General features: G+C 40.5%; 1 long non-coding RNA gene across 1 annotated transcript; it reads right to left on the minus strand.

The window, feature by feature from the left end:
* Nucleotides 1–6,286: 6,286 nt before the first annotated feature.
* Nucleotides 6,287–32,567, minus strand: LOC116784538. The gene is made up of 3 exons (XR_004356117.1): nt 32,493–32,567; nt 30,877–30,944; nt 6,287–6,421 (listed from the first exon to the last, which is right to left on the minus strand). It is a non-coding gene; the product is annotated as an uncharacterized LOC116784538 (long non-coding RNA).
* Between the last annotated feature and the right edge of the window lie 39,522 nt (nt 32,568–72,089).

Below are 72,089 nucleotides of genomic sequence, written 5' to 3' on the forward strand. Positions count from 1 at the left end.
GAAATTATCTTGTGAGGAATCCTCTTTAGAGGCATAAAATTAAACTGGGTTACTGTGAACCATGTGTAGGCTTAATTCTCCCTCATTACGGTTTCTGCCCCAGAAGGTACTCTAGAATGAGCAACATAAGCAGTGCTTCATGCCAGCCCCTTACCACAGTACCTTCATTTCTGAAAATGAAACTCTGGTGACAAAGACTTGCTTGCCTCTTTCTTCTCTAAATGTTGCTACTTAAATTGTTTAGTCACAGTCACAGAAGACAAGAGAGGTTGCCTTCTTCTGTAATCCCAAGTACAGAACAGATCCATGTCTACACTCAGAAAATTGAATCCCATCACATACACTTGTTCTTTGTGTGGTTTTGGTGCTTATCTGTAGCACAACCAAGGCTACACAGCATTCCTCAAGGGAAAAGTCTGTCTGGATGGTCAATGTGGACTAGGGGAGAAAACCATGTGTTTGCACAGGTAATAACTGAGTAATAGCAATTCAGTCTTGCAAGAGACCAACTATCAAATTGATGTGGTTTGCCCCTTTGTTTTCTTATCCTGACTATATTTTAATGAGTTTTCTCCCATCAACGTCTAACTCACCTTGTTTTTCACAATGAAAAGTCCTGGTTTTTGAAAGTCCCTAATTGTGAATCGTGGACATCTTTATGTGGTAGACTCTAAAAATAAAATGCCAGTCCGGCAGTCAACAGTTGATTCTTCACACACCATCTATATTAAGCTCTGAGAAAAAACTGTCAGCTGTCAAAGAAGTTGTTTATAAATCAATACATCTTTGAACAAAAAAGGAACAAGTATATTATTTTTTAGCAGACTGTGAAGGTAAATAGTCATAAAACACAAAAAATGCGTGATAATCATCCAGAAAATAAATGTCGAGGTAGAAAAATGAATTATTAAGTGCCATCAACTGATGTCCAATGCACATGGAAAAGAATGTTCAAGGCATGTATCAGTAACCTTCTTCCATCAGGTCAGCTGCAGGTTTTTTAGGTATTTTTCTTTCTATAACATTTTTCATGCGGTGAAGTTTGTCTGAGGTCTGAGAAATGTTTCCTGGTCTATGATCAAAGTCATTCAAGCTTTACCACAGTTGAATGTTAGAATAATACAGTAAACTGTAGCTCACAATTTTGCCTGTGGAAAATATGAAAGAGAATTCTCATAGGGAACAATGAATGAAATGTAGCCAAATACACCTGGCTGGAATTTACAGAGCATGGTGCTGTATTTTCAAAGTCAAATCTCATATATTAGATTTTTCAGTGACAGGCTATATCCTTCAGGATTAAACAAACATATTAAACAAAAGGCAAATGTTCATAGCAAGTAACATGCTTCCTTACAAGCCTCTTCACTAACTGTACAAATCCTGCCCTTTACTACTGCCAGTGAGTAAAACCCAGCCTATGGGACAGGTTTACCGAGCCCAGACCTGACCCAGTAGAGACACAAGCCTGCAGTCAGGAAGCAAATAATTAGTCCCGGCCCTAGTCACCCCAGCCAGATGGCATGACTCTACTGTTCTAGGCCACAGCTTCATTCCTAATTGTCACTTGGGTAGTGGTGCTTCTTCAACAAAAGAAAAGAAGAACAAAAACATCCATGAAATCCAATAGTTTGAGTTTTATCATCTGAAATTGTGATTCTACTGATTTCCTCTTTTTGACACAGGTCCAAACACTAGAAGATGAACCTGCTTCTGCCATGCTAGTCTGCAGCTGTACCTTTGGGAAAATGAGGTTTTGCCTGTTTTGTACGCTACTCCACAGTTCTTGATGCTGAGTACTGAAATATTAACCCATCTTCTGTGAGTTACAGGTACAGAGGGTTTCTAGGTTGTGTAGTATTCTCAGTGTTGATTAATTTTTAAATGATTCAATAAAAAAAAGACTCAGTCTTAGGATTTGGGGGGGGGTCAGTTGGGTAGAGAGTTTTTCTTATGAAAGATTCTAGACTGACAGCCCTAAATTTTTTTTTTCTCTCTTGTGAGTGTGGGACCTGTGTGGATTCAAATGAGCTGTGGGCTTGCAAGACACTTGCTAGTACAATGCAGCCTTGTTCTGTGAGAACTAATCCTAGAGACAGAGGGTAGGCTGTGGCAGACCAGCTGGAGAGTTCACAAGGATTACAGTTGCTGTCAGGCCATTTCATACCCTTTGGTATTGCAGCAGTTATGAGATGGGCAGTAGCCACAGACCTGTACTACCATCCCCTACATATGTTACAAGAGAGGTGGCTGCGGACGATCTAGCTAGTTGGCCAGGTATCCCTTCGGGAATGAGGCAGAGCAGAAAGCTGGTCTGATGTCCCCTTAGCAAAGTGGTTTCACCTGGATCCTTCCTCTTTTTCCAGAGTCTATGGTTGGAGGTTCTTGCGATGTTTTACAAATACCAACCCTCTCTGGCTCACCCCTGTGAGTCTGCTGCTGGGTCTGAAACCAGTTTCCAAGATAATGGAAATAAAAATAATCTTCAGGCAGATTATTTTGATCCTGTTCTTCCCTTATTCTGCACGTATGCAATAGAGATAATGTTGGCTCACAGGCTGCACTGTGAGGCAAAAATGACTGAAGTTAGTGATGTGTTTGGAGAAAGTACTCACGCAGGATAGAAAGCAGACACTCGGATCAGCTCAGGGATAAAGGGAGGAAGTGTAAACTAAGCAAGATAATGGTAGAATTGAAAGCCCTCTAAATTGGCAAACTTCCTTAAATCTCAAGTACTCTTTGAATGTGTATGGTACATAGCTACATAACAAGGCAAATCAGGTGTAAAAGAATGATAAAGCTGTTAATTGAGTTGCATACCTACAGGCCAGCTAAGCCCTTGGCCCAAGGTAGGTGTGCTGGAAACCCTCACTTCCAGTTCATCATCACTCTAGTTCATCATCTCAGTTTTAATTCCTTATTTCTGAACAGTTTTTATTTCCCATAATATTCCAAGTGAGAAATTAGTTGTCCAGGGCTACAAAGGCACTGAACTTTCTTACTACTTAATTTTAACTATTTCTAATACTTCAAACACTAGTTCTTTGAAAAGAACCTTACTGTAAACTGTCTTTTGCCGTTCTCTGAGCATCAGACACTAAATTAACTTTCTGAAAAATCCACATAAACCTTAGCAATAATATAGCATCTGACTTGCTGATTTTGTTTACGTAATTCACCAAAAATTACTCAGGTTTGTTTCTCCGTTGTTACTCACCTACTGGCTTTAAGTTAGGCTGACTACTCTTTCCACAAAATGCTGACTCTTTCTCCAGGGCACAGCAGTGAGCAGAGGGGTGGTCTGGTCTCCCTCAGGAGCTTCAAGTCACCCTTGGAACAAGAATGAGTTTTCAGCTTAGAAAAGGCTCCTATGGACATGAGACTGGGTTAGAAGCACTACAGATGTGAAGCATCCATTTACACCTGGCTACCATCATACAAAAAAACCAGAGAGTATGGAAAAGGGTGTGTTGAGATTGTCTGAGGCATAGCCACAGCTATTAAGGAAAAAAAGTCTGTTTCCAAACATCTGTTCTGCTCCCGTCTATGTTACAATCAGACTTTTGTTCTGATTAAGTGGCAGTTAGAGTTGATTATAAAAAATTAAGTGTTAGACAATAGAGGATGCATTGCATCCTGGAAGTGCAGCAGCAGCTAAGAAGTTCATGACAGCAGCATGAGCCCATTATTCCTCCCACCAAAGGAAGATGAAGTGGAGAAAATCAGAGGTTACTGGTGGCACAGATTCCCAGCACTGGCTCTGCTTTCATGGGACACAGCATTACCTTATCTGCACCCTCTCCTGCTGCCTTCATGCTGCTAACAGACTACTCTGTTTTTCATCCAAACTGGACTAAAGGCTTCTCCTGGGGTACAGGTATTGCCGTCCCCTGTCCTCAGCCAGCAAACACAATCCCCAGCCCCATGCTAGTGCCTGAATAGCCTGGTCTGTAAAAGTAACTTAAAACAAAAAAAATAATACCTTATAATATAGTCGATTTTTTTTCAAGCATGTGTGCCATCTTTTTCAATTTTTTCTTCTACTTTTCATTTCAGTAGTGAGGATACCATCTAAATTTGGACACAGTGAAAAGACAGTTCCTATTGTACCGCCGCACCTTGTTTTCAGAGGCAGAATTTCACTGAAACACCTCAAAAATAAACCGTTTCTCTAAAATTACATTCTGTCTTTTCGATTTTTTTGTTCACAGCAGGGGTGCTGTGACCAACATGTGTGGACTGTTTCTCAGCCTTCTCTAAATAAGAAATAACTGCGAGCCCTGTTCTTGAAAATATGATCTACTCTCTCTGAAGACCTTAACAGTCCTCGAAGTATTGCATGACTATATTGATTTCATTGAACCAGATGACTCGGTGTTTCTTCCCACGTCATTTATATTATAAACAGTGACATCGCAGCCATGACTGTCTAAAGATGCGGTTCAGTTGAAGTCTGAAGCTTGAGGCAAATACTTTAGCCTAGATGTGTCCTTGCCCTGCAAATTTACTTCGCTTTAGATTATCTACTACTCTGTTCGAGACATCTGCGAACTTTTGTCACCGCTTCCCGGCAGAAGCTGTGACAACCGTGGGTTCCCGTCACCATCAGTGCTGCGGGTCTGAGATGTGTACTGTGGCGTTAGCCCAAAACACAGCCTAGAGTTTGCTGAGTGTTTGAAGCTTTGCTTTTTTGTAGATTTAAAAACTACTCTCAAATCCTCTGGCTAATTGTCCATTAGTACGGTCTTTTAAACATTAAACAAACCCCTTTATTTACCTTTCCTGCTGCCTGATAGTCCTCGGGAGGCAAAGCTGCTTTTGCCTTAGCGACTTGAACCTATGTGACCTGAATAGTTATTTGAGATGTTAATTCACTGAAGAATGAAGCTGAATAACGATTGATCGAAGAATTTCCCTCACCCAGAAGAAAACATGCTTACATAAGCTTTGTGTATTGATCAGCTAAATTCAGTTTCATTCTCTCCAGAACCTCGGTGCTAGCTAGTTTCTAACACAAAAGGAAATTATATTCTCTCGTATTTTAGGAAAGAACTCTAATTCTCTGTGAAGGTAGTCTGGTTGAGAGTCTTTTCCTTGCTGCCAAAAGAGTAAGACCCGTGTGCTTGGTCACGTTAACTCAGAAAAATGATTTATCATTTGTGTCACAAAATGCTACTGATATTTCCCACTGTGACTTTTCTGTCCCCATGGTGAGGTCAAATTGAAGCAAACTTCAAATTTAAATTTTTCTGCTACCTACAGGTTTCTACAAACACCTCGAATATAACATCAAAGGAACAACTTGCCCTTAGGAAGGAGAGAACAGCACATTGAAATCAATTCTGTGCTGTTTTGCTGCTTTGAAGTCTTGATGGTGGGATCCCATTGACCTCAATGGCAAAATTCATGTTGTTATTACTGAATCACAGCCCTGCCTTTCAACTTCAGCTAATTACAGGTAGGTGATATAAATTGTCCTAACTATTTGGAAATATGCAGAACTATCCTAATTTATCGCAGTTCAAAATATGAACCTATCTCCTATAATGGTCATTAAAACCTTAAAACCTCAGACTGGGACATGAATCCTGCTCCTCCTCACACCACATTCCCTAGTAATGGTTCTGTCGGTGACATCTGAACCTGGCTGGCTCTCTTGCATCTCAATACTTGTGATGAGGAATGAGCAGATCTGAAAAACATAATGAGTCTGCAGGTGAGTATTACTAGATGATTATATTGTTCTGTGCCATTTGGTATCTTCAAGGGCCTTATGGACTTTTAAAGTTCAGTAGTAGTAATTTAAAGAAAAACCTTTTGTTTTTAGAAGCCTGCTTATAAATAAGCATAAAGCTGGCTTCAACTGAATGGAGTCTGATGGCTTCTCAGCAGACAAATCAAAACTACAGTAGGAGGGCACTCAGAGCTGTATTTTTACATTCCTCCCCAAAAGCAGATCTCGGTTCTCTCTGAAGTGCGCAAGGCAGCCCAGGGGAGTTAGGGTTTGTGAAGGGAAGCATCTCACATCCTCTCCCCTCCCCTGCACCGGTGTCGAGGACACGGCCTCTGATGCAGCCTCTCCAGGCCCTGGTACACCTCTGGGAGGACTGTGCAGGTTGAGCAACTTCAGAGCAATCTTTGTGCAAAATGAAAGATTCAGTGAGGTCTCCAGTGGAAAACTCAGAGACAGGGAGAGAAAAAGGACAAGTGTGCACCCAGCACAACCTCTCAAAACCACATTTCACTTAGGATTTCTGTAGTCTGCTATCCATTTAGACTTCAGAAAGCAGGAGGATAACCCTAACTAATGGAAAACAAGTGTCTTGTGCCTATTTGGGGTTCTCTTGAATTGCAGTCAGAGGGTGTTGCTGTCCCCTTGCTTTCCAAGCATAGGCAAGTTCCTCAGCGTGGGGAAGGTGTTCTGCGGAGAAGAGAAAGAAGAGAGGTGAGATGTGCCCTGACCTACCCTAGGAAGGGAGGGATATTGGCCATGTGTAATTGCCTGCACCTCGGCACTAGGAACAGTTCCTTATTTGCCAGGTTATTTAGTCAGAGGTCTTTACCTTAGTGTAGGAAATGCTTCTCTCCCTGGCTTCATTACTGTACATTCAGAGCAGAGTACTTAATAGGCACTTCAGTTTGTAAATCCCCCTGATTCAGTTTATAAATGCCCACTCCAGTTTATAAATATCTTGAAATTGTACTGATATGGCATTGCATTAATTAAACACCATGACAAAAAACATAAAGCAATATAATCTTCATACAGTGAGCTCAGCAAGCTCTAACCATGCTTTTACTGGCATACGGGGGCTTCTTCTTCCTCTGCTCCAAATGTTGAAGGATGGGGAGAACAACACAACTCTGTCTCAGAAACATGAGCCCAGGATTCATTCCTTACCCCTCTCTCCCACTCAAATCCAGGTAACTCTCCAGGCATGCAACAGCTGAGCCTGACCTAAGGCATCCAGTGTCTGGTTTGCATCCTTGGCTTCCACAGGCTGTACCACCTTGGATAAGTAACCTTGCTGTCAGGTCTCTGCCTGCAAAATAGAAATTACAGTGCCTATCTCCACATGGAGCCACTACATCCATAAAGGAGAGTGGATGGTGATAGGGTGTAACAAAGAACATCTGATTCTTCTTCTGCAGAAGCATTACATGACCTTCCAATGCACCAGATGCAGCACAAGATGCCTCCTGCTACATTTGGTGGGAGGCAGGGTTGTCTGGAACAGTTGGGAAGAGAAATCACTGAGAAATAGGTGTCTGTTTTTCAATAATTTGGAGTCAGAAGAAGAAGGCAGAAAGCAGAGCTTACTGGATTGTCAATGGAATTGTGATAATACACTAATACAAGGCATTTCTTAATTTCCAAATGTCTCATTTTCATCCTCTTGACCTTTATATCAATTTTGTGTCTTCGGAACACTTACACTCCTGTATTTAATTTTGGAGCTTCTTTCTATTTCTTTTCCTTAGCACTTAATTCTAAGTTACTGATGCTAATAACTGTAAAATTAATGTTTCCATATTAGGCACCATCCAGTCTTTCCAAAATTACCTCTGCCAAGAAAGCAGATGGCAGCTTAAGTGCCATTCATATGGCATATTTAGGGCAAATCTTTTGAACACTGAAGAGCGTCAATTACTGTTTAGAATTTTTTCTGAAATAATTAAATAAAAATATAGATATCCAAGGCTAGAAGGTACCATAGGCCTCTGAGTCTTTCATTGGAGGAAAATAAAAGCTCAATAAAGGTCTATGACAAAATGTGTCCCCCACTACAGCCATAACTATTATTGTACAAGGATATAAAAAAGATCTACAGTGGAAATAATTTTTCTAACCCTATACAAGGGAAGCTCATATCTCAGAGTCAGCATTGTTGTAAAGATGCAGTTCTTTCCCAATTTTTATCCATTGAGTATTATACTGAATTTTGATGACACGCTTATTTTTCAGTTTGACAGTCTTCATGAACTATTTGCTTTAACATTTCCTGCAGCAAGTTCTGCAAGTTCATTACATACTGTGCATGAATATCTATTTTTCTATTTCAAAACTGTTAGACTTCACCAGTTTCTGCTCTTTCTTGTATTAAAACTGTTTTAAAAATGATGAGCATTCCTTTCTTTCTCATGAGCCTCTCAGCTTCTGTTCCGTCTTATTAATGTCTTCATTGATCTTTCTCAGTCTCTGGAAATATTTCCTTGTTGGAGGTCATATCTGTTGCTCTTTACGTGGAACTGATTTCCTTCACTGGCTACAGTTTGATCAGGACTGGCAGACTACAAATGCAAACAGTATTAGAAGTCAGGGGGTGATAAGGACTGAGATACAACAGCCATATAGAATTCTGCTCTGTTCTTGTTGTCACTTTCTTAATCAACCCCTTTTCTTTCATTGGTATTAAGCAGAGGGTTCTTCTGGACCATCTGTAATAACTTGCAAATCTTGCACTGAAAATGTGTTCATTTCATTTAGAATACAGTCTGGTGTTGCAAGGAACTCAACAGTTTCTTTTAATGTTTATGACTTTGCTTTTGATTTAAAAAAAAAAAAAAAAGAAAAGAATCAACAGCCCCAGAACAAGCATCAAACTCATAATACACTGCCTGATGGCTTCATTTTGTCATATCTGCATATCTCAATCCCTGACTGATCTAAATCACCTATCATCATCTGCAGATTTTACTACTATGCCCTGCTGTCAGATTATTAATAAACAGCCTCAGTTACAGCAGATGCATTGCAAAGACTTCACTATTAACCTCACTTCTAGATGAAAGCTGGCTCTTTATCCTTTGTATTTCACTGTTTCCCAGCCCATTTCCACTGCACAGAAGAATATTATCTTTTACCCTCTAGGTGCCTGGTTTTCTTTAATAATATCATTGAGGGATTTTAAAAAATCTGAATAATTATATCTGCCAGTGCTTCTTTACCCACTAATTTGTTGACACTTTAACAGATCCTTATAGTTGGAAGCAAGGTTTTCCTTTGGCATAAACCGGTACCATTTCTGTAATGATCTAATTTTCATCTAGATTGTTTTATAAGAGCTACTTAAAATAGCATGCCTCCCACTGAAAACTCATTAGTCTATAATAGCTCCAACTACCCCACAAATTTCAATTTCAAGTTCATTGCTCTCTAGGCCTGCAGTTTAGCAATTGATTTTAATATTCCTTTTTTTTAGAAGCTTGACAACTTCTTTTACAACATCCTCTGCATTCCTAGATGGTGATATTTCTAGTCACATTAGTTTCAGCTTGTCAGTATAAGAATTAAACTCCTATCCTTCATGATGCCCTTTTTTCATGTATATATTGATGCATGGAAATTCCCACACAATCCTATGCATTCAATGCTATGTCCATAAACAGTTGAAAAATTATTCTGAATAATCTGTTGAACACCTTCTACCTTAACTGCAGGCTTTTTCTGTAACTGACAGTTATATCTAGTGGTTTTTTGTCTAATTCAACTTAACACCCCCCCACGCCTCCCAGCATAGCTCAGCTGATTTCATATTATAGCTCAGCTGATTTCATATTGTACATAGCAATGAAGTTACCGAACCAGCCTAAAAACTCATTTGATGCACTTGTAAATGGGGTTATATTTCATGACTGACTATATAGAAAGGGGATGGGAAGTGATGAGCTAAGATATTTCTTCCAGTCCAATATTTAAAGTTTCTGCAACCCTAAGGGATATGGTAACATCCTGTTTGTTGCTTACAATAGCACACTCGCTCCATAACCCACAGGTTTCAGTTGGCTTTGGGTCAGGCCCTGAATCATGACATTCTTCCCTGGGTCTTGGACAGGTTCAGTTTTAACATCCTTTGACTTCTTCGGTTTAAGATTCTGCAGATTTTATTCAAAACAGCAAGCTTCCACAATTTCTCTTTGCCCTTTCCCTACCCTCTACCTTGCAATGACCAGTCAGGCAGCAAAGCCAACTGGCTAGACAGATGTTCCCCAGAGTTTTTCACCTCAAAACTCTTCTGCAGGGACACGTAGCAGCCAACAATTGCTTTTCAACACACATCCCTGCTGCACACCCCTGAGCAGACAGTCTGCCTGAAGACCATCTCTTTTCCTGTTCTTGTTTTTCTGTCAGAGAAGATTTCTCTGTCCTCAGTCACCTTCATTGCTGACTGCACACACACACCCACCATGGGCTTTGTGGTGTCAGCACATGATGTAAATTCAGGAGATTTTAGTTCTTACTTCTCTCATGGGTACTTGTGTATCCCAACTGGATTCTCTTTGCACGTCCCATAGGCTGAGAAAATTACAACCTCAAATCCATTATCACATTCCGTTTTACTCTTACCTATCCTTATGGCCTTCATCTGGACATTTTCCAAAACCAAGGACTTTGGATGCTGGGGTAAGACAGTATCCAAGACAGCATACTTATCCTTTAATGAGGGCCAAGGGGCTTCATGCATTATAAATGAGTCTTTCTTTCTTTAGTTCTAGTAAGCCTTCCTCATCTGATCTCTGCTACTGTTTCTTTGCCTGCTCTTCTTTTTTAATGTGAGATTGGCATTGATTCTCCCAGGGTTGAAAATGGCCCCATTTACTGCTTACACAACACCCTTCAGAAGAAAATTTAATCAGTGACCGGAGATGCCACAAAATTTTAACTTGTCTATGAAGAATATCACATTTTTAATATATCTTCTAATTCATTTCACTTGCCTAAACACTCCTTCTTAAAGGGCTACTGCATATTATTCATAGGTATTTTATACTGTAACAGAGTATGTATGAACCTGTGGATAATTTTCTGATTTTATCTCCTGATGACATTTTCTGGCCACTTCATGTGCAAACATTGATCTCTTTCTGCCAGATAACATTGCTAAAATCTGGCTCATTGAAACTATACTTCTTTCAAATGCTATCAAGTAGTCTTAGAGACATGGTATTCCTCAGAGAAGACACTTTGAACACAAATGCTTCATTACTTTTTAAACTTGTTGAATTCACTCAGGAAAGAGATGCTTTGAACTGAAGTACGCATCTTATGAAATGAGATGAGCTATGTTCCTTTGCTTCATGCCAGTAAATTTCAGCCAAAAAGCTGATTTTTTATTCACCAATGGGCATATGAAAAGAAATGGGTTTAAAAATGTTTCACATCTTCCTAGCTTATAGAAAAGAACAAATCAATGTAAGAAAAAGGATATGCTGAGAGTCTTATAAAACTTTGTTTTCTTAATAGTGGTAAGGAAACCTGGAAAATCAATGAATTCACCCTCCTGACAAGATTAAAATCCTCCCTTATACAGGACTGTGATATTGGATGTTATTGAACTTAACATGATTACTTGCATTCTGTAACAATAGCAATCATCTGTAATGTAAATGTATTCAATATTGCATTACACAAATAGAAATAATCTTAGTTGGCATTCTCTGAATCTCTCCAGCTGTATATACTCTCAGAGCAGCATGTGTTCAGGATAAGATTTAAAATTCTGACATTTTTGGCTCTGTTTAGTTTGAGTCTTGACTTGAATATTATTTGGGTTTGTTCTTCTGCTTTTTTTTTCTTTTAACTCAGTTATAGGCTGTTCAAGGAACTTTATTCGATGGCATTTTTAGTTTCTTCATACATATATTCATATCCATAAGTGTATATATATATCTATATCTAACTAGCACTTGGTGTAGACATTATGTGCGTACACAAAACCCAGAGCAAAATACGATATTATCAATTAAACTAAATTTAAACAATACCTGTGATAATAAATGAAGACAGGAAAATAATTGCTAAGGAAGAGTTAAGGAGAATATGCCTCTTTACCAGGTTCCCTGGTTTCCTGGTTCCTGTGAGTTTGTGGCATGAACAGCTTGGCAGGGTGCTGGGAATCAAACTTGGTAAGTTCCTGAGATGACAACAGCTGGAGACAGAAGGATAGTTGGGGGAAAACTGCAGATGCCTGTTATCTGCTTACCTGTGTTCATGGCTCTCATTGGCCATATAGGAGACTCAGACATCTGATCTGGCCCAATACTGATTTTTGTATGATTTTATAGTACCATCCCTATAGCACACCTCAGACTACTTATTCCCTTTGAGTGTCTGCTGAACTGTTCTGACCATTCCTTTCGAGATCACACTTCTTTCCCTGCTGTCCATTCCTTGTCTGCTGTCACTTTTGACTGCACTTTGTAAAGCCATGTATGGGAGCTTAGGACTAAAATGATCTTATATTCTGCAGCTGTCTGATGACTGCTGGGATGTATTCTTCACTTCAGCTTTTTAATTCCAGATTTCCTAATGAAAACAACTTTGGAAGCTCAGGAGCTTAATCATATGACTAGTAATGTGGTAGCTCCCCACTTTGTTACCAATCATGCAGCATGCTTTTTTCAACTAGAAATTAGGCACAAAATTCAATTTTTGTGATGTCAGCGGCTGACAACAGTTTTCTCTAAGTGTTACCATGTAATATTGATATTGTTGGACAGGTAGCAGTTATAAAATAACAGTTGATTCATTCATCTAGAGAGAAAAGCAAGAGCAATGTCACTTCCCGTGCAGCTGTTCACTAGTCAAAAGTGCAGTTGCAACCTTTTCTTCAGCAGCATGGAGGAAAATAAAGTTACTCATAAAACTCTTGAGTTGATTTTGTCAGTCCCCTGTAACCATATCCCTTTTAAAATCACCAGCCCAAATACTCATTAATTTGGGTCATCCTATTGAACTAATGGGTAAATTATGATTGGAGATCAGAAGACACATGTAGATATTCTACTAGAAATGTTTTCAGCTTTTAAATGTCCTTTTTCAGGGTCCTATATGACATTATCTTCTGGACAAACAAGACTCCACTGCTTCCCAGGTACAACTAACAACTACAGCAGCACAGTCACATCTCCTTTACAGGTAAAACAGACATTATAAGGACAAATTTTCTAGAGACAATTTTAAATTAGACCAACTTACCTCACTGGGTGAAACATGGTTGTGGATCATCTTTCCTTGCTACTCTCAAATATTTTTGGAGCAGTTGGAGAATATGGCAGAATATAAAGTTTCTACCAGATTGACTGGGAGATACCCAGGCCAGCAACAGAGCCACTCTAAAGGCTACAGAGGCTTTACTCATGGTTAAGCTGACCAGGGGCCTGCACAATAAATACAGGAGGCATCAGAACAAGTAAAGAGATATGTGAGCAATAAAATGTATGAGGGGAGAGAGATCTTCATACCTGTCAGGGTGCTTTCCAACAGAGTCCACCAGCAAGACGACTGAGCCCTCAACATGCAAACAGCACACTTGAGCTGACCTGAGCTGACCTGAGCGAAGTGAACAAGAGGAAATGGCCTGAAGTTGCTCCAGGAGAGGTTTAGGTTAGATATTAGGAAAATTTCTTCACTGAAAGGGTTGTCAAGTATTGGAACAGGCTGTACAGGGAACTAGTTTTGTCACCATCCCTGGAGGTATTTAAAAGATGTGTAGATGGGGCACTTGGGAATCTGCTTTAGTGGTGAACATGGCAATGCCCAGTTAATGGTTGAACTCAATGACCTTAGAGGTCTCTTTCAACCTAAATTATTCTATGATTCTGTGATTCTGTGAAGTGCCATGCCATCTGCCTATGTTTCTTCTGGCTCTTAGAGTGGCCAGCCTCCAAAGTGGCTTCCTTGGAGCATCCAAGGAGCTGTCTGGGCACAGAGCAGAAGATGTGCCAGTGTAAGTGGCACACTTCCAGGGGCACTATTTGTCTTCCATAAAAGGCAGCCACTGCCTAATCTTAATCTTCAGAGTCTGGCTTTAAGGACATTGTCAGCCTTTAGCTCTTAGTTGTTCCTGGTGCTGTTGGGAGCTTGACTACTATAGCAACACAAAAAAGCATGATTTTTCTAGTCATATTTCACTGACAATATTAGGAAATAGTGGAGTTAGGATCTGTTTCATCCATATCCATGCCTGTTTGCTCTTCTTCCATGCTAATGGGGTTATCCATGTATGTGGAATATATTTAGTTCTCCAGTGTATAAAACAGGAATGCTCTGCAAGTGAGCCATATGTTTTTAGGCTACTCTAAATGCCCTCTGTAGTTAAGAACAGACCTTCTTAAAGGTTGCTGATTTGGCATCTTCTTACCCTGTTCCAACATCCAGGACCAAATCCTGGCTTAACCCAGAAAAAGACAATGGAGACCTGTTATTATTACTGTGGAACCTTATGTCTGATCTCAAATGTAAGGTGCTTGTTATGACCTATAATGCTCATCATAGCTGCCTGAAGGAGGTACTGATATATGTTTGTATACAATAGAACACCCATATTTACTAACCATTGTTCGGACAAGCCTCACAAACACAGGCAAGTCCAGCCCTTGAAAGGTGTGACGTCGACTTCAAAAAGTCACTAGAATCTTTGTTGTAAAAGTATTCCTATAAGGATCTGCATTCTTTTCATATAAATGAATAAAGTATTCATTTTAATACTAACTGCATGGTAGAATCACAACTAGCTCTGATGAAATCTTGTTAATGTGTGAGGATGAAGAGACTGGAAACCTGTTCCAGTGCTCATAGGAACAGTGTCCCTGATCACTCCTCAACTGCACTCTGGTAAATAAATAAAATACTGTGTTGCCATAATGCAATGATGAAAACATGCTACTGTTCTGAGAACATAAGCACTCACTGTGAACATCCTGTTCTAGTCAGTATATAAAAAAAAATTTGAGAGTTTTTTTTGGGGGGAAGAAATTAAGAGAGCCTGGCCAAGATGTGAGTTTGAGAAGTATGATACTCCTTATTTTTAAGAGATGTATATCGGACATGATAGAGGTAACAAAAAATTAATGGTTCAGAATGATTAATACATTACCTGCCCTTCCTGTGTAAATCAAGGCTGAAAGAACTTTAAAAAACAATATACTAATAGAGTAGACTCTCTAGAAAACACTTACTACAGATACTTCCTATTTCAAGGCCTCACTGTGTGTGTAAAGATTTAACAGAGTTCAGAAAAGAATATTAATATTGAGCAACTAAGAGAAGAAGTTATGACAGCAAGGGTGAAAACCTACTATAAAGCAAGGGAGGTCTGGGGGAGTCTGTGTGATAAAAATTCATTGACTCCTAATCTGGAACAAAACATCTCAGAAACCCTTGGAACCCAGGACTTGACACTTTTCAATTTGCTCTGAGTTTCAGACCTCTCAGGCAGGCAGCAGCCACATGCCCCTAAGCCAACTTTGCGCCTTGGTGTCACTCTCTACAGGAGAAGTGTGACACTTGTTACCTGATAATAGGACAGTCCTGTGTCCAAACTGAGTCAATGCTATTGCTTTATTAATACTTTGGGAACTTTAAAGAAGAATTCATTATGAAATTAAAATCTTACTGTTCTTCCCATTTTGAAATCAACTTAGTTTTCCCACTTAAAAGACGTTTTATAACGTCTCTATATTTACAAGGCTGTTGTACTCAATCTAATTGCACGAAAATTCGCAAGTAAATTCATACCATTTTTTTAAGCATTCATTTTTGGAAATCTGATTGGTAGCTTTATGACAGCAGTGAATGCTTCAAGCACAGGATCTTCTTTAATTGGATTCAGATTTCGCAACCTAATCACACTTTAGCATTTGAGAGAAACTTCATGATTTCAAAAAAGATTATGATTAAGTAATGGAAAAAATGCCAGGAAACAGATGCCAATTTGTTCTTTGGCTGCTTTATTAAAACTAGTATAATATGAAAAGCAATTATTCCTTTGAATTTCTTTTTTGTCATGTTAGAACTATAGCAAACTGTAATTGCTCTCTGAGTGTATATAAACAGACTCTGTCTAACCAGATTGATTGTACAAAGTCTTAAATGACAAATTTTGAAATGTTTGAAACTCCAGTTAGAATCCTCAAATTGGCATAAGAGAGAGAAACAAATGCAGAAGATACTGGAAGAAAACAAAACAATTCCATAACTAATTTAGAGTTAATTTTGGAAAAATTCAGAACATTTAAAATTTCAACAAAATTGTATCTTCAGTTGAGGTAGCACTGTCATCCAATAAGCTATACTTAGAAAGCAGTTTACCCCAGGTTTTCAAAGGGCTTCAGAAATTCAAGTGTCTTCTTTTTCTCCATTGCCTTCAGCTCACATTCCCTGCAACATCCTACACTTCAGTTATTCTTTCTGGTCAAGGCAAAACCAAAGCCCTAGTTCACAAGTGTCATGCTCACTGAGGCTTGGAATTTCCTCCTGTTCACTTTGCTCATGTCTGCTCAAGTATGCTGTTTGCATGTTGAGGGCTCAGTTGTCTTGCTGGTGGACTCTGTTGGAAAGCACCCTGATAGGTATGAAGATCTCTCTCCCCTCATACATCTTATTGCTATTTTAGATATGCTAAATGTATCTCTTTACTTGTTCTGATGCCTCTTGTATATGAACAGTATCATTGTGGTTATATTAAACATAACCTTTATGCCCTGTCTCCATGTGTGGATGCAGGCAGACATGAGCTCATGAGCTCACTCTGCCTGTGCTCAAGGCTGCTTGGCCATGAGCCAGCTTTGGTTTGAAAGCCACACAACTCTATTAGCTTCTCAACAAGGCAAGTCAACTCAAGCACACCATTAGCACAGCTCCACAGTTGCTGAACCAGACACAGTCAGAGCAAAGGAACTTGGACCTGTTTGCACCCATCCATGCGGACCAGTTCTGAAAATCCCATTGAGTCACCTCTCATTGTAAATTGTTTCAACTTCCACTCCTCCCTCTGAAAGTACAAAAGACCGTCTCAGTTTTTGGGCTACTGTGCTGTGCCTTTTGACTTCTCTTTGTGCAGGGACCATCATTCAAAACAAGTCTCAGCTCTTGCAGAGCCATCCTGGCACCAAATGGGAACTTGAAGCACAGGTTGGTAAGCAGCTGGTAAGATAAGCCTAGGGTTGAATAGGCATTTGGAGGCATAAGCACAGTTTAAATCTCAAAGAGTACTTGTATAATTTCTATATTTCAACCCCCTTCTTTCAGCTTATACTAAAATTAACATGAGATATATGTATGCATATGTAGAGAAATTCAGCCAGATGGGTGAGAGACATCATTCCCTTGGTCTCTCACATGTGTTCATGGCGTGGCTGTCACTGCCAGCCTCCTTCAGTAAGGAGTCACTGCATTTGCTCCCCCCTTACTCATATTGCGGCATAGAAAGGAGTAAAACTGCCTTAACTACAGCAGTGCCTAAAGGCCTGTTCAGGATAAGGAACTCCTCAGAGAGGAGAACACATCCTGGCTCTGCAGGACCTAAGATACCAAAGAGGAATAAATGCCAGCCTGTCTGAGAACTTGACATGAAAAAAGAGGCAAAGGTACCTCCCGCCTCTGGCCACTCGAGTGCAAGGTGCAAGGCAGGTAATCATGGTCCAGCAGCACCTTCAAGCACTGCTTTGTCCTGCTGTTAAGGATATAACCTGTTAAGGATTCATTGCACATTGAAACCAGGTTGCAATCAGCATATCCCTTGCTCTTGGCAGCTTTCTTCTGGGTTTTATGCTGGAGAAATCAGCATTAGGTGCCTGAGGTGCTAATACGTTGTTGCAGTGGCTTGGGTGGACAGGAGGGGGTAAAAGAACTTCTGCAACAACTCCGTGAAAAAGACATTATTTAAAGCTATCTCCCTCTACATTTACCCAAGTACCTCATGCCATCAAGCACAAGAATGTTCTTGGCTTTTCAAAAACAGCAACTTCATCCAGATTTCATGCCTGGAAAAGCCATAACCTTCAAATCCAAGCTCTGTTGCAAAAATCTAGATAAGGTACCCAGAGATTGCAAGCACTGGTTTCATATAGCAGGGCAGCATCACAGGGTGGCCGTGTTTGCAGTTAGCTGGGTTATCTGAGCATGTGCTGAGTACAGCTCAATGCAAAGCCCATAGGCTAACTGGAGCACTCCAGCCTATGTTTTGGTAGGTGCTCACTTGGGAAGGGAAGTAAGGACCAGAATCGACTTAAAGGACCTCTCCCATGGATCCCAAACAGACAATTGACCATACACACAGTAAATGTGGTTGGTGCATATCCTTGCAGAGGAGTGCTAAGAAACTTCCCGCTGCCTCAGGTAAATCACAGCAAATAAGTGCTGACTGGTCCTCATCATCAGCACAGGGCTAACATCATTAACAGCCTCAGAAACAGAGAGTCCAGCCATGGCAGATTTCTTCTCAGGACTTTGATGAACAAGGCATGTTGAAATAATGGACAATTGCTGCATATTACATGCAGCACTCCTGTTTCAAAGATTTCTACTGTGAGATTGGTAGGAAACTGGCTAGTCTGATATTTCATTTTAAAATACGTTTACAAAATTAATTAATTATTTTTACAGTCAAAAACACTCCAAGAGAACCTGATTCTGATGTTAATATAGACAGCTTGCATTGTGCTGCAGGTGCACAGATACAGGGAACTTGGTATAATAGTTTTTTTGGAAATCTGTCTGGAGTAGAAGAATTCATCAAAAAGATAGGACAATGAGTGAGCTTTTGAGATTCTTTTATTTTTAAAGTGGTGGTAAATGGAGAAATCCCTAAATGAGCAACCATCCTATAGAATGCACTGTTGACAACTGGTCAGTCAATATACCTGTAAGAAGTATGGATGCTGTCTTAAAAGGGATTGTGATTTCTGCAGATAAGTTGTTTTGATACCCTGCAGCTTGCTGCTGCATTCATCTGTTGCCTCATATATGAGGTTTGCATTAGAAGCAATTTTAGTAGAAACAGATTTTACCCTGGTTTTTGGTGGGAATTTTGTTTTATTTTGGGTTTTTTTCAAGGCTAATAAAACAGGGCTCTGGTCTCCCACTGCTACTGTAATACAAAGGAACTTCAAGAAATATCAAAAGATGCTTAGGAACCACTTTCTATAATTGCGAGTGACTGAGTAAATACATTGGTATTTATGCTATTTTACTTTTTTCATGAGAGTTTAAGATTATCTTACTAGGTATAACTGAAATTTTCCTTTTACTACCTTTAATTTTTACTTTGTTCTGTTGATCTTGGTTAGGTGACAAGGTGAAAGAAAGGCAAAGTATTAGGAAAAAACCTCTGTTATCATCTTTGAGTAGGAGTGTCAGTAACGAACAGACTATTCTATAGTTTTCTTTGTTTTTCCACATACATCAAACACCCAGCGCTGAACTGTGTGAACAATTGACATCAATTCAATGCCAAATACAAACAGTAATGACTGGTGTCTGAAGCATTTCAGTAATGCAGCTGGGAATCTTTTAACTGATATATTCAGTCACAGCAAAATAGGTTATTATACTTTAAGCTGTATCTTTGTTAGACAGTCTTTTTGAAAGGAAAATAGACTGGATAACAATACTTAGGACTTACGCATTTCCTGTCATTTTTTACTTTATCTGCATCCAGTTACCGCACCCCTGATTACTAGTTAGGCACTGTCCCTTCTTCTGGTTTGTTTGTTCACAACCATTTTTGGCATTAATCTTCTTGTACCAACAAAGGTTAAGCAACTGAACCCCAAAATAACAATGGTTCAGCTATAAAGGTCCTGAATTGCCATCTCTGCTTTTACCACTGATGCGAGCTTATTTCTTTCTCTGGAGTAGGAAAGATGGAAAGGTAGGTGCTGAGACAGCCTTTGCCAGCAGGCACATGGATTCATCCCCAAACATGTCACTCCTAGAGCTGTGCCTCTGCTTTCTGAAACAGTCTGTTGCTGCTCAATCTGAAGTGACATTTGCTTTGTGCAAACTCTCTCTTATGAGGCAAGTATTCCTCAGGTGATATAAATTGCCCAGCTGATCATTACGCCTCCTTGATTCAGAATTTTCTACTGGAAAGCTAGGGAAGAAAACAGGAGAGAACTGACCATGTTTTGCATGCCTCTAGCCTTCACTAGCACATCTTTCCTGACAAGGGTCTCCTAATTCCCCCACCCCATGTGTGTACCCTCACTAGCCTGTAAATGCACAGAGCACAAGTCTGGGAGGCATAATTAAGATATCTGCTCTGACCTCCCACATAGTAAGGGCCATTCATTTTTATCCAGTCGCCACGCATAAAGCAAAATAAACACAACCTGTCTGATCTAGCCATGGACAAATGCATGTAATGCAGATTATGAGTGCTATTTCATCTACACAACCTGTTAAGTGCTGGAGCCTATCCCACGGCCTGTGAAAGTTAATAGGAACCTTTCCAATGACAGACTACATGCTTAACAATGGCTTTCAACAGTAGTTTCGTGAGATTAAAATAAACAGAAATATGACTAATTATTTATATTCAGCATGCTGCTTGTTTCAAAGAATCTCAGCCGATGTATTTTAATTTAAATGACAGACTTTCCTTGCATGTCTAAGTGCAAAAGAGGAGTAAAGTCTATGACTGCAGAATATTAAGAAATTTCCTACTGAAAACTAATTTTTTGCATTTTCCTTTGCAGAGGCTTTAGATAGCAATTCCTGGCCAAGTGTACTTTCTGCACCACTTAAATTCCACATGTTAAATAGACCATAAGTGGTTGTCAGCACAGGGGAAAACCGTGTCCTTCCTGAACTGTAAGCTGTTACTGCTCTGTGCATTTTTAAAAAAATAAAAGGCAGAAATTTAACAGCACTGTTCAATCATTTATTTTTTTATTAATACTTTGTTCTCAATTTGTCTGTAAGACCAGAGAGATTCACCACCTTTTTTCTACTGGATACGATGTGCCATTGACATTTTGTACACATTTGTAATAAATAGACATTACAACTTGTCTTGCTGCAGAGAACTCTAACCAGGATTCTTTCGTACTTATTAAAAGGTGAAGATCAAACAATGCTGCTATTAGAGTCATTAGGAATACTTCAAATGCTACAATTAGCACTATGCTGGGGTGACGTTTCTCAGAATAATTTGGCTATGTCCCAAAATCTGGCTGCAGTTTTACGTTCATGTTTGAAGAAAAGAGAGGGGAATTTTTAACCTGTGTCTGAGGCAAAAGTGGAGACGTTCCTACCACAATGGTATCTGTCAATGCTGCACTTATCCCTCACCAGAGCCTCTACACCAGACTCTTTGGCCATGGCTGCAGTGGTCATTCCAGGCACCACCGCAGTAAGCTGTCTGCCTGGGAGACATGCACTGTGACAAGTTGCCACCTGTGTGTCCTCCTCTGACTGATGTCTCTGGCTTGCAGGGATTTTGCACTCCATGTCTATGTGTTTACTAGATAGCTACAGGTTAAAGCCATCTACACTTCCTAAAACACTTCATTAAAAATACAACTTTCTGACCACTTGGGTGCTACTGCACTTCTGATGCCCTTTTGCCCTGGCAGTAAAGAGGTTTGAGAAAAAAGGCGTATTTCAAAGGCTGTATGATAAGGCTGAAGGTGGAAGACGCTCAAAAGCAATGTTGGTGAGGTCTCTCTTAAAAGTAGGTGACTCATTAAAACTTCACAACACGAAAAGGAAGTGAGCAGAACAGAGATTTCAGTGAATCCCAGTGGTCCTTGGGGTCATAAGTAACGGGGTAAGTGATGCAAACGTGCACAGGACTGAGTCTGTCAGCAAATGTAATGCAGCCCCCAAGGGACTCTGTGACCAACATTACTTAAACTACCTATTTTCTTCCTTGATGCAAGTTACTTAGATGATTAAATAAGTGTTTGCTGTCAGATAACCTCACCATTTGAGATACTGAAGGTATTTCCTACAGTAAATACAGGGAAGTGCTGAACAAGGGCATACTGAAGGTAATGAGGAAACTCTGTCTTTTTATCTTAGGTTCAAATGCATGAACGACACCACTCTGTTTCAGCCACTTCCTTTCAACGCTTCCCTCTAAAGATAGGGCACAATTGCTTCTCCAGCAGAATTGCTTTACCCTCATATCATTTATACAATCGAACAACTTTTCCTGCTCTCATAGGTGTTTTGTCCCCTCTCTCCCCTAAATCTGCTTAGCCCTTCCCTTATTGCTCACAACCTGGAGGATGAGTTGTTCCCTACCTGTGCAGTGAGGAGTGTGTTGGCCTCAGCATAGGTAGGCACTGGGGTCACCAGCTCTGGCTCTTGTTGCTGTCGCATACTTCCTCCTGCCTTGCCATCCAGCCTGCAGCAAGGGATTTCCCTCCCCAGCTAAAGCGGACCTGCACTCTCCCTGCCAAGTCTTTTGAGATGAGTGAAGGTCTATTGTAGTGCCTGGCTATTCCAAGCCTTGTTAGTGAAGACCATGGCTAATTCAGACAAGCTGTTCCTTCCAAAAGACACCAGCTGGCAAGGACACAAACACAATGCATGACGTCTCCCTGTGTCTCCCTGTGTGTCACATTTTATAGCACTGAACAGTGACCTCTGATGCCATCTCCTTTGTCCCACAGATTCCCCACAGCCTACCCTGTTTTGACAGAATCCCTCTGACCCTCTCTCCAAGAGGAGACCATCATCCCCAGCAGCGGCAGGGATCACAGAAGGCTGCTCCTTCTCCTTCCAGTTTAACTTACCACTTAGTCTGCCTCTCCACAAAGGGAAAAGTCAAATAGGGTTTCAGTGCAAATTGCAAAGGGCAAGTCTGAATATCCAGCCACAGGCAGGGACCCTCACACCCTCTGGGCTCCCTAACCCCTCTAACTCTGGGTCTGTCATTGGGAGGGTCAGTCCAAAAGCAACAAGCAAAAAGAAGATGGTAATAAGATGCCTGCTGCCTCCCCCGCTCCTTGCCCCAGTGATATACAGCTCTTTGATCAGCTGTTAGTTGCAGTGCCACACATCAGAGGCTCTGAACATCCATGAGGCTCTGTATTTGCCCTGCTATTGTATTGACCTACTGAACTGTTTCAGCCCTCTGGGATGCCTGTTTTCAGGAGGCTTGAAAAAACAGGATCAAGGCATTGGGAGGATGGCTAATACAACAGCCTGAAGGAAAACAGTAGCAGGACTGTACTTGTACAGAGTCATTCCTGCCATCATTCCTGGTGAGAGGGATGGGTCTCAACTGCAACAGCACCCATAGCCACAAAGGCTTAACTACACTGAGTTTCTGGGAAGTTGGAGAAATGGGGTAATAGCTTCTGCTCAGGTAGGGAAAAGTACAGTGATCAGTAGCTCAAGCTTCCCCTTTCCTGCATTTCCACTGCACCTCCAGAGACCATATCCAAGGCTTAGATTTAGGGCTTATTTAAATGTTAACCTCTTATACTACAAATTTATTATTATTAAGTAATGCTGCCTTCCTTCTTCCTTTGCACTCATGATCATGTTACATCAAAACACCACCATTATTATGTTGCCCTTAAATCACCTTAATTGATTCTGGCACATCTCCCACCCCTTCCCTGCCTATACAGGGACGTAGGGTATGCTGCTGCACCCCTGGCTGCCAGATACAGCCCTCCCTGGGAGGCAGTAAGACTGCAGAGCCCTGCAGCACCTTCAGAGTCAGGATTTTGATCATTGTCTACATTATCTCTTTTTCTGCTCATGAAAAATGCCAAGAGCCTCCTAAGTGCTGCCATAATACAAATAAGGAGAAGGACTGAGAGAGCTGCACTGAAGACCTATGAAATTTCATCCTCAAAATGCCACTTTTTAGTGTCTACACTAATCAGGCTTAGATGGCACCTGTCACCCCTCTAGAGGCCACCTCCAACTGGATTTCTTACTCTGCATCACTCCCTGCACCATCACAGTACAAGTATTTGAGCATCTTTGCACCATATTCAGCAGGGGATGGAGACAGCCTATGACCAAAATGTTGGCCTTCAACACCTCTGCTCAGCTGCAGTCTAAATCTGAAAGCCTCTGAGGTCTCTGGATGCCAAGCTAATTTGTCAGTAGACATTTCTAGGAAGAACAGATAATTTGGCTTGGAATCAACACTTCTGTCTCTCCAGATATGATCCGTTTTGATGGACTATAGGCTTATTGAAAATACAACCAAGTATTTTTTGTCCTAAGGTTTGATGAATGCAATTACAAGCATAAAGAATAGCAGCTCTCTTAGTAAATTAAGTTGAAGGGTTTTTTAATCTTTGGGATTATTCCCAAAACCAGAGCACTACAGGGTTCATGGTGGACAGCCACCCACAGAACAGCATTTCAGGAGAGTGGAAATTATGAAATTAGGCCACCTTCAGAGACCAGTTTCTTGGTGAGGTGAACCTTCAGACTTGGGCAACTCTTCTCATTAGAAGTATGTCAGCTGTTTTCAGGTACAGTACTGCTTACAGTTGTACAGAAGAAAAGCTATCTATCACCAGTGCATGTGAGGAAAGGCAGATAACTAAGACATTTAAATGCATATGCCAAGGGAAAGGAAAAGAGTGTACTTCTTTGTGACTCCAGTGCATGGTACAAAAAGGAAGAGATAAATAAAAATATCTTTGCACTGTGCAAGATGGTAATAATAGTCTATACTAGGAGCAGCAGTTCAGGAAGGAACTGTGCATTAGGCTCCATGTATCACAGTACCTTTTTTCCTTATCACAACACTCAATAAATAATACAAAAACAGGCAGCATAATAAGGACACATATTTAAGCAGTGGTCATGGGCTATGCTACAGCTCATATACTCTGTTATGGATATTGGCAGCACTTATAGTGAGAGGAAGTCTAGAAACAGAATGACTTAAGAAACACTATTCAGGAGAAAATTAAGTGAAGTGAAATTAAAACGTCTGAAATGATTGAAGACAATTCATAAAAAGTGATAATAGGGGTTGAATATGTTTAACATTGCTAAATGAGAAAGAAAGAGGATAATAAAACTCTAATTCTTTTCAGAGCATAAAACAACCAAAAGACATTGTGGGACATGGCTAGCAGCACAGGGTTGAAGTAGCAAAAAGAAAACATTAGCTCAACTATTAAAAAATGGAAGGATCAGATCTATTAGACTGTGAAATAGCCTCTTGAGGAAAAGTCTCTTGCCTATTCATTTTAAATAATATGGACAATGTGATGAAAAGTGCTCACTTGGGAAAAAAATCTTGCCTCATCAGAATGCACACAAACAAAAAAGCAAAAAACCCCAAACCCAAACCCAAACACCTCACTAGCATCTCTTCATTTGTAGTGGTTTTCACTTAGTTCACTTCTAAATGGTACAGAGTGACTTGTTGAACTTTTCCAAATTATTTTTGATTCATTGCCTGGAGAAAGGCTGAAAGTTACCTGTAGGGAGTTCACAGTTCCTCAGCCACTGAGCCGGCAGTGAGTCCATGACAGCAAGGAGTTTGAAAGTTGTGGCAAAATATACTGATCCTTATCAACATGCCTCTACAGCATGTAAGTGCAGGAGAGGCTAATATACACTTAATATCTCATTTAGCTTCTTGTTGTGTTGCCTGTCATGAATATGGCCACACACATTCTCAGTGTTATACTATTGCTGGCAGTGAGTTTGTCCTGCTGTTGTGTCACCTCAGAATTTCTTCTGGTCCCTATAAAGTTACTTTCTCCAGAGTCTCCAGTTCAGCAGACAATTTAAACATGTTCCCAAACACTGCTGACACCAATTTCAACTTCAGGATCTAGCTTACATGCCCAAGTGCTTCACTGAGCTGGGAACATCCTTTAAAAAGGAAAAGAAAAACCTAGGCAAAACCTAGCCCCTTTGACTCTAAGCATAAATCTCGTGAATGTATGAACTTCTCTGTCATCCAGGAATCATGTTAGTCGCTTGTATGACTAATAAAAAAATTTTTAAAGAAAGAAGTCTTTTGGGATTTTAACCTTAGGTTTGAGTGTCCCAGTCATCCAGACTCAGCAACATTAATTTTTATTTTTTGAGGAGCATATATCTGCTTTCAAAGACCAGTTCTAGTAGTTCTGATGCTTTTTCAACACTACAATTTAAATTCTCTTCAGCATAATGTTTGTGAAGGGAGGGCAATTATTTGCATATATTCACATGTGCCCAGATTATTTTTAGGCACAATATGCTGAGTATATTTATAAATTGTATAAAGTTGGAACCACTGGAATAGGGCATTTAAGCCTTATGTTATAAACCGGATAAAAACTCTGTTCTTTCATATCACACATATTCACCATACAAAAGCTAGGAACTGTTGCCTTCAAGAGGACTAATCTGTTGTAATTTTGAGAAAAGTGTATTCTAAGCCTTCTAGTTTCCATTCCTTTCCAGGGCTCTCCTCATGAAAGGGTCATGAAGAGTCAGTCCACCTTATAAGACTGGAAGACAGGCTGAGTCAGTAGCCAGGAATGACCTTTCTTATTTGATATTTTTTGTACTTGCTTAAGATGTTCAGCAACATTTAGTAGTTATATCCTAGCCTGAAGTTTCTCTCCCACTTTGGCAATCTTGTGTATGCAATGTGGACATTACCCAATCATCATCTGAGAGACAAGACCCCATTTTCTACCACAGGGAGTGACCTGAAATTAGGCCATTTCTCTTACCTGCAATCAAACCACTGGACCAAATTTATCATTCCCCAAGGCCCCAGCAGAGAATTAATTACCTGTGAAGCTCAGAGGAACTATCTAATCCCAACATGTGCACAGGCACGCAGGCACTGGAGCTGCAGATGAACAGCACTGATGACTCCCCCACGGGATTCACCACTGACTTGGCTGACAGGTGGGATCTGCTGTGCACATGCTAACATAGACCTGTGACACAAATTCATTCCCCCCAGAACCAGTTTGTGTTGAGTTCTGTGGGTTTTTTTGCTTCTTTTTGACTCGTAGAAGTGCCTTTATCCTCAAGTTCTTTTGCATGATACACAAATTTCACTGCTTTCTCACAGTTCTACTTTTTGGGGGTGTAACGTGGCCCTGCACTTGTCACTTGTCATATAGGATAAAACCAAGGAGCCTATGATACTCAAGAGACTTTGCTTGTGTTTATTCTATGTATAGATCCCAATGTACCTTAGCTGCCTATCACAATGTCTATAATACTAATGGCTAACTGTAGATTCGAGCTGTATCATTTTACCTTTGTCAGTCTGTTATCTTCTCAGATTTGTCAAAGTACATAGGGTCAGGGAGGGTAGAAAGCCTGGGGAACATCAGAGGTGAACTATCCTGGATAAATAAAGCCTTTGGTCTTCTAATTGAGTGCTGAAATAAATAATAAATCTGTGAGATGAATGTCTTATGGTAATGCAATATAAAACTTTGAGAGGACTTTTAAAAGAAGAAAAAATTGTTTGGGTAAATCCAAGGCATCCTATTTCACTAAACTAAGTTAATTTTCACAGTATTAAACTGCCCTGTAATATTTAATTACTTTTCTTCTATCTCTTAATATCAGTTGTTCAACTTTAGTTGAAAATGACTATTTCGAAATTAAAATCTGAACTTGCATTGTTAAAATACTGATGCAACCCATTTAAGTGTCCTTAAATTCAAACACTCTAAAAAAGATGTCATGTTAAAGAAAATTCATTACTTTTCCAGCAGCATTTAAAAACAACTGTGCAACAACTGCTCCAGCATGAGCCTAAAGATAAGTAGGGAAAGTCTAAACCTTGATTTAACCATGTCTACAGTGCACTTGAAGCTGTGACTACAGCTTTTCTAGGAACATCCAAGGTGGCTGCAATAAAGACAGCAGAGAACAAGAGCTGCAGAAACCATCTGTAACAATAGCATGCAGCTACTGCTTATAGCCTATGAACCATTTTTCTGTACAGAGAAAATAGGTAGCACCCATCTGCAAATCCATTTCTAGTACTGGTCATAATTTTACCCCACAATCTATTAATCTATAGATGGTGATTAAGTAGTTTGTCTCCCTTGATTTCACCTGGAAAATACGCTGCTTTTTCATTGTAGTAGAAAAGATGCTAAGTAGACTCCATATCAAGAGAATCCACGCAATGTCCAACGCTTTTACAATAGTTCTGTGAATAATTAATGATTCTGATCTAAAACTTAGCAAGCTATATGATGAACACAGTAATCAAAACATGTTGGTAGTATTACTGTACTGACAGTTTAAGCTGTCTAGAAACTTTCAACCCTATGTCAGAGAAATTATTAAAGCCAGATAAGGACGCTATCACTATTCCTCCCCTTTTATCTACCTCCTCAGTGCCTACTAGTAAAATGTGAGCAGTTTGACACTTTTTTGCTTTCTAAATCTGTGCTGTAAAGTTTGCAGCATAAGTACACATCACTTTAATTGTACTCAGGACGGGAAGATGGATAAGACGTGAAAAGAAATTATTACAAAATATCCAGTATGCATTTCATGTAAACAGTTATCATATACGTTTAAGGTAAAGATCCATGCTACATAATTAGGTCAGCCATTATTTTAAGAATTGGCTTAACAAGCAGCAGCAGCCCACTCAGGCAGCAGATTAGTCAGACTGTGCGTGCAGACAGCACACCAGCTGGACTGGGAGAGCAGCAAAGCAGCTTCACGTGGCTGGGCTGAGTGTGCTTGATGGATGCCCTTTTCTCTGGATTATTTTACTCATCCATTCCTGTTTTAAATTGACAGTTGAGACTGCATTTGTAAATGTCAGTGGAGCCTGCAGCAAGTTCAGTCATATTTTTCAGTATTTCATTTCTATTTCCTACTCTCATGTACATCATCCACCCTGTCCCTCAGTTTTCCTGCTTAATGGATTGCGAATATTTTTACATCAAGCTGATTTTCTCACTTCTGAGTGACCCAACTGCATCAGTTACAGTCCCCTTTGCTGTATTTGAATGACATTTTAGTTCAAATGTCTTTCAAACAAACATTTTAAGAAATTTTGATTATTTGATCACTCATGAACATTATTCTGACCTTTGCTCCAATTGGTTTTACCATCTTTAGTTGCTTTTCAGATAGAGATTATTTCTCTTAAATTTTATGACTACTAACATTCGCTGATGGCAAGGTGTAAAATCCACTGTGTAAATATGTGCAATAGCAAATTTAAAAATCTGTAATGTTTTACATGCTAAATATTGGGTTAAATATTGAATAATGACTTCCAAATCTCAAAATACATCAAGCAATGTATTTGGAGCTCTAATTTATTTTTATTTCTAACCCTTTACATGTCTTAAAAATTTTAAAAATTTGTTCCGCAGTTGGGAGAACTGCAGGTTATTACTGAAAGGCGAAGATTTTACAATCATCTGATCTCTTCAGTTGAAGAGTTATGCAAATCACTTAATAACAAGATTCACATTACCATCTTGGCATTGTTGACACTAGAGTATGAATATTAATTATAGATCTATGAAAATGTGCTGAGCAAATAATGAATACACTTAAGGGAACCATGAAATACTCTCCAAGGTATGTCATTAAAATAATGGCCAAAGCTGTCCAAAGTTTCAATGTAAAAATTTTTTGCTCAACACAAATGTTTCCCCATCATAACTAAAAATTTGTAAAAGACATAGAGTGTATTAGATGAAAGAAGAGATTGAAAATTAATTGTAAGCTATTTTTCTCCAGTAATAGCTAAAGAAAAATACCAGCCAGTTATTTATTAGTTTTTGTCATCTCATTAATATTTGCCATTGTGAGAGGTCGTCCAATGACTCCACCTTCCTCCTACCACCCAGATATGCTTTTTAACCTCTCTGATGCCTTTGTGCACTTCACTCTTATCCCTCACCTTCTAAGGCCAGGTCTTTCATTCTCTCCAGCCAGGCCTCATGTAAGTAGTGCTCAGATTGCCTCTGTCACCCCTCTGGGTCTCTGTGTGACTTCATCAATAAGTGCCCTTGTTGTCTTCTCATATTTCTTCCAAGTACGCCTTTTATTTTATCTTCTGTAGCCTCTTCTCTGAGGTCCTCCTTTGCTTTTGTATCATGTCATCCCTTGCTCTCCCAGCTGCCTCTGCTTAAATTTTTGGGTTGTTTTGAGATGTCCCCACTCCTTCCTCCTACCCTTTCTATTCTTTTTCCTTCCTGCTTATGTTCATGCCCACTTCAAGTAATACTGGGGAGGGGATGGTGACTTCAGTCACCACTGCTATACTAAACAGCTTGGAATGAGAACTGGTTGGCTGCCACACAACCTATGCACTAACTGAGTATAGAGATGCATTTTTTTCCATGATTAACCAGGTTTGTTTAATAGTGTTTTCTTGGACATTGATGAATCATGTCCAAGATATGCCATGCATGTTCCTACAAGACCCAAACACTGACACCCACATGCCACCTAAAGTATAAGCTATTTTCTACTGGCTCACCCGTGTAGGCTACATATTTTTCTTCCTCAATTTTTCTTCCTTTTCACCTGAAGCTGTTGCTAAGTTGACTGGTTGGTCTCTGACACGAAGGAGGTGTGGGTACCATCTGTGGATCTCACAGGGCTTTCCTCAACCTGTATAAAGGTAGTAATGTCAGTAGAGTGGGCAGTGGTGTGACAGGTGGCAACTAGTACAATGGCCTATTATAGTCAGAAATTTCTCAGGCTCTTGAACAGAGGTCATTGACACCGTCTGGGTGGGAAAAGAGGATGGTCCCCTCATTTCTCAGGACTCACATAGCAGCCGTGCTGACTTGATAATAGGAAACTTTTGTCAGTCTGGGTTCATCTATTGTGTGGATAGGCTTAAACTTTCCTGAGACTAAAAATTAGTCTACCAGTTACCCAGTGCAGTAACAGGAATGAGGCACTGGGGAAGAGGTGTGCAAAGTCTCTGGAGAGGCAATGACAGATCTGGAAGATGTGCCCAATCCCAAAAATGCACAGGAAAGCATCAGTCACTACTCAGCTCAGTTCAGACAGGCATCCACAGAAAGAACCAAAAGTCATGTCTAAATTAGCAAATTAAATGTGTCCAGGAAGCACAAGGCAGACACAAATCTGCTCCACGCCCTCACACATCTTCCCCAGGGGACAACTTCTTACATTACCTTTGGTTTCAGTTGGCCATATAAACCCAATCTCAGATGTTTCCCTGCACTTTCAACATCCTCAGGACCTGTTACAGACAGTCCTTGGGTTAATATATGCATATGAGTTAACATGTAACTCACTGTAGCTCCTCCAGTTATACCTGTTTCTAAAGTCTTGCTTTAAACAGGAATAGTTCGTTTGTTGTTTCCTTATTTTCTCAAACCCCATTTTCAGTCCTAAAACACCATCTCTCTGTCCAGTTCTTGTGTAATGTAACCTCAGCTCTCAGAAACTTAGACTTCCAAGCACTCTGGGCAAGGATTGATTTTCCTTTATTGAACAGTCCCTCATAAAATGGATGATGATTCATAGCTGGAGATTCAAAGTCCTACTGTAACAGAGCAATAGAATATTAGCCAAAAATACAATCACACAAATTATTAATTTAGCTTTTTGATCCTTTTTGTGAATACTAAGTACAAACTGTAATGAGAAGTATTCACTTTTACAAATAGGTTTAATGTTTTAAAAAATTTGAATAGCTCACAAGTTACTTTCTGTATATATTTCTTTCAGCACTGCATAGTCACAATTCACTGCCTTATGTGTCCAGTGGTTTGTTTATCACTACATATGAAATTTAATGTTTGAAATTGCAAAGTTATTTATTTAAGGTACATTTTTTACCAGTTTTTAGTTTCAAGAGAAGGAAATTGAAGCTCTGGGTTGCATACACAATTCTAATCCCTTGTTTTTAATTTTCTTTTTTTTTTTGAAAGACAAGATTTGTAGAAGGTAAAGAAACTTTTTTTGAGATCCTAAAATGTACTTTTGTAAACATTTGTATGAACACTATAGCAAAATAAGGCTTGTACACATTTATGACAAAATTCTGTTTTGAATACCAGTAAAACAAATGAAATATTTTTATTCGCTATCCTGTACATTTCAGTGTCTCAAGAAAAAAAGCTGAACAGAAGTACTGTTGCAGCAAAGCAGATAAACTTTACCAGTTTTGTTAAAGCAAAAACATGCCAAGTATAATTATTCTGAAACTTTCTCTGACCATAATATAGTAGACTGAACCTCTGCAGACCTCAGCTGTCACCTGTTAAAAAGCAGTCCCTAGTCTCAATTTACCCATTTGTTGAACCTGTTCTTATTTTGAAAAGCATAATATATAGAAAATGTGGGGGGTTGCTGTTTATTTAACATTTTGGATAAATTCAAAGAATAGATTTTCAGATCAGTTTTTCTCAGAAGCATCTTTTGTTTTTTAAGGACTGAATTTGCAATCAGATTTTAGTACTTTAACTGATATTTAATCGGTGTAATCATTGAATTATATGTTCAGAACATCCCTACTAGATTGCAAGTTACAATTTTGTATAGGTCTTTGGCGTTAGCAGTGACCGGGGTCACTGTTTTGGTCAGAGAATGGGATTGTGGTTGACCAAAGCATAAATTTCTCAGCATTCATTTGGAAACAGAAGGAAAAACAAGCATGATCTTCTCTTCACGTTGGGACACCTTTTGCCAATTCCTTAATACCAGAAGAAGTGTGTGGGATCGATGCCTACCTTGGTTTGCTTCATTGTTTTCCTGCAGTGCTGCATCTGAGCACCACACTTACCTGATAAATTGGCCAACTTCCCTGTCTGAACAATGATCCAGGGCTTTTACATGCTCTTGTCATAAAAATCTAGCAGCCCTGTTGAATGGCCTGACTGCTGACAGCAAATGCTCTGACTGCAGCTCTGAACCCTCAGTTCAACTCAGCTCTCCTGGTTCTCTCCTGGGCTGGACCACCATGTACAGACCCTCAGCTGTTATGCTGGTGGGACTGGAAGGATATGGTGACAGCATGGATGTAATCAATAAGCATCTAATCTGAGTTCATATTTAGAAGTCTAAATAAGTGGTATAGCTCTCTCACTGTGCTGAACACTGATTGAAGGGATGACTGCGCTGACATGGGGGCTAGCATTTCCTTGGGGGCTCTTCAGTAATGTCAGTGGCATCCGAGAAACCCTTACAAAATCTGGAGAAAGAGAAGGCAGCAGAACCTGATCAGGACAGGGAACTCCTATATAAATTCAGAGTTAAATATTTACTTTTATGTTGTCATTTCCAGGACCTGAAAGACTAAAGGAAATTATGTCAATATTGGAGTGTAGAGACAATGGGCGCTTTTATTGCTGGGTACGTTAAACAGGTCTTCCGGCCCATCTGGATCTTCAGTAGCAATGTGCTGATTCATTTCAGGTTCATCTTTCATTACTCATTAGTGATGGATCTTTTTTCTTTGTAGAAAAACACATATGCAGAAGAAATTGTGATTTTTTTTCCTAATGTACCAACTAACACTTTCTTGTCTCAGAATGGCTCCAGGTCTTTATAAATAAAAGCTTTTGTAACTCAAAAAAAAAAAAAAAAAAAAAAAGGAGAGTAGGAGAGTTAAAGAATAGCTTCTTTGTTTAAAAAGCTACTCTTTCAGGTTCTGAGAACTTGCTTCACTAAATCTAGTACATGCTCCCCGCAGTTATGTCCAGAAGATTTGAAACCCATTAATGGAGCAGATATACAGGAAGCTGAGGGACAGGAACAGTCACACTGCAGAAGTTTAATGACCCATCTAATGTTGCATTTTGATTTCAAAATAAACATATCAGATGCTGCAGAGAGATGTAATCCCCTAATAGGGAATTGCACCCACTGCTTTGAGTGATTTCTTCACAGCACAAAACATCCTGGTTCTGGCTTATGCCACAATGCTGGAGACTGGACACCTACTCCCTTTTTCCCTATCCCATGCAGGTCAATTGCATCTTACAAGCCGGATTTTTTGCTATTATAGATATGTAATTCTTTTTTTTTTAATGGATGTCTTCGGATGGACAATATGACAGTGACATCTATTAGAACTGTTAGTGCCAAAAATAAGCAGTTGGTTGGCTTGCTAATCACATCCAGCAGCCATCCGCTCTACCTGCAAACACCCAAGCAGCCAAAGCCCTCATCCCAGTGCTCCTGGCTGCCCCAGGGAGCTCAGGGCTCTGACCATGGCAGCAGCACTGTGGGATCAGCCACAGATGGGGCTGGGCAAGGAGCAGCACCCTCACCCCACTGCAGCTGCAGCTGGCTGATCCCCCCAAACAAAGCCTCTTCCACAAAGATATGGTGGGAGAATGTGAGACTGACAGTATTGACAAAGACCTGTGCAGACAAACTGAGCCTTTTCTGGGGCACTATTTTAAAAAACCTATGTTTTTAATAACTGTAAGAATTAAGCATCTTGGAGACTTACTTTAGAACTGGAGAGTAATTAAAATGTTGCCATGGCACAGAGGTCTGACAGACCTTTGGACGGATGGGCCAACTGACAAGCAGGCAAACCTCAGGAAAACCAGAAAAGTCCAACAGTGTAAATAATTTAGTTCCTTTTTGAAACCATTGCGCTTCCAGTTACTTGACAGCACTAGCTTAAGAGTGATTGTGTTTGGAGTTGTGCTGGAAAAAGTGTCTGAATAATTACACTAAATTAATTTCTATAAAGACCATTTGTCTCCACCATGCATGTTACCTTACTGATTTTCTTTTTTTTTGTTTTGTTTTCCTCTTACAAAGCAGTGTATTGAGGCAGTGCTGAACAGATAGACTAATCAGGGCCAAGCTTTCTACAGATCTGTTAATTTTTACTTCAACACCACTCTTATTTTTCAAATACATGAGTAAATCTGGGACCCTGAGTTCCTGATGGATTAATATTTCCTCCCTCTGTGATTATAGTATTCTACTTTTAAGAGAAAATTCTTTCTCTGGAGTTGCAAAACATATTTCTCTCAGCTTCTTCAGGACAAGTGATAAAACATTTTGCCCAAGTATGCTATGCTTTTATAGCACAGTTTAATGGGGTTGCATGTCTAATAAACTGTTTGCCTGGCTTGTGGTTCTGTGATTTATGAGCCTTTCAGAATTCATAAACTGACAGCAAACTTGTCCCTGCTCAGTTCATTCTTCATCATTATATGTGTGTCTTCATGAAGATTGGGACATTCTCTCCCCACTAAATCTCTCCTGTTACCTAAAGCTCAGAAATCTGTCCAGAGGCAACCATTGATTACATCGAAGAGAGTATAAGTACATGGGTCTGACTGAACAGTCAAGTGACATTTGGGCTGCCTCCTAGTCCATTCTTTACAATTTGATGTTATTGTTCCTGAAGACCATTGGCTTTTAGACTGCCAGTCCCAAGAGGACCTATGTGATGTGCTGCCAGAGTTAGCATGGGCTACCCTGTGCAGCCTAGCCATCAATTCTCTACCTTGCTCTGAAGCAACTCATTTTTAAAGCATACAAGGGAATAGCTCAATCTCTGTCTGAGGCATCCATTGAGAGACTGTCAAAATGTTACTGGATTTGGAGATGTTATATATGATACAGGCTAAGCATTTTAATGGATCTTTACCTACTGAAGAAGATGGAGCACTAGATGCTCCTCGAGTCTTCACAAACTTGAGTGAGAAACTACAGGCTTGAAAAACACACACTAGCACCACCCTGTGCAAAGCCCAGTGACGGGACTTCCAAAACATGCTGTGTTTCATAATCCCATCCCTCCTGCTGAACTTCTCCCTGGGTGAAGGACTGGAAACATCACGGGAGCTGCCCGCCCTGAGAAACGCTGCCAAGAAGCTTTCTTTTACAATTACCCCATACTAAACCACATTGTAAGATAATTATTTCATTAGTTGGAATGCCTGTTGGGACAGAGCAATCTTTGCCCTCTCCTTTTCATCTCCAGTTAGGAACAACATGGGAAGAGCCACAGAGGGAAGAGAAAGCCTTTGAACATCCGTGTGTTTACTTCTCTTTAATAGCTCTGAATCCAGAGAAAGTTAGGGAGTTCACTGGCAAGAGTTAAATCATCAACAGACCTGGCCAAGAAATTCATAAGCCTTACATGATTTGTCTTATTCTGTGTGATAAAAGTCCAAGACAAGTTGAAGATATAATGGTCTGCTTGACCAACTGATATCAGGCATAGCAGTTTTGTTAACTCCCAGGGCTATCCATTATATTCCTACTCTGAAAAGCAGGTAGGTGATCAGTCTGCTTTACCATTAGTCATTATAGAGAGAGTTAATCAAACATAATGAAACATTTAATATAAGCAAGCTCTAGGCAATAGACAGGACAAGATTCAAACCTTTCAGAGAAATGGATTGCTGCTCTCTGATGAGTAGGCTGAAAAAAGTAGGATACTTCTTAGTCAGACAAATAGGACTGAAGGACACAGACTTTGACTATAAAGACAGAAATGCTGTTTTAGCTGTTTAAAATCCTGTTTTAACTATCATCTGGAAAACAAGATGCTGAAATAAATATATGCTTTCTGGAAATTTTCTCAGTATTTCTTCAGCACACATGAGCTTGACACATTTCAGAAAGGGAAGCCTTGCTGAGTTTTGTCCATAGAAGATGTGTAGTGACAGTTGCATCAGGGTCTCAGGAACAATTGAGGGCTGCAACAAATCTTGTTGCATGAAGACGGTGACAGCCCCTTTCAGTGTGCTCCCATATGTCTTTCTGAGACATGCAGTGGTGTGGTTCAGCACCAAAACCCTTCAGAATGGCTTACCCGAGTTTTATCAGCACATGGACTGATAGCTAGTCTAAAGCCATGTGCCTTTTCCAATTGCATATAAATTTTTTGAAATGAACTCCCAGTTATTTTATTCTTATCACTATAAAGAGCAATTGGCTCAGTGGGTATTGATTCGCAACACTCATGTATATGGAGAGTTTTGATTGCTAATTGAAAAAGGGTAAATCCAGTGAGCTGTATAAGATTTGCAATGTAACAGGAAAATTTATTAAAGGAAAAGTATCAACTTGATAAATAATACATTTAGAGTTCCTTTCCCCTGAGCTTACTAAAGCAACCATAGCTGGTATTGATCATCAGAGGTAAAAATTGGATCCAAACAGCAAAGGGTAAATAAAGGTAATGTATCCTAGAATGGTTTCATTTTCAATATTCAAACAAGTCATTTGGATGATTGTCTCCAAATCAGTAGTTCCACAATTAAGTATGCAGTCACACAGCATGGACACTAAAATCAGTAAGATCTAGAGTCACCAATAACTGCACTTGCTTGTTCCAGTTTTTTTTGAAACACATACATATAGCTGGCGTTTTGCTACATATTGTGCACAAAGCTCATTCTCAGGACAACACCACTGAGAAATGGATGGGACCTATGATTAATTTGACCCTGTATATGCCACAACATGCACATACTTGCACCTGCACACAAAGGCAGGTTATTTGATGTGAAAGTAAAATTAACCTGTGGTCACACTGTTTCAGAAAACTAGAGTATTTCACATCATCACACTCTTCCCTTGGTTTTTTATTTATCTTGAACTCTATAGCCATTGCAAAGTGTGCATGATAGACACTTTAATCAAAATTGGAGGTGGTTTACTTTGCAGAGCAAAAACAAAGAAGAGGTAGGGAAAGAAGTGGCAGAAGATGGACCCAGGGATCCTGCAGGTGGGTGTACCCTACCACATGGGATTTCCACAGTTCATCTCATTGCTCTGCAATGGCCTCATCCTGTTTCTTCAAGGTCAACTTTTTGGCAACCTGCTTTCTTCCAAGTCCATCCCTGGCCACCAGAACAACCTGTACTACTTAGCTTGCATAAGGGCTTGTCATAAGCCCACTTGAGAGGGAGGAAGAGTTCCAGCTCAAGAGTACTGACCACAGCAGGGCCTATATGCTCAGCAATTAATTGTTTAAGTAAAGCTGAAGGAAATCAAATGAGATAGATATAAAGTGTTAAATTAATTCCTAATACACTGATGTGCAGAAACTGTGTTTAAAATACACTTGGCCTGTAAAGCATTATGTGACAGTAAATAAACATAGTTATAAATTATTTCATTTGGAGGTTAAAATGGGGTTTTAAAATGAGGGATGTTATTCACACTGATATTTTGTTTCAGCAGAACCAATATATGCTGATTCTTTTCCTAAAAATCCCATCAGAGCCCTGAGCACACTCTTTTGCTCTCCTGTGCTCCTACCTGGCCCTAAGACAGTGCAGCTCTGGGATCTCTGATCAAGGTGCTTGGAGATTTGTGTGAGGAGGCTTCTCAGGGCTTTTCTCCTTTTGCTTCAGAGTTCATTTTAGCTCACTTCGCCTTTGGTGAAGCTTCCTGAGGTACACTGCAAATGTGCTTATATGTGGCCATGTATTTTGCTCACCCTGACCCACAGACTGACTTCCTGCCTGCACCTCAGCCCAGCCCCATCATCATCAAAATTATGCTGACGTTCAGGACTAGTGGCTGCCCTGCAGTTCCTGGGGCAGTGGGACAAACTCTGCCTGGTGGGTCCCTATGGGCGGCCCCCTATGGGGGCTGGTCCTCACTGCTCTTGGAAAAATCCTGACATACAGATTTGTAATTTCCAAGGAAAAAATATGTGCATCTTGTTTTGAGCATTAGCACAACAACCACATGCCAGCATCATTACATTGTAGTCCATGCCCTCACAGGACAGTCAGTTCTTTGTAGTAAAAATATTAGATTTGGACCCATTATTAAAAATTCTACACAGGATTGACAAGTTCCCTTCTAATCTCCCTCAAAGCCTTTCAGTTTAGAAGTGAAATTGGCTTACTGGCCACTCTTCAGAGTGTATTTATCATCCTCTGTTGTAGCAAAATATTCCCAGTGCCCAAAAACTATTCCCAATGCCAGTTCTCAGCTCCCAGTTGCCTGCCAGGCACATAGCCAATTGAATGGGGCAGTACAAAAAACTGAGAAAGGTCTTCCAAAGTCTTCCAGGCATCACACATTTCCTTGGTGCTTGTCAAATCTTGATGTCCAGTTACCTAAATCAAAAACATGTTGCAATGCAGTTGGTGGAGTTTTTTAAATAAACTAGCAAGGTTTAAGGACCAAAGGTAAGTTTGGTGTAACACTAGCAAAGTCATTTAAAACTGTGCCATGTGATTCCCTTTTCCTAATGCTTAGTCTTAAGTTCAAGGGCATATGTCAACTTCCAATAGATGATCACCATCAGGATTTTCCCCCATTCACACCAACCCTGAACATCTCACAGAGGCTCTGGCCCTCCAAGCAGCCTTAGGGCTGTAAGAAAGACGACAGAGTAGGGCTCCAGCTGGCTTCCTGCTCACTTCATCTCTTAGTGGAAGTCATCATGCTCAGAAGCACAAGCACATGCTGGTCCATGTTTGCTGAAACAAGTGAGCCAGGGCAAACGGAAGCTGTGCTGGGGTTCTTTCCACTAATTTCCAAATATGGATACTGACTCCTGATTTTGATCAGAGCTGCCCACGATCGTTACATTTGTAGTACATATATGCACTTATTGTACATGCACCTGTCTAATGAGTTGCCCACATGATTGTACCATGGCACGTTTTTCTTATTTGTCCTTTTTCATCCGGTTTTGAGGATCCTGTCCATTGCCTCCTATTCCAAATGACATTGTAAATCCATAGGCTGGAAAGAGGCTTCTCTCCCTGCCCAGACAGCACCTGATGCACTCTGGTGACTTGATCTGTCACCAGGGTGCAACAGGAGGCAATAAATAACAGATGGAAAGTCCAACTGAACCTAAACTTCCTTGTGGTTCTGTGATTTTGACTATTAAAACTTTGAGATAAGACTCTCTGTCTTGTGAGCTGAGGGAAAAACATAAAACAGATACAGCTTTTGAATAGATAATATTATTAATATAATAAAATAGGGATTTATTAGACCCCAGACCCTTTAAAAACCTTTGGATTTGGCTAGTGACCCAGAAAATGCTTTTCTGATATCATATTTTCTGGAATTTCCTTCCAAAGTGAAATCCCATGTTTTAAAACCTCAGCGTCTTGTGATGGCCTGTTTGTTTTGGTTCCAAGGGATTGAGTTTCATCTTGTTCAGTACACAGTAGTTGCTGTTGCAGTGATGGTATCTTTTCTAAGTTGCCTCTAATTAAAGTTGTTTTATTATAGCACATGTGCTCCCAGTTAGAATGTAAGTACTGTTTACAGGTTTAGTCTCTTTCACACAGATTTCCGCTTGGGTGCATATCCTGCCTAGAGCTAACACAAGAAAATATTTGAATAGAAATAAACTGGTAAGAGTAGACAGTAATTAATTAAACAGCCCCACGGCAAGGCCGAAGTGTGATTAAGTACTGTTGCTTCTCTCTTCCAATAGCTTTTACCTTTCATTTTTTCACATTTGTGCTCTTGTTATAAAAAAATATTTATGACTCCTCTTCAAGCTGTTGTTCCTTGCCTAGAAAAAAAGGGAAAAATTTGAGGAAGTATTCAAAATACTTTTTTAATGACATATGTATCAGAGCATCTGCGCGAAGCTTTCTGCTATAGTCCCAGAAACACAAATGTAACCACCCAGAAAGAGGAGAGAAACAGTGGTTTTCATCTGCCATCATGTCTCATGGATTTGGGACATCTCCAGAGTATGACACGAACGGGGAATAAACCACCCCATCCAAACACCACAGATCTTACTTGCAGATTATCTGTAAACACAGCAGCACCAGAGAGCTCCCAAAGCTGAGATCATGAACGCAGCCCTACCCATCTCTGGCATGTCCTTTTTGTCAGGGCTTGAAAGTGGATCAATACAAAACAGAATGTGATGGCCTTATTTGTTTCTGTGATACATCTCCATTAAGCTCTTGACAGCCTATGACTGTCAGTGAAACATCTGGGGCTGCCCCTCTGCCAGAGCTGAGCTTCATACCCCACCTTTCCAGTGCTTTCCAGAAGCATCACCTGGCCAACTCCAGGGACTTACCTTCCCCGAGCTTGCAGTAGGGTGTTAGATGACAATATGGGAGAGAAAACCCCATCTGTATTATTCAGTCCTATAGTTGTGCTTGTAATTTCCAGTGTGTGCACACCCACAAAGCAAGTGTTATCATTTGAGGTAAAAATTACAGCAGGGCAGAAACAAGCCACCTAAAAAGTCCAATATGGAGAAGATTAAGATGACCATATTTAATGAAGGTTGCAAAGTAACACCGTGAAAAACTAATTGTTATATACATACAACAGTTGCATGTTGTATGTATTCACAGTTGTATATTGTGTGTATTCACAGTGATTCTCAGCATTAAAGCCTCCAACATCTTTATACAGGCACTAGACTGGACAAAGATACAGAGAAACATCATTAAACTCTGGCAAGAGGAGGCATACCAGCATGGAAAGGGACTTGACAATATGCAAGGTACTTTCTGTCTGAGAACCATGATTCACTATAGAAAGTGGTAGATATCAGCAAACACTGTCTGTTTCTCAACATATGGCAATGTTATTTCAAGAATATTGTTTTACGACTTATGCATTTAGCTTCACAGAAACTTCACACATGTCCTTAAAAGCTGAGAGAAAGAACCAGTCAATTACCATATGTACTCCAAAGCTGAGACCTAGTAGAATTGCAGTCTTTCAAACTCTTGAGGCCATTTATTATTAAGATCATTATTCTGAGGCCATGATGTATTAACTGAACATGCAAATTAGCTGTCACTCTTAAACCCTAGACAGAACGGAGCCCCACCAGGCCATTCGCTCACTCCTTCTCTGGTGGAATGGGAGAGAGAATCAGAAGAGTAAAAGTGAAAAAACTTGTGAGTTGAGATAAAGGTAGTTTATTAGGAAAAGCAAAAGCTGCATGCATAAGCAAACAAAACAAGGAATTCATTCACCACTTCCTATGGGCAGTCAGGTGTGCAGCCCCTCCATATAAGCAGGGCTCTATCGTCTGTTACTGTTACTTCGGAAGACAGATGCCACTTCTCCCACCTGTGTATGTTGACCATGGTGCCATATGGTATAGAACATCCTCAAGTTCAGTTGGGGTCAGCTGTTCTGGCTGTGTCCCCTCCCAGTACCCTGTGCATCCCCAGTCCACTCGCTGTTGAGGTTCAATGAGAAGCAGAAAATGCCTTGATGCTGTGTAAATGCTGCTCAGCAAGAATGACAGCATCCCTGTGTTATCAACAGTGTTTCCAGCTCAAATCCAAAACAGAGCCCCATACTAGCTACTGTGAAGAAAATTAACTCTGTCTTAGCCAAAACCAGCACATTAGCATATCACCTGGATGTGCTGGGTGAAATTTTCAGATTGAAATGTCTTTCCATGTGTCAGGTTCCTGCATAACTCAAAATGGACAGAGCAACCACCTAATCACTTAAAGCAAGTTTTCTTCTTCCAAAAAAGAATTCAAAGGTATTCAGGCAAATGACCTGTAGGAACAAACACAGCATTGCCGAATTCAAACTGTGTACAGTGTCCTTAACTTGTCACATTTTCTTATCCTAAGGAGCATCCCAATAAAGACAATGAATTATTGTAATCCAGTTTTCAATCCCCTGTGCAGATATCTAGTCTCTCTTTGGGCAAAACCATGGTTTCTCCAGCTCTTCTTTTAAATAACCAACACTGTGAGATAGCCACAGATTATTTAGTTTAATATTTCTTCTGGTTCTTCTGAAGTCCTGTTTCCAAGCAACTGTGGGAAAACTGTGTTAAATCCTTCCACCTTTTATTCTGTAAATTCTTTTATGCCTTGAAATAAAATTATACTCTGCACTTCTACAGCATCTTCTGCTTGAGGATCTCATAGAGATCATTAAAGTTAAGGAGTTATGTTTTTAGTGGCACACTACTACAGATATGAGAATAAGGCTGTGGGGGGACTAAATGATTTCCACTACCTTCTTTAGAGTGGAGTCAAGGCTGATAGAGAGACCAAAACTGTGAATCTCAGCCTAACACCTCTACTAAAGATACCATTTACATTTGTTTGAAAGTGTCTGCTACCATAATGAGAGTCTGGGCTGAAGCCCAAGACAATAATTTCACTGGTTTCAGTGGGTCTTAGGTTAACCTCTAAAACTGGTTAGGTTTTTCAGGATGTATTACACTTGCCATCTATACAGAATCCTTGAGGTTTTCAAAAGCACGTGCTAGTAAACCTTCTGCTTAGGTATTTTGCTCACAGACAACATGGTTTGAGGGGTTTCTCCCCCTTAATAATAGTGTTTAGTACTTTTGTGATATAAGCAATTTTCTCTCTTTCCTCTGAATGCAACACTTTTCTATTTGTTAGTTTATTCAAAGAATCACTCCTCAGGAGCTGCTCACAAATAAAAGTCCTCATCAGTGCAAGGAGCTGTACAGTAGTACAGTACAGTAAACCCCCCAAAATGTTCAGAACTTTTATAGATAAAAACAGTGTCACAGAAAGTACAGAAATTCAAAGAGGTTCACCAGTGACCACACATATAAGTAAATGTTTATGTTTTTTATATATATGTATAAAACCACCTCTTTAAGAAGCAGTCAGGAAAGTTAGTCATTTGATCTTCCCAACTGCCTGCTCTTGTATGTAACAAGCCAAAGGAACATGTAAGGGCTGCTTTTCTGCGCCAAGCCTTAGTACAAGGTGTGCCCTGAGTACACCCCTTAGGAAGCTGTACTATTACAGAACCCATGATAGCACTTACTGTTCCACACTGTAGACTTGGAAAAGAAGTCATATAGCCATTGGGTACAAAAATTCATTAAGAAAGGTTCTGAACTACCCTGTCCTCCATGGTCAAACACCTCTGTCTCAAAGAAAGCGAGAAGGGCTACCTAGTTTTCTTACCCACTTGACTCATTCTCCTTCATCCTTCTGCAATGCAATGTTCCCCTCACACAGAACAAAACTGTCACAAAAGGAATGAAAAATCTCCCTCCTCGATTTCCAAGGAGGGAGCCTATGATAGCTGGAAGAAAATAAATCTCACTTCTTCCGAATCTTGGCCTGGCATGGCTCAGTAGAGGGTTCTGGCACAAAGGATTACTTGCTACCTCTATCTAGCAAATTACCAGCACATTCTCACACTTCCTCACAGTTTCACAAGGTCTTCTGACCTCACCATGTAAGAGATTGTAGGACCTGTGGTGTCTCAACCCTCTGAGAGAAAGGACCCTGATGACTTGGCATGAGCACCAACAACACTCTGCACAGGGCAACAAACTCCAGTATCTGAAGACCCATCTCTAAAACACACCTATGCTGAGATTTGTGTTGTCCACTTCAAAACCCATGGTGTTCCTCCATCCCTGACCATTTCAAAAACCATAACAGTGAGCAAAAATTATTCATGGAGTTTTCACTTATGTAAGAAATGAGGATGTGGTTTCAAAAGGTTTCATGTGCTGACCTAGCCCTACTTCCACTGCAGTCTGTGGCAAAGCTCCAATTGACACCAGCAGGAGCAGAATTAGGGTGGTGGGAAATTGTTTTGTAGATCAGATGGAAAAAATCTCTGAACCACATCTGCTTTCCCTTTTCTCCCTCTCTTCGCACATCTACACCCTTCTCCTAAGCTGTGGTAAAATGATGGACTAATTGGTTCTGCATAGACAAGACCACACTGAGGAAGATGTGTTGCCATACCACAATCTAATCAAAATATTTCTCATGTCTGAGTGGGCATTTAAATAGAAACATAAAGCAGCCCTTGACACTTGATGCTTTCTGTGGAAATGACTGAAAGCTATGAGTAATTTCAATCCTAGCTGAGTTCCTAGGTTGTTTGCCTTTCCATTGCATATCTTTTAAGTCCTAATAATATGTAATCAACAGTATAAGCAACATGATTCTTCTTGTAGTTCACAAATTCCTGGGTTCATTTTGCATACTTTCAGATACATACATATCAACGAATACATACACTCTTTCTACCTGAGAGAGTTGTACATCAGTTAATTACAACTTAGATCAAATAAAAATGCTCTTGAAATAAGTACAGCGTCTCTTAGATCCACAAAGCTAATTTAAGAAGCCAGCAGGCATGACTAGGTCAGACCAATAGTGAAGGCTGACTGGGAATTAAAAGGAAGGTCACAGATGCATGACTTTATTTTTGGCTGGACTTTCCCAGCAGGGTGTTTCTACGTTACATCAAAATAATAAGTGCAGAATAAGGCAGATCAACCCATTTTCAAAGTGACCAAAAAGGCTGTATTATGAGCACATCATTCAAATGTAGCCACCAGAACCAACGCCTGATTTTTAGGGTTTCTGAGCATCCACCCTTTTAATCCACTCCACTCTTTGGGAGGAGTCCAATACACCAGAGCAGAGATGACTTTCCTTCAAGGATTATCTATGACTGACGGTGACAGAGGCCTAGGCAGACCGTACGCCTCTCAAACTGGTAGATCCAATAACCTCTCATGGTCCTAGTCGTCTTTCTCATGTCTGTCAGGCTGCAGAAGTTGCTCCTGCAGGACAGGTGAGCCTGGACCAGAGGTGAGCCGAGCATGGACCATGCCCTCACCATGGGGATGGTCCCCAGGGGCTGAATGAAGGAGCAGAGATGAGGCTGGTAACAGAACTGGGGAGAAGCCCCAAGCATGGTGAAGGGATGAGCCAGGTCTAGGGTCCAGCTAGGGAGCTCAGACACGAGTAGCAGGAAATGGGTCAGAGATAGGATGTCACTCACAGCTCCTTGTGAAATTTTGATACAGATTCAAAAGACCATGATTTGATTATCTTTAACAGGTCAATGTTGCAATGGAAGAAGTTTCATTTCTTAAGTGACCTTTCGAAGGTGAAGGTTAAAAGATAAACCTCAGCCAGCTCTCAAGGTGTTTTCTTGCTCTTTACAAGCTATTTTTCACAGCCATGAGTGAAGGTGAGTAACTACCACCACCTCCAACGCAATTTCTGCTCTTGGCAAACCAATTTTGGTCATAATAATCATAATTAACCCTCTGCATTTATGAGGGAAAGTATTTTGCATGTTGCAACTGGGATGAACACATGAACAGATCTTCATAGCACCCTTGCCTGTCAAGTATTGTGATCTTGATTCTACAGGTGAAGAAACAGCACATTTACCCCAGCAGGTTTCAGACAGCAAACCAGATCCCACCTTGTTAACCACGTAAGGGTTTTATCTACATCAGGCTTATGGTACAACAAAAGAACTAAGAAAAGACATATGTAAGGAAACCAATTCTTTTCCTATTTTTTTAATAAGGACTTTTCAAAAGGTTGCCTCAATTTTTCACCTATAAAAGAGAATATAATCACAATGTTTGACTACCCTGCAAATCATATAAAATACAAAGTGTAAGGTTTGTGAGGTCAGTCCTGTCCTTACACTCTAGAGAGTTCTTACTGATTCTTCCCCAGTATGCTGAGCTGTCATCTGTTTTCTAAGATTAATTTTTTTTTTAAATAAAGCTAAAGAATTCGTAACTGGTGAAGTTACATCCTGGGACAATGCACAAAATATGTACCTGTCATAAAACAATAGTGTAATAAAAAAAAAATCTCATCTATCTGATTATGCTATGAATAAAATGTATGACCATGTTTAAAACAAATGTAATTGATATTTAGTGTGTAATTCTATTCAAATTTCCATTCAGATGAAACTTCTGCTGTTTATGAAACTTGAAAAATAAAAATTTAAACAGCGGGTGTTATAAAAGTTGGGTTCTTATTTCTGTGTCAGCTTTTCCACATTAATCAATTGTCCAGACTTGTTTCCACTCTACTTCCTTGGAGGAAGTATTCTTCCAATTCTGGGCTGGTATTCACTTCTGATTAGCACATATATGACTGAAATGTCTAACTTCTTTTTTAAGTATCTCAGTTCACACTGAGGAACATAACTGTAGGCATCTGAACTTGAAAAAGGTTGGCCTAAAGGCTGATGTATTTCTTGATTTGTTTAAGAAAATCAGTAGGTTCACTATGCAGAAACAATGGCAGAAAAACTATTTGATTGTTTCAGGAGTGTTGAACCAGAGTTTCTCCCAGACTGGGTGAAAGAAGTTTACAAAAGGATTCCTGGACGCTTCCCACTCTCTGCCAGGAATTATCTAGTTAATTCATTTACCATAATAGGTAATTGAATGGAACCCTCCCTTGCACATGGGCTGTGCACTGGGACTGGTGCTCACACCACCTGGGGATAGCAGAGTCCCCAGCTTGCCCCACAGACCTGTCAGGGACCCCACCGTGGTCAGTGGAGCTAGGGAGGAGAGACACAGACAGGTTTAGCTGCCATGCCACCTTCCATTCCCCTCTTCCCTGTATTGTTCAAACTCCCAGTCAAACACCTGGATAGTGGCTATAGTACCATGGGAAGGTGAGACATAGGATTAATGGATCCAGGAAGCAACTCGAGTCCCCAGGTCCTACCACGATCTCCTTGATTTGTTACTCATTATAAGTTGCCTCTGAAAGAAAAAGAAGCTGAGCTGAAGTATCTGGTCCTAGACTCATCTATCAGAATGTATTTCTACATCTCAGTCCTAACTAGATCTGAATGTCAGGAAGGTGAAAGCACCCAAGCATTTACTCACCCATGAAAGCTTGGGGCCTGGGGTTAAGCAAAGAATAAACTTGATCCAGTCAGAACATTCTCCACTGAACAAGTTGGTAGATAGTAGTGCAAATGTTTGATATCACCACTGATACAACATCTACCAAAAAAGTTTCTACAGTGGGCTACAAGGTCACAGCATCAGGCCAAATCAATAGCCATGAGATTATGGCATACTGAATGCTGCACTGTCAAGCAGGAAACCCTACAGGCATGCTAGTGCCCCACTGAAAGTGTTTGAGGGAGAGTATTTGACTTCTAGGCTCTTCCCCACGAAAGAAAATTATCTGGTGAGTCAGAAGGAAACCAATGTCAGCTGATTTGGCTGGAGTCAGCTGTGGCCCATACTCTGATGGCTTATGTTCATCAGTCTGTATCCTTCATTACATGCTGTTTGGACCTGGTTCTGCATATTTATTGTGTTGGGGAGTCAATCTGATATTCCAATACCAGTGGTACCAGGTAAGCTGTTCCTGTAACTGTCATAAAGATGCTCTATGCCTGTGACTGGGGAGAAGAACCCTGAAACCATGCCCCTATGATAAATTATGAAAACTCTTCAAGGTAAATGATAGGTAATATTTTGGGAACACTGGATCCTGAGAGGAAACAGCTCACTATCCATCAGAGCATTACACAAGGAGAAAAAAATTAGGCACCCAATCTTACTCCTGTTCCACAACAAGCTCAAATTTCCAATATGAAGTCAAGCAAAATTTTAACCAAAGGGCACAGAATAGCCTGGTTCTTCATGCCATTTCTGGGGCTGCAGGTAGGCTTGAGCAACCCTTGCATTTAGTACTGACAGTGAACAGTTATATATCTGCCTATACATAACACTAATGCGGTCATTTAGCTCATGCTTGGAGGAATCAGTCACGATGACAGCTTCCCTTTACTGACTCTGTACAGGTGTTCACTACATATTAGCCCTTTCCACACAGATCTTCTTTACTAAGAAATATATCTATGAGACTTTATTACTTTCTCTTGAGTAAATGTGCTTAACATGGTTACTGCGTTTTCTTAATTCAGTGGTCTCCCTGTGTATGCATTCAGATAATTCTGCATAGACAAGACTTTGTGAAGCGTTGACATACTCTTTAATCCTATTTCAGAAATGATGGGGAATTTGAACAGTGCCTGGAATTTATGTAGTTACACAGTAAAGGGAAAAATTTCACCCTTAAGAAATTATCTACTATCATTTACAGAATTTATTCAGTGAATCAATTCATCCTAAATATGTATGCCGCATGCTCTGTCTAATGCAGATAGGTTAAAAGTTTCAAATGAGTTTTCAGTTACTTTGAATATCAGTTTTGTTTTGCACATTTGCAATTCTGTTAGGTAGTGAGCCAGAAAAGTCCTTATTTTTGTACTAAGTTGTTAGCATTACTGGAGTTTGTCTCTTGTGACCTTGCTCTTCCCCATAAGAGTATCTACATTGATTAGTATGATGGCACTTCCTTGCCTAATTTTCACTATGTGCTTAATATTTTACCTTTTCATTCTTTTTTCCCCTCTATCTGTGGCTCACTATCAGTGTGAGAAAAATAAAGTACTTGCATGACATCAGTATAAGCTTCAGTTTTCACTCATGAATAGTGAGTCCCCTATATCTGAGTGCAGGTGCTCCCAAGACCTGTTCAGTGACATCTAGACATCTTTTTCTCAGTTTTGTGGTTCTTTCATGACCACTCTCACCACCAGCATCGTTCTGATATCAACAGATCAAATGGGGCAACGACTGGCTTTTTTCAAGGAGTAATATATCGTGATTAGAAATATAATGGCTATAAGCAGAAAAGTGTTCCAACCCTCAGCAGCTGCTGCTTCCCTTTGCTTAAGCAGGGGTTAGTTCCTTTTAATTTCTTTCAAAAGTGATCTTTACTTCAACAAGCTTGTTTTTTGATTTTGGTTTTTTTTTTTACTCCCATCCTGATCTAAATCCTTGTGGTTCAACCAGGAATCCATAAATCTTTATTACCTCAGGCACTTCTCTTTCTGCTTTCATCAAGTATTTATTTGTATGATAATACTTCAATACTTTAAACAACTGCTAAGTAATTTATCATAATAAATGGCATTTCTTTAATGTTATGCCCATTCTCACATCTTATCTCCAGTTTGTTTGTTCAAATTGTAAGCTCTTAGCTATTGAGTCCAGAATTTCCAAGAGGGATTGGCTATTTTTGTAGCTTTTAACTTGAAGAGGGGTCAGCCTACAGGTTCACAATGGGCTACAGCACAGCCTTACCATTACGTCATATCAGCCTGTGTGAAAAGCCATTGTCAGTAACCTCCAGTAATACCAATACAGATCCTTTCTGTAACTAACCAACATTACTGAACTTGTCTCTCTTACTTCCCCATTTGAAATATTTAATAAGGAATTTCCTAGCCTGGGACCACTGACAGTGATACTCCCCTGATCACAAGACAAGGGAAGCACAGGGAGATCACTAGAAAACATGAGGAATTAATTTTCATTTGGAAAAAGCAGAGCAACAATCTACCCACAGCAAGAACGAACAAAATGGTTTTGTTCCCTGCCCCTTCCTCCGCATCTGCAGCCACTACAACTAAAAGCTCCCTCCCTGCCCATAAGTGCAAGCATCTCACACATACAAATATCCTCTATCACATCACCTTCTCTATCCACTACATCTTTTCACAGTTTGTCATCAGTGGGTAGCATTTTCCCAGACCCTTGAAGGGCACTTTGGCAGGGCTTTGCTCAGTGTCTGGGGAGGATCTCTTGTCCTAGTCTTCGTCTGCACCACTTAATTCATCTATGGATGCATCAGCTTAATGAGTGACATTAATAGGAAGAGGTTGGCAAGATCTGATTCACCCCTGCTGCTAAACTCTGCCATTCTGCAGGCTCCATTTGTCCCCAGAGTTCTTGTCTATATCAGCATTCATAGCCATGGGCGGGGTGCCATCTGCTCAGACAAGTGCCTTGCTCTGGCTGCAGTCATCCTGACTGTGATGGCAAAGGTCATCTATGGCCTTTGTACCCCTCCATAGCCAAATACATGGGCCTCTCAAGTCATCACTGGAAAGGGCCAGAGAGAGAATTGAAATGGGTAACCAGTCATGACCCACAGTTTGACATGATGGCAGAGCTATTATACCTCTTCCGTAGACATGGGCTTTGAGGAAAGGAGGGAAGGAGGACACAGAAATCCTCCAGGAAAGTGCTTGACCTCAGTAGTGACACATTCTTGCTCTTACCTGAGACCCTTTTTTCCACCACTGGTCTTTGTTGGTCAGTTAGCTCATCACTGAGAGAGCAGTTCCAGTTGGCTCCATGTGCATTGTGACAGGAACTCCGTAAATTCATAATCTTGGTCCTTACATGTATTTCTGTTCAGTCTTCAGATGGGACAGAAAACCTCTCCCCTCAGGAGCTGCAGGTCACAGGGCTTACCTATTTGCATGTTTTTTCTCTGCTTTAGCATAAGAGGTTGTTTGTCATATAATAAAGATGGAGCAGATTAAAGCATGTCTGGACCTGGACTAGTACGTCATTGCAACCCTTTGGAACTGGCAACATTAGACAATCCTCCCCACCCCAGGTGAATTCTCTTTTACTGGTGCAGTTATATCTACCTTGCTATCCACTGCATTGACATGAATCATAAATCTCTTTATGGGTAGATGTGCTGATGTACAGCATAATTGCACAGGCGCTTCTCCTCACAGGCCAGATTTTTCCTGGTGAACAGTGCTAGCAGCTCCTGCTGATGGCAGAGAAAGCAGAATGTGGCAGCCCTGCTCTGCTACATGAGGGACATCGAGCAGGCAACCACACTGCTCTTGACTGTGGGAGAAGAGGTCATTTGTATGGCCATATCCTATCCTTTCCTGCAGGAAGGATCTTATCCTGAAAATTCAATAGGGTTTGAAGATGCTAGAGCTCTAATTTCAGTCCTGTGGCATACCAATCATAGAATCGTAGAACACCAGGATGGAAGTGATCTCAAGGATCATCTGGTCCTGAGAGGTAGTTGGTGGGCAACCCTTTAAGACACTTAAAGAAACTACTAATGCTCACTAGCAAATACCAACATGGTTGACCTGTGACTAGTAACTATTCACATTCCAGGGGCCAGGAAGAGCCCACGTCTGCATATGACTTTTGTGTTTGACTAGGGGCCTCAAGAAGAAAGCAAAGCCCAGCTCTTTTTAACTGGATGTAAAAAAGTAGCACTGGTCTTAGGTGCCTAGAGGGAATAGACAAACAGCCACAGTGGGACTGAGGCTGCTGCTAACTGATCATTCATGGAGGATATACAAAGGACATGGAACCATCACCATAGAGAACATAGCAGGTTTCCTGTGCACAGGACCAGTAACTAGTCCTCAGCTCTGGATCATAAATGGTGCTAGTCCCTGCCTCTGTCTCCACGGAAGCAAGGCAGGGGCAGAAATGACCTTGGAGAGTAAGATCTTGACCCTGATGACTATAAGGAGGGGTAGAAAGGCCACCTTTCCTGCTCTCATAGCAGGGTCCTTATCATGCAGAGAAATGTGATAGGTTCCACAGTCTTCTGAGATTTAAACCCCTTCTGTCAAAGGGCCAAAAGAGCTAAATGGTTCTTCTGTGGGCTAAGGGTCTGAACACAGTACTGTTCCTCATCCTTACTGAGCAGCCTAAACCATACAGCCACATGGTTTAGAAATAGGATCTCTTCTTTTCTTTAGCAGAGTGGAGGAAGCTAACCAGTCTACAGCAGTTGTCAGGGGCTTATGTTTCAAGATCCAGAAATGATGTTGAAGGCAAGGGGGCTCATTACACGAAAATCACAGTATTTCAGAAGACTGGGGGTTACAAGTGCCATCATTTTTCTCTGTCACTCAAAATCTGGATTCTCCAGAATGATTTTAAAGTGAAAATATCTGGGGCCTACCTGTTTATATTTACTTATTCCCTGAACACCCAACACCTATTTAGAAACACTGTTATTTAATACTGTTCCCACGTGTGAGTGCCCAGCAAAGCCTGGGATGCAAAGAAATGCATAGACCTGTATAAGAGAAGAGTCAGTAAAAATTCCAACACCAGGGATTTCCAGAAACAGGAAATCTATTTTAGCCACGGAAAAAAAAAAAAAAAGAAGATGCAAATATCCTTCCCAAAATCTTAAAGCGGTTAAATTTACTCTCTACTGATTTAGCCAGCTGGTACATAAAAATTAACGAGACTTTTTTTTTACCAGGAACATTTTAAGCAGTTTTAAAAATCTTTCTTCTCTCCTGTCCCTCCCTGACATAAATATTACATTCATAAATCCATCCTGTGATAAAATCCTCTTCTAATTTATAGGACTAAGTCCCCAGAAGCCACTGTCATCTGTGAAGTTTTGCCAAGCCTACATCTAAGCCTGGTAATGTTTTTCACACCGCTTCTTGTGGATTGTTACACTCCTAAATGAGTTTTAAAGTGTTGTGCCTCTGGTGGTTTTTTATGAGCCTTCCTCAGTCACAGCTTCCATAGGGTTTCATTAAAAAAAAAAAAAAGAGGCATAGAGGTATTTAGTGCTGCTTATGTAGAGGCAAATTACCAGCACTGTCCTAGTTAACCAGCCTCTTTATGACCTTGATATTGAAAGCAAACAGAGGAATGTACCATGGAAATAATTTTTAACAAGATACCCCTACAAGTAACTGAATTTGGCTCAAACACACATTTCTTCAGCCCTTGCACTATTGACAAGCCTGGAATCTGAACCATGAGATCAATAAATACTGTAAGACAATTCCCAGATCCAAAGATCTTTGGCAGGAGAGACTTTGGGAATGAGATCCATCACACACAATGTATAAATTCTGCACTCCAGTTTCCTCAGAAGACAGGCTTCTTCCCAGCTTCCCTTCCCCATCATTTCAATTTTCTGTCATTCAAGCATCCTTTTAAAAATTATACAGTTCTTACTGTCAAATAATGAATAAATAATATGACTTCTTCTGCCTTTTAAGAAACCTTTTTCCTTTATATAACTTGATTAAAAGAGCACTGACTTATTATGGAAAAAAAATGTACTGAGAATTAATAGTCAATTTTAGTCTGATCATTACCTGTTAATTTCTTTTGACATGACTGTTTTCTGTATAAAACTGTCCCATCAGTTCAGCCAAGGTTTCAAGTAGCCTGGCTGATCAGGTTACTTCAGTTTTCACATCCAACTTTTTTTTTCTTTCTTTTTGCCATACCTCTCAACTTTATACTATCAGTATCTAGTCCTTAACCATCATGCTGAACAAAATTCACCAAAGACAGTGTGTCCCTTTATGCATCTGCAGACTCATCCCCATTCCCATTTAGACCTCCCAGCTCACCTGAACTGCAGTCTTTTGGTAACTTAGAAGCTTATGGGGTTTCAAAGACCTTTTCTTCAGACAGTGTATCTGCATCCTCTTGAAACACCCTGATTGATACTGCCTGAAATACAGACAAAGCAATATTTGTCACATTATTCCCCCAGTTCACTATTGAGTTGAAAAGAATGGAAAGAAATCTTGGAAAACTCTGCAGTTAGATTTTCCAGCTTTAATGAAGTTGGAGCAGAAATGAAATGGCAGGTATACATATGGTTGGTGTATACTACCAGCCTGGTGTGAGGCTGATCTGTACAAGAGTGGAGCTAGTGCAGTCCATCTTCTGTATTGTATGCAGCTGATAAAAACAAACGATTGAAGAAAGAGGAACATATCTAGAGTCCTCCTGAGTTCCTCTTTGTGCACATAACCACTAATCTCAGGTATAAAAATATAGTCTCTTATACTATCTTTAAAATCAAATATAGGACAAAGACATCACATATAAGACAACCAAGGAACATAATATCAATTATCAAGTTATTACAATCCCTACCATATTTTCTAATCTGATAGTTGTACAGTAATGGATACAACAATGTTACTCAGGTCTGATTTTTTTCACCACTGAAGCTAATAGTAGCAAAACTCCTACTGATTTCAGTGAAAAGTACAGTGTACTCATGTGGCCCACAAGTAAAAAAGAAAAAAAAAAGGACTGCTGGTCTCAAACTTCCAGCATTACCAAGTCTTGCATCTCTGTTGCAAATCTCAGTACGTTTAAGAAAGAAAGCTAAAGCTCTTAGACATACATGAACAGAGGAGGAGAATAGTTTTTGTTTAAAAAAATTAAACAGAAAAATAATCTTGACTTTCCAGTTTGCAGAGGAAAGTTTGAAAGCATAAGGCTGTAAACTAGGTGACAACAATCATAAAACATCCTATTTTTCCAATGTCTTGATTTTTATCTGTCTCATTAAGAGTCCACACATAGAACTACAAAACTGTGTTTCTAGTATATATGAGTGTGGTAGACACTCAGGGAATAGTTTTCCTAAGAAAATGCTGATTTTAGAAGCATGACGAGAGTCCCCTAATCACTGCTACCCAATTCAGCTCATGAATGGTGGTCAAGCATTTTGGTCAGTCACAGTAGGCTTTGGGAGGTTTGGATGTTAGTAGTAATTAAACAACATATCTGAATACAGTCAGTCTGTGTTCATTATACAGGAGTGATATTAATTCCCTAAGATCCCATAGACCGTATAAAATATTGAGCACTTAGGGGTAGGAAAACTGTTCCCATTAATTTCTTTGTCCAGTCTGATTTTTATTGCCTTTTTAGACCACTTTGGCAGTAAATATCCTTCCAAAGACTTTTTATACTGCCCCTGCAAGTGTAAAGGAGTCTGGCTGTAAATGAGAATCAGGTCCAGTGAGTCCAAACAAAAATGCAAAAAGAAACCAAATACTTTCAAGGTTTAATCACCTTTAGCATAATCTACCCCATACAGGAACAATAACAGCATGTTTCCAGCCATCCAACTCTGGATTGGTTCTCCAATTGTCCTCTTTAATTAGCCTTTCTGTCCCCTGGTGCTCTTGTTTTATTACTTCAGTTGTAAACAGGACATTATTCAAGACTGCTTCAGGCTAATTGCACTACAAATATTAAGAGCCTGGCTGTTAAGTGGTCATAAATGTGTCTTTGTAACTACTGAATGGTTAATAAAAATAATGAAATGCAATTGTTGCATGTAAATACAAGTGAGCAGTGTAATATTTTATACTGATGACTATTTAATTTAAATTTAGGTCCACTAATTTTGGATTTCTGACAATATCACTATATTTGTAGCAACTGGCCTTTGAAAGCCAGTTCTCTGTTTTAACTCCTCCCTAAGAAGTTCTGTGTTAGATTCAACCCCAGATACTCAAAATGAATGCACCTGGACCATCAGTTTCCTTGAGAAGCTCAGTCTTGGCTCCTTGGCATAAGCATCTTGCTTGGATGACCCAGGGCTCAAAGGTGATAATGCCCCACATAAGATGCGAGCTCTGCAGTTTCTTAGCATCTCTAAAAATGTCTAAACCTGCTCTGTACTCTAGAGATAGTTCCTAACCTTCTAACAAGGTCAAACAAGGTTAAGACACAGTACTCTGAATAATTTTTTGAGTAAGTTCTGGAGTACAGCTAAGAAGAAATCCTGAGCCTGAACAGAATTAGTTAGGGTATTAATTCAGGATTACCTGTGAGCTCTCAGACAGTCCAACATATTGGCATGGTGCAAGCGTGGCCAGGTTTGCTCAACCCAACTCCACCAATTTTCATTTCACCATTCATTGTGATGCTGTGAAAGAGCCAACACAGGCTACAGTTTTTCCGACAAGAATTTGTTGTGTTATGCAGCAAAGCAGGGAAGGATAGACAGACAGCTGTGTCACAGATGTCCTAGGCAGCAACATAAACTTCCAGAGCCACAGAGTAATATGGATGTTGTAGTTTGTAAAGTTCACTAGCATGTGTTCCAAGGAAAAACATGAATGTCAGCGATCGAATAACAAGCAGCAAAATACACATTTCAGTAACTATCACTAGTGAAAATGTTCCTCAAGTGATCCTGCCTTAGAACAAATTAGTTGACAACTAATTACGTAGCGACAGCTCTTGAGCTCATAATCCCTGTCAAATTGCACCAAGTGAGGAGTGATCACCTGTTCCACAAGTCGTTATACAAACAAACAATTCAACATGTTGTTCTATTGTATTTAACCCAATGCTGTTGCAAGCAAAATATTTCAGTGAGCAAACCCAAGTATTTTAAATTAGAAACAAGATAGCTCAAAGGGCTAAATAAATCCCTAACATAAACATTCCTGTTGGTGTTCTCATTTGTGAAGTGACTTGTTATAATGCTGACTAATTGGTTTGTAAATTTTGCTGTAGGTTCTTTTTCTTATCTTACCTACATTTTGTTAGCAAAATCCAAACAAACATTAAGCTCCTAATGTTATCTACTAGTTGGTACAAGAAGCTGCGACACTAAACTCTGTAATCCTTAGGAGAGTACCAAACTCCTCTGCTGCATTTGCTCAGAAGGCCTCTTTTTTTTAATTGTAATTGTATTGATGGATTAAAAATCCTGATCTCAGCTTTCAGACACAGGAGCTACAGAAAAGAATATGTCCCACTCCTTCTGCCTGGTGGAAGAGGATGTTTGTTTGACACTTGGTCGAAGTTTTAACATCCAACACGGTACAAAGTTAATCCCATTCCCACAAGTTACCACAAAGTGAAAGAAAATGTGGTCATTAAGCCAAAAAATGGATGTTACAACACTTTCAGGACTTCTTAAATAATCACTGAGCAATTCTTCACATAGCTATCCTCACAAACCCTTCCAAAAGCAGGAACTGTCACAGAGAGAGACAAAGCATCAGAACACTAGATGTTCCTGACTTGCATGATTTTCCACAGAAGCAAAATTAAACACCTTTAGTCGTCTGTGTCCAAGTGATTTGATTGCATGAAGAGGCCTTGTCCAAAGCAGGGAAATGGCCACTCCAGTTCCAATTTAGTCACATAACCACTGGACTGTCTTTCCTTACCCAGAGCTTGCCATCAAATTCAAGCTTTGGTGTTGCTCTTGCAAATACAGTTATTAACTTTTAAATGAATTAATAAAGAACAGGATCTCCTGTGGAGTTCTTGTCTCTAATTAAGTGGTGGTAGGGGAAGCATGTAGTGGAATAAGAAATAATTGAAACAAAGAACCTTTCTTTTTTATCAAGCTATTTAGCATTTTGGCACCCTTCCAAATACATTTCCTATAATTGGAAACATTAGATTGCCTGATTTAAATATGCAACCCCCCACTGAAGCACACAGTCCCTTTGAAGTCTGTGGCACTGGTCATGAGTCAGGCTCTAACTGGAGAACAAGTTGTGAGGAAAGACTCTGTTATGTTCTACTGAAAGAACTAGGTGAGGGGTTTTTTGCAGAGAATAGTTTCCTGAAAAATACTGTTTCAGCAATATACATACATAATGTAAGCAAAACAAAAAAATTTGAAAAATTTATCTTGACTTTTCAACTTCAACAGTGAAAAACATGTAATATTTTATACAGACTACAAAACATATTTTCTTTTTTGCCCTTTAACCTCCAAGCTTAATGACTATACAAAAGGTATTATTTAGGCATGAAAGAAATTTGTTGGTCCTACCTGGGTAATTTCTTTTGCTTCCATTTCAATTTCCTAAGAAAAATAAACATATTTTGTTTCAGGTGAACACAGGCTTTTTTTTTCTTTTTTTTCGCTCAGTCAGGTCAGACAAAACAGTCAACTACTACACAGACCTAAACCAGATGCTAATAAGAAACTCCTCTACTAATGCTCTGGATGCAGTAATGTGCTGACAGGTTTTTGTGTAAACACGGTGCTGTTGTGTATGAGGGTATGTCTCCAGTATTCATTCAATCACTGACTTCTCTGTCTGTATTATGGGCTTTATTCTCTCAACTCATATTCCAAGATTTGTGTCATAATTCCTTTGGCTTTCTCTTCTGTCAGGGGTAACAGCACCATCAGACGCTGACCTCCCGACAAATTTCACCCCGGTGCATTCTCACAGACTGATCAGTAGCAAAAGTTCATGGAGTGAGTCATGATCAGACACAGTATTGCCATGAGATGCGGGAAAAAAATGTCCAAGAAAGAGATAGGAGCCAAAAAAGAAGTCAGGGAAGTGTTTGTAAGTAAATATGGAAAGAGTGGGAAGAGTGAGGACAGCAGCAGCAAGAAGAAAGGCATGCATGCTTTTAGACAGATGGCCATAGTTTTGGCAAGTGAATCTTCAAAGTGGATGTTCCCTGCTCTGAAAGGGAAGAAGGAGAATCCCAGCAGGGAACCATGTACTTGATGTCTCTCTAGACTATCCCAGCAGTCATGACCTCACCAGCACATCGCAAGGCTGCCTATTTGATGAAATTTTTGCGGGGAAGTGAAGAGATATTCCTGTGAATGTGGATAGCAAGAAGCTGGCTTTGTAGCTAATTCAAGGACTGTATTGAGGATAATTATGCTGTTTGTCCAAAAGTTTGGTTTTAATGCTTATGGCATGTTGCTAGATTTTAACACAGTCAAGTCATGTAAAAGCATCTTTTAAGGATTACTTATCACGTCTAAACCAACAAATAACAGAAATTCCAAACCTCCTATATTTCTTATGAGATGGGGAAGCGTAGCAAGAAAGAGGTCTGCAAAGAAAGAAAGAGGTCTGCAGCGAGGAAAGAGGTATGGGCTTCTGTACATAAACAAGTTAGGCCAGATGTAGGTCTAGGTATAAATTAAATTTAGAGTAAAGAAAAGAAAAATCACTATTTTCATATAGAAGATCTTTGTAGGCTGAAGTCTCTACCATTAAAAGAAATGGTAAAAATCTTTTTGGCGTGGAAAAAGAGGATAAAAGTTTCTTTGTGGTTGTATTTACTAATCAACCTCAGGGATGATTCTCTCCAAGACTTAATTTGCTTCCTTTTACACATGCATTTGTTTTCAGAAAGGTATTTTCATTTTAAAAATGTTGTTCAGTAGCATTATTTGCTGAAAATACACAGATTTTTTTAACTAGTCCCTTGAGTAAGAACACTGAGAATGTGCTGCTTTGGATCATGCAACTCAAGGTCTGTAACATGACTTTGCTCTCCTAGTACTTTTCTACAGAGATTCATTACTTGAATTTTTCTCTGATTGAGCCAAAAGGTTATAATTCTTAAGAACTACAAAATTCAGGAGGACTAGTGCCTAGATATCTCAGAAGATGCTCACAGAGCATTTATCTTCTAACTCTGATGATCTGCCCCTGGAGATAACAAAAATAATAACCCAACAATACCTTCAGTATTTTTATCTCATCAATCTATCTCATCCTAAAGAAGGAGGTTGTTTCTCTGCTCCTTTCTCAATTCTCAGCATCCCAGGTTCCTTGCTTATGTGTCAGCTGTTCTTCCCAGCTACGTGTGAGAAGGATGCTACCTTTCATATATCCTGGTAGTTAAGGACTGCTGCTTGGAGGTCTTCTACCCCCAAGGGCCCCTGTCTCTCCCAGCTGTGCTCATGAGTGATTCTGGGAAGAAACACTGAACAGGTTCACACCACCGCAACATGCAACCACTCGGTAATTGCTAATTGATTAAGAGATTTGTTAAAAGCAAAAATGCTGGTATCTAGAGACACAGTTGCTGACTTTGTAAGACCCCAGCTCTCCACTGGAGAGTGAGGGCATGCTGGTAGACTCCCCTTCCTCAGCATCCAATATTTTTTGTTTGTTATGTGAGCAGTCTGTTTCTCTGTGAGATTTCTAACACGCCATCAGGGAGTTTCTCCAATAGTTAGAAATAACTGCTATGAAACTACAGTCTACAGCTGAAGAAGAAAACATGCTTTATCTGCTGCTACCCTTGCTTTCATCTTCCTACGCTGTGTTAAAATACAGAAGCGTACAAACACACATATGTCAGAGACAGTTTTTCCTGAAATGAACCTGCAATCCCCACATTTGTCAGTTCCTTTGAATTTCAAATAACCTCAAAGGACACCAGCAAAAAAAGGTGACATAGTTAAATGGTCAATATCTAAATGTTTATAATTCCAAGTTCAGCTTTACACATACATATTCATACATTTCAAATCATTAGCTATGTTTTTAGCTGGAGCGGGGGGAAGGGAATGGATGAGGGAATGATTCGGAGAGCATTGGGTTTTTCTTATCAAAGTTTAAGAGAATTAGAAGGCATTGGGCTTGAGAAGACTCACAAGTTCTTTTTAAAGAAATGCATTCTCCACCTTGTCATTTCTATATGGAAGTATTTTCCTACATATACTTTTAGACCAACCCTTGTTTCCTAAGCTACTCATACCAATGCACAGAAAAAGCAATTTAGAATCTGCAGTTAAACATATGTCAAAGGAATATTTTGAGCTTCATCTACTACTAAGCAAACAACTTGCTCCACTTGTCCAGGGCATTATTAAGGATCTGGGGGTGGTAGAATAACAGTGGTGCCACAGCTGTGCTGGGAGGACTGGGCTGTATTGTCAATTGCCTCAAGCATCATAGCAACTCCCCAAACACGGGTATGGCAGGGGCCATGAAAGACATCATAGATGGGAGCTCCTTGTAATGAGGGCAGGAGGCCCCAAAATGTACCTGTAACTATAGATTCTGGCTTTTCAAATGGTATCAAGTTAAAGGCTAAACTCTCTTTCTGGCTAAGTCTATAGGGGAAAATCAAGCAGAATAGAATCTCACCTTCAGTAAAGCACCTCAAATAAAAATTCCTTAGATCTGGAAAAACATAGAATGACTGTTTTTCTGATTTCCTCATGTAAGCATGTTTTCTTTAAGTCTTCCAAAATATGACATCTTTGGAACATTATTAGAATTTTCTGCTAGAAATTATAAAGCAATATATAACCTCCTCCTTTAAAGGAAGTTATGATCATAATTAGTCTGGATGACAGAATACAGGTGAATATCACCTGAATATCCTGTTATGACAAGGGGTGTGTTCATACAGACAGAACCCCCCAAGAAGGACACCAAGGCAGACGCAACTATTCAGGTCTCTGGCTGTGCAGAGTGTTTGAGCCTGGCTTTAGTACCAGACGACAGTGTGAGTGGCGTCTGTGTACAATGCGAGCAGGTGAATGATTTGCTGTGCCTGGTAGCAGAGCTCAAGGAAGAGGTGGAGAGGCTAAGAAGCATTAGGGAAAGTGAAAGGGAAATTGACTTGTGGAGTCGCACCCTTTCACCCCTAAAAGTCCAGCAGGAGATGGTGAAGTCCTGCCCCTCCTGCCATCAGGTAGTTGGAACAAATCACGTAGATGGGGGGGAATAGAAACAGGTCCCTGGCTGGAGAGGTAAAAGAATCCCCTCCAGACCACCATCACCTCCCCGGGTGCCCTTAAAGAACAGGTATGAGGCCCTGGACCCAGAGAATCAGGTAGAGGACAGTCAAGAGGAAGATCTGTCTGGAGGGTCTCCTGGTTGCACCCTGTCTACCAGACAGATTACAACCATAGCTATAAAGAAAAAAAGAAGAGTGATTGTAGTTGGTGACTCCCTTCTGAGGGGAACTGAGGGCCCTATATTTTGACCAGACCCATCCCACAGGGAGGTCTGCTGCCTTCCCGGGGTCCAGGTGAGGGATATTAGTAGGAGACTCCCTGAGCTAATTTGGCCCTTAGATTATTATCCACTGTGGGTAGTGGATAATAGGTTGGCAGCGATGCCATTAATGATGTTAATGGAAGAAGTATCAGGACAAATAAAAAGGACTTCAAGGAGCTGCGTTGATTAGTTAATGGGACAGGAGCACAGGTGGTGTTTGCCTCAATTCCTGCAGTAGCAGGGATGAACGAGGAGAAGAGTAGGAAAACTTATCAATATGTGGCTGAAGGATTGGTGCCACCGGTGGAATATTGGTTTTTTGACCATGGGGCAAATTCCGTGGTACCTAATCTCTTCTAATCAGATGAGCTTCATCTATCTAGCCATAAGTGGGCGGGGCTGATCAGGAGGGCTTTAAACTAGGTTTGAAGGGGGAAGAGATTGAAACCGGGCTCTCCAGAGGGAGCCTAAGGGTGGAAAGCCCAAGTTAAGAGTGAAATCAGCAGCCCAGCTGAAATGTATGTACACCAATGCACACAGCATGGGTAACAAACCAGAGGAGCTGGAAGTCATCGTGCAGTACGAAAGCTGTGATGTAGTCACCATCACAGAAACGCAGTGGAATGACTCACATGACTGGAGTGTTGCCATGGGTGGCTACAAGCTCTTCAGAAGGGACAGGCAAGGTAGGAGAGGTGGACAGGTGGCTCTATATGTTAGAGAGTCTCTTGAATCTGTAGAACTTGAAGTCAGTAACAATAAGGTTGAGTGCCTGTGGATCAAAATCAGGAGGAAGGCCAACAAGGCTGACATCCTGGTGGGAGTTTGTTACAGACCACCCAACCAGGATGATGAGGGTGATGAATTATTCTACAAGCAGCTGGCAGATGTCTCAAAATAGCTAGCACTTGTTCTTGTGGGCAACTTTAACCTGCCGGATGTCTGCTGGGAACTCCACACAGTGGAGAAGAGGCAGTCTAGGAGATTCCTAGAGCATATAGAGGATAATTTCCTGCTCCAACTGGTAAGTGAGCCTACCAGGGATGGGGCCCTGCTAGACCTGCTGTTCACAAACAGAGAGGGGCTGGTGGGAGATGTGGTCATCAGAGGCTGTCTGGGACACAGTGACCATGAAATAATAGAGTTTTCAATACTCAGGGATGCAAGGAGGGTCATCAATAAAACCTCTACGCTGGACTTCTGGAGGGTGGATTTCAGCCTATTCAGAGTGTACCCTGGGAAACAACCCTTGAAAACAAAAGGGTCCAGGAGGGATGGACATGCTTCAAGAAGGAAGTCTTGAAAGCACAGGAGCAGGCTGTCCCAGTTTGCTGAAAGGCAAGCTGGTGGGGAAGAAGACCGATCTGGCTGAACAGGGAGATTTTGAAGGAAACTAGGGTAAAAAAGAGAGCCTACCGATTATAGAAAAAAGGACTGGCTACTCAGAAAGAGTTTAGGAATATAGTTAGGTCATGTAGAAATAAATTGGAGAGACGAAGGCACAACTTGAACTTAATCTTGCCACCTCTGTGAAGGATAACAAAAAGGCCTTCTACAGATACATCAATAGCAAAAGGAGGGGCAAGGAAAACCTCCATTCTTTTTGGACATGGGTGGGAATATAGTTATCAAAGATGAGGAAAAGGCTGAGGTATTTAACACCTTCTTTACCTCAGTTTTCAACAGTAAGACAGGTTGTCCTGAGGACAGCTGGCTTCTGGAGCTTGTAGACAGAGATAAGAAGCTGAATTCCTCCCCTGTAACCCAGGAGGAAACAGTTAACGACCTGCTGAGCCACTTGGATCCCCACAAGTCTATGGGACCAGATGGGATCCACCCCAGGGTGATGAGGGAGCTGGCGGAAGAGCTCGTCAAGCCGCTCTCCATCATCTACCAACAGTCCTGGCTCACGGGGGAGGCCCCAGATGATTGGAATTTGGCGAATGTCACACCCATCCACAAAAAGGGCCCAAAGGAGGATCTGGGAAACTACAGGCCTGTCAGCCTGACTTCAGTGCCTGGCAAGGTTATGGAGCAGATCATCCTAAGTGTAATCACACAGCACCTACAGGATGGACAAGGGATCAGACCCAGCCAGCACGGGTTTAGGAGGGGCAGGTCCTGTCTGACCAACCTGATCTCCTTTTATGATCAGGGGACCTGTCTGGTAGATGAGGGGAAGGCTGCGGATGTAGTCTACCTGAACTTCAGGAAAGCCTTTGACACTATCTCCCATAACATTCTCCTGAAAATCTAGCAGTCCACAGCTTGGACAGGGGCACTCTGTGCTGGGTTAGGAACCGGCTGGAGGGCTGGGCCCAGAGAGTGGTGGTGAATGGTGCTGCATCCATTAGTGGTGTCCCCCAGGGATCAGTGTTGGGATCAGTTCTGTTCAATATCTTTATTGATGATCTGGATGAGGGGATCAAGTGTACCATTAGCAAATTTGCAGATGACACCAAGCTGGGGGGGGAGTATTAATCTGCTGGAAGGCAGGAGGGCTCTTCAGAGAGACCCGGACAGACTGGAAAGTTGGGCTGATTCTAACGGGATGAGGTTCAGCAAGGCCAAGTGCCGGGTCCTGCTCTTTGGCCACAACAACCCCATGCAGCACTACAGGCTGGGGACAGAATGACTGGAGAGCAACCAAGCAGAAATGGACCTGGGAGTTTGGATTGACAGGAAGCTGAACATGAGCCAGCAGTGTGCCCAGGTGGCCAAGAAGGCCAATGGCATCCTGGTCTGTATCAGGAACAGTGTGACCAACAGGTCCAGGGAAGTGATTCTTCCCCTGTACTCAGCGCTGGTGAGGCCACACCTCGAGTACTGTGTCCAGTTCTGGGCCCCTCAGTTCAGGAAGGATATTGAGGTGCTGGAGCAGGTCCAGAGAAGAGCAACAAGGCTGGTGAAGGAACTTGAACATAAGTCCTATGAGGAAAGGCTGAGGGAGCTGGGGTTGTTCAGCCTGGAGAAAAGGAGGCTCAGGTGAGACCTCATCACTGTCTACAACTCCCTGAAAGGAGGTTGTAGCCCGGTAGGGGTTGGTCTCTTCTCCCAGGCTGCTATCAGTAAGACAAGAGGGCATGGTCTTCAGCTGTGCCAGGGGAGGTTTAGGTTAGATATTAGGAAGAAATTCTTTACAGAGAGGGTAACCAGACATCGGAATGGGCTGCCCAGGGAAGTGGTGTATTCACCATCCCTGGAGGTTTTTAAGATGAGACTGGATGTGGCACTTAGTGCTATGGTCTAGTAACCATGGCAGTAGTGGATTAAGGGTTGGACTTGATGATCTCAGAGGTCCCTTCCAACCTGGCTGATTCTATGATCAATGCCAGGAGCTGCTTCATTTATTCAATTCGAATCCATAGTTTATCATATTTTATTTTTATATAAGCCCATGCAGCTAAACCACACAAATATTAAAAAAACACAATCACTGAAGCAGGGAAAGAAGTTGAGTTTTATAGCAGAACAATTTAGACATGAAAGCATAAGTAATTTTGCAGTTTCCACTAAAAGATGCTAATTATGTAAAAGGAAAGTTATGGTTATCCATGCATCAATGTATCAAAGTTAAATCATCGGATTCAGAAGTTTATTTAAACCCGGAGACTTCTAAAGGGAAAAGGGATCCTGCCAAAGGGGAACAGGCATTATTCTCTTTAACAGAAATATAATCAGATTTACTATTTGAGATATCTATTATTTAATTAAGTTAGGATCAGCTGTTCTGAAATAGAAATAAATAATTTCAAGAGTAAGGCTGTTTGATACTTACTTTTCTTCAGATGTAAAATTATCTCATGATGGCTCTGTGTGATACTAAATGTCACTATTAGTAGTTCATTGTTCAGAAAATCATGTATGAACACCACCCTAGCAGCCGAAGACAAGCTCAGGCTGAAATGGTCTTGGTCAACTACTGTTTGGAAGCCTGTAAAATGACAAAATTCTCCCTTTTCTTCCTAGTTGCTGTTCTACATTCAAAAGAAGAAAATGAGCAAAAACTCAAGCACTAACCAATCTATAAGCTGCTGGCAGTTGGAGAGATGCCTGTTATACTATGCATTTTGGAATCTGGGAACATCACCACCACACATTTTTCATCTGACTCAATTACTCAGCTGAACAAAAGCACTTTCTTATGACAATTTTCTTCCTTCTGATTTTGCTCGGGTTAACCACTCTGAAAATATCTTTTCATACATAGATATTTGGGGTTCATAAGTGTAACAGAGTAGTGCTCTCAATAATGATAGTTTATTTTAAAACAGTGGATAATGTTTAATGCATTTGTCTGTTCTTCATGACTGTGGCTTATAAGAAAACACCTTTGTGAAGGAAAAATGAAAAGGTCCATTTCTCTCTAAAAGCAACATCTGCTGAGTTTACTGGGAGCTATGGAAGATAAATGCCTTTGAGTTGTAGACATATACCATACACAGATGTAAACATATATGGTGTACACACACACACACATTATATATATATATACACATGGATGTAGGCAGATGTAAACACCTTGTTCAGTTGTTGGCATCGTGTCAGTGATAGAGGGAAACAGATTTTATAGTTGACAAAAAGGTTTTCTGTGGAAACTTAAGACTCAGGCTCAGTTCTCAGCTCACTTCTATGAAGACTGTTCTTTGTATACACAACAAGCTCTAGGGAAATGTTTCTTAGACATATGTCATTGCCTATAGAGAGAGAGAAAGTGAGAAAGCAGGGAAGCATGGAAGAAAAGTGTTCTATCCTTTTTGTAAAATTTCACAGAGGCTTATAAAGTGGATGTGTGGACACCACAGGATGAACAGCACAAGCTCCACTTATTTGATGTTACTGGGCTTTTGTTTTGCTTCTTAAGGAATACAAAAGGCAGTCTCCACTTGTACAGTGTGCTTTCATATTGAATTCATTTCAGAAGATTAAAGACATTGATGAGATGATGATACAAGCAGGTATAACACCCTGATTCACAAAGGAATCCCGAGTAAGGTCAAGAGCCTGAAATCTGAGCTGACAATGCTAAACTGCAGTGCTAAGGAATATATTTGAAAGTCTAGCAGAGAAGCCAAAAACTACCCAGCTAAGATAGAGTTCACACTGACTCAGAGAAGGGAGATCAAATCTTCAACAAAGAGCAATGAGAAGTCATTATATACCTCACTTTAAAGCGCAGACAAAAGACTAACCTACAAGAGGTCTTCTCCAGTATTCCTTGTGCCCCAGTTTCCCACTGAAATAAACACAGACACCTCCCTAAAGGAGCTTGCTGTTGCTTGGGAGAGTCATCAGAAACCAGTACTCATGTCCACGTGATGGCCCTGTTGCAGATACAACCAGTGATCTACAAATCAGAAGAGTGAAAAGTATCACACAACAACAAAAATCCCAAAGATCATCAAATACAACAGCAGCAAAAGGCTAGTAGGCGAACACAACAGCAGGGATTTCAAAGTTAATTTCAGAATACCCAAGACTCAAGATGTCCCTATCAATACACCATACCTTTCTCTGTTTGAAGTCCCTTGTGTGCAGGGATGATGCCCTGGCCTTACCAGGGGCTTGATGGGTGATTGCATCAGAGTTGAAGACCCCAGGGATCTCAGGGAGCAGGGACACCACATGACAACAGGCCACGTGTGAGCCTGGTATGGGGCATACCCACAGGGGGCTGAGACAGTGTGCCCCAGTGGGGTTCTGCCAATGCATCAGACGTGGTAGAAAAGGAAGGTAGGACAGATCTGGATAAGCAAGGCATTTGTGACTGCCCGGAACTATGCAAACTTTCTTGTTTCCCAAGCAGTGTTTGACAAAGCAGAAGGGATTCATCCAAAAGCAGTGGTACAGCTGTAGGTAAACAGCTTTCTCCATTTCAGTTCTGGGCAACAGACTTTATTAACTTTTCGTGTAGGTATGCTTTCTCATAGGGGTGAGGCTTTTCATTTCCCTATTTGATGTCCCACCATTCTTTAGAGACACGCAAGACTGAGCCTGCAGACCTCACCAGGACAACCTGGATGCTGAGATGCTAAATAAGGTACTTCACTAGGAGAAATTGGGCACGCTCATTATCTGTGACAAAGGGAATTCATCTGTTCTATTAACATACATAAAAATTCTCATTTAAGTATATTAAAATACTCCCACTATCTCAAACAAAACCAGGATTGTACCTATTGCAAGCTTTACAAGAACTACAATGTTGATTTTAACAGTCAATCAAGAATGTATTAAACAGAAGACAGCTCTCTTGCCGGCGCAATTGCTCAAAGCCTTTCCAGAACTGGAGGACACATAATGCGTTTTGAATACAAAGAGAACAAAGGAGTTTTTTCTAAGAAAATAGAATTGGGATTCATAAACATATTCACAACTACCCATCACTTGTCCAGAATCTCATAAAACTAGGATAAGAATAACATCAGACTGAATGGTATGCTTTTCCTTACAATAAACTTTGTGCATATTTCTTTTTATTGTAACCATATGTACTCCCTGCAGATAATAATTTAGCTTTCAAGGACTGGTGGTTCTTGAAGCCAAGGCCAACATTTGTTTTTAAAATGAAATATCCTAAACCGAAAGTATTAAAATTGGTTATAAGAGACATGTTCATGCAGTTTGTTGAATGTCTTCAACTTCTTGTTAATAGGCAACTGTTGAAAACAACACAAACTCTCCTTCCAAAGAGTGGTTTGCAGCTTTCCATGAAGAGAATACCAAAGTCTTCAGTGTAAAGTACAAGATGTTCTTTATTCAAAAAGAATGCACTCTGGGCTTGATGCATTCTATAAATTTCAGAGAAAATACAGAAAACCAGCAAGACAGAGCAAGTTTCAACCTCGAAAATAAACTATTCTAGTTTTAGGATTTGACTTGTGAAGAATGAGACATTCAGACTTAGTCCTCTCAATTTTTTAGCAGAAAGACACTTTCAAGTGGACCAAGAACATTCAATTCTTCCAACTTGTACCTATTTTGGTTATCTAGTGCTAAAGCACAAAATGAAATACACATATTACCACCAGTCTGAAAACAGCCCCAGGGAACTGAGTAGAAAGAAGAACCATTTTGAGTGCATCAAATATAACAGCATATGGTTTATATTCCTTTAATTCTTAATGCATCCAGTTTCATCTTTCATTAACTGAAACCATCTTTGTCAACAAAGTTGAAGTATAACCAATTCATTTTTAAAATTATTCTCAGAAAGGAAAATGTCATTTCAAAATTTAATTACAAAGCATGTACTTGACGTGAGCTAGCACACTAATTTAAACATGATATACCAAAATTAAAACAGAACAGAACTTGACTATTTTATGTTAGTTACATGTTTGTTTGACATTTTGGGTCCCATCCAAGACAGCACTAAAGCATGTGTTTTCTCTTCTTGTGTGGGACTTGACATAACCTTTCACAGTCTAACTTTGTTGTTTCTCCTTTCTATTCCTCTGTCTTTTCCTGGTGTCTCCATCTGTTCTTCTAGGAATAGTAACTATCTTGTACTCTCTGTCAAGAAAGTCTTCTCAGTACCCTTGGTCCTTCACATCTATTGACTTCTTCTTGATACTTCATTTTGTAATAAATGGTTTAACATCTGGGGTAGAAGTAGACTCAGTACCTCCTTTTGAATCTAGCAGAGATTAGCCATACTGATAATTTCTCTGCTGTCATCATGCAGATAGGATGAGACTTCAGCATGTGCTTCATGAGAAAACTGGTTACTGAGGCACAATCTCTGTGTCCCTGTGTCCTGAAGGTGGTTTGATAAATCTCACCCCACACATTCAAATACTGTCATGAACAGCAGTTTCCAAAATTGAATTCATATAGTGGTCCAAGGAAAGTGGTCAAACAAATGGGCCAAGCTGTGGTCCCATTTCAGGAAATGTAAAGATCTGGGTTTGAAGCGATGGTTATCTGGTGAAAAAGAGGATTTCAAAGTGAAAAAAAATTTAGAAACTTGGTACCTAACCCTACCCTGACTCCAGACAGTAGGAAGGCAGCCCTGGCCCATGCACGAGGACATTACAGGGTGTATTCCGCCTTCAGGCTGCACCGTGGGCACCTCTGCCATGTCAAGTTGTTTCTGAGTTGCTCTGAGGTAATGTTTCCAGCAACTCTGTTTGAGGATCTTTTGCTGCTGAAGTAATTTCTTCCAGATATTGCTTGGAAGTGGCAGCTCCTAATACTTCAAAAGTAAATGACACCTTGGCTGCAGTGAGGAACAGAGGAAATTAGCCAAGGAGGACATGAAGGACAGGTGTTTATGAGAGAAGAGCCTCTAGAAATGGAATGTTGCCAAATTAGCACTAAAGTTCCCCTATGCAGCCAGAAGGATTTCAACAGCTTCCCAGACCTGCCTTACAGGTGTAGTCCAAAATGATCTCTTCTTGCTTTACCAGGATGTCAGCAAAGACACTGAAGCAGAGAAGTTTCATGTAGACAGTCCCACATTGGCACACTGTCTCGGCCCCCCGTGGGTATGCCCCATACCAGGCTCACATGTGGCCTGCTGTCATGTGGTGTCCCTGCTCCCTGAGATCCCTGGGGTCTTCAACTCTGATGCAATCACCTATCAAGGCTCTGGCAAGGCCAGGGCATCATCCCTGCACACAGGGGACTTCAAACATCCTGGCTGGATTTCAAAATGAAAGCAAAACTTGAACATGACAGCACTGAAATTGTTTGTTGAACACACTTTTTTCCTCCCCAGGTCTCTCCTGAACCCTGGGCCCAAGGAACAAGGGAGCAGGCTTTGAACAAGCACCCCCTGGCAGCAACTCTGGAGATAGCCAGGCAATTGCTGGGGGTAGCACTTAGGGTGCAATGCACAAAGGAAACCAAGTGGTAAGTTTTGGATTTAGGCTCATGGATACTTCAGGCACCTAATTCAACTCACGGTAGTTGCTATGCTAAGGGTTTCTTAGGTTAGTCACCAGAAATTCAAAGGAAAAGGGCTTGGCATAAGCTTTCTGCTTTGAAAGGGAATTAGGTCTGACTTTTTAAAGTATTTTGGTGTCCAAGAGTTTCAAGAGGGGCAAAGGGACAGTCCTTACCTGAAATTTCTCCAAAAATCCTTTGCTCAGATTTTGTCCGGTAATAAATGCCCTTTTAAATCCTACAATATTTAGGAAGCACTTGAACATGACCTTATAGGGCTACGACTGGGTGCTTTTCTTCCTGATACCACTAGCTGATCCACCACTGCTAGTCCCATACCACAGGGATGCTCTGTAGTGCTCATGATGCTCAGTTTTTTCTCTGTACCATGATACTTGGCACTGCCAGTCCCCAAGCTGACCTAGTCTTTCTGATACATATCTATATTCTACATAGAAAGCATAGCCAGGATATGTGGTATTTTCTCTAGAACAGTCACTCCAGGTTTCATACAGATATATGGAGCAGTGAAGACCCAGTCTTTAAAACCTCAGGAAAAAAAAGAAACTACATGGTTTTAAGAGGAGAAAACAAACTAAAAAGACTTGAGAAGTTGCTTGAAAAAATATGATGCTTAAGCAAGTCTACAGGGTAATTCTGTAACACTCCTTCCCACACAGTGCCATTTAGTGTGCCTGACCCAGGCCATTGCCAGGTGACCCTGCACTGATAAACCACCTACTGTGAACATACCTGGGCTGCAGGAGTGGTGGCTGCTAAACACACATGGTGGACCAAGAGTGCAGTCCCCTGTTTAGCTGTCTTTGCCTATTAAAACTTCCACATGCAAAGACTTCCTCCTACTTATCATTTGGCTGAAAGCATTTATAAAATGATCAGGCAACCAAATAAAAGTCGGATGCCTCTGCAGGCTGTCTGAAACCTCCCCTGAGTTTGTAAAAAACACAAATGACTGGAGCAATGCCTTCCCCCAGTTGTCTGCAAGGGCATGCAAGGCAATTACTGGAGGACACTGCAAGGCCCTTTTCAGAAGTGCAGACACCAGCTAGTCCTCTGAATTACATGGGAACAAGCTGAGAAAAAGGGATCTACACCAGAACAAAAGAAATGGCAGCTGAGAAAAAAGTCAGAGATAATGTTAATGAACTGATTTCCAGGCCTGGTGTGGAATACGGTCCCCTTTTTTTTTTTGTGTCGGGACAAATAACTCATGCAATGGACACCAACCTCATCCTCTTCCTGAAGTAGTCTGGGCACACATAGCAGTGAATTAGAGGGATTTCAAAATGTCTCAGACAGTAACTTGGAAGCAAAATGGTCATAACTGTGGCTGGTTTGTCTGAGTCTTATGGTA

This window comes from Chiroxiphia lanceolata, chromosome 3, assembly GCF_009829145.1.
Source record: "Chiroxiphia lanceolata isolate bChiLan1 chromosome 3, bChiLan1.pri, whole genome shotgun sequence".
In the NCBI taxonomy this organism is placed as follows: Eukaryota; Metazoa; Chordata; class Aves; order Passeriformes; family Pipridae; genus Chiroxiphia; species Chiroxiphia lanceolata.